Here is a 72,089-nt window from a genome sequence, read left to right as displayed (position 1 = left end):
AATTCAGTTCCAAATTTCAGTCAGTCAGTTCAGTATTTCAGTCGATTCAATTACTTATCATAATCAGTCTCAGTTTAGCAGTAATCAGTAGTTTATCGGTAAATAGTGGTGAGGGTTATTACAGTCTCCCCTCCATATAAAGAGTTTGGTCTTCCAAACTCGAATTACCTTCGTCCTAGAAGAAAATAGGATTCAGTGAAAACAGTTCAGGATATCTTTTAGCCATGTCATCTTCCCTTTCCCAAGTGGCATACACGCCACCATGGTTTTACCAGTCAACTTTCACTAACGGGATTTCTTTGTTCTTCAACTTTTTGATCCGTCTGTTTACAATCTGAACAGGCCGTTCCTCGTAAGTGTAGTCATCACTCAACACTACACGAGTAGGCTCTATCGCATGGAAAGGATCCCGGAGGTAGTCCCTCAACATAGAAATATGGAACACATTATGCATATGCTCCATTTCAGGAGGAAGCGCAACCTGATACGCCACCGGATTGATTTTCTCAATAATCTCATATGGTCCGACGTATCTCGGCGCTAACTTGCCTTTGACTCCAAAACGAGTCTGGCCTTTCATCGGTGTCACTTTCACAAACACGTGATCACCCACTTCATATTCTCTATCTCGTCTTCTGACATCCGCATAACTTTTCTGTCGGCTCTATGCGGTTTTCAGTCTCTGTTGTATTAGTTTTACTTTCTTAGTCGTTTCATATACAATCTCGGGCCCAAGCAAATGCCCATCTCCAACTCCTGCCCAGCAAATCGGAGATCTACATTTTCTGCCATACAATGCCTCGAAAGGCGCCATACCAATACTTGAATGATAACTGTTGTTGTAGGCGAATTCAGCCAATGGAAAATGGCTTTCCCAGTTTCCCTGAAAATCAAGGACACACATTCTCAGTAAATCCTCCAGAGTCTGGATGGTCCTTTCTGACTGGCCATCTGTCTAAGGATGATAGGCACTACTTAGTCTCAGTTCAGTACCCAATGCAGTCTGTAAGCTTTGCCAAAATCTCGATGTAAACTTCGAGTCCCTATCAGAAACAATAGACACAGGCACTCCATGCAGTCTAACAATCTCATCAATGTAGAGTATAGCCAATTTGTCCGCATTATAAATTGTTTTGACAGGTAAAAAGTGGGCAGATTTAGTCAGTCTATCCACTATAACCCAAATTGAGTCCATACCTTTACTGGAGCGAGGTAATCCCACAATAAAATCCATGGTAATATGTTCCCATTTCCACTCCGGTATAGGTAAGGGTTGCAGTAAGCTTGCAGGTCGTTGGTGTTCCGCTTTGACTTGTTGGCAATGAAGACATTTCGATACAAAATCAGCAATTTCTTTCTTCACTCCCGGCCACCAGAAATTCAATTTCAAATCTTGGTACATTTTTGTGTTCCCTGCGTGGATAGACAGTTTTGAATTGTGGCCCTCTTGCAGAACTCTTCTTTTCAGTTCAGTATCATTCGGTACACACAATCTTCCCTGAAATTTCAATACATTATTTTCAAATTTGAAACCCGGTCTCGGTTTAGATTCCTGTTCTTCGATGATCTTCTTCACGAAGTCATCCTGTTGCTGTTTCTCTTTAATCTCTTCAATCAGTGCTGGTTGAGCAGAAATAGCAGCTATTGTTCCATCTTGTTCTCGCAAAACAATTTTAATTTCAGATTTTTCAAGGTCACAAAGCAACTCTTTCTGTCCGGTGAGTAAACAGGCTAAGTTCCCAATCGATTTCCGACTCAATGCATCGGCAACGGTGTTGGCTTTTCTCGGATGGTACAAAATCTATAGGTCATAGTCTTTAATCAATTCTAGCCATCTCTGCTGTCTCATGTTCAGTTCTTTCTGTGTGCAAAAAAACTTTAAACTCTTGTGGTCGGTATATACTTCACATGTAGCCCCATAAAGGTTGTGACGCCAGATTTTCAATGCAAATACTACTGCAACAAGTTCTAGATCATGGGTCGGGCAGTTCTTTTCATGCGATCTCAATTGTCGAGAAGCATAGACAATAACTCTTCCATTCTGCATTAAAACAGACCCCAAACCCTTATGAGAAGCATCACTAAAAATGGTAAAACCATCCGTACCTGAAGGTAGGATAAGAACCGGCGCAGTCACAAGTTGAGTTTTCAACTCTTGGAAAGCTGATTCCCTTTGGTCCGTCCAGTCAAATGATATCCCCTTTTGAGTCAGTTGAGTCAACGGTAAGGCAATTTTGGAGAAATCTTTGACAAATCTTCTGTAATACCCAGCTAATCCCAAAAAGCTTCGGATTTCTGTAACATTTGTTGGTCTAAGCCAGTTTACTACTGCTTCAACTTTCTATGGATCAACTGAAATTCCATCCTTACTAATAACATGTCCCAAAAACATAACATGATCAAGCCAAAATTCACATTTAGACAGTTTAGCAAAAAGTTTCTATTCTCTTAGGGTCTGTAGGGCAAGTCTCAGATGATGTCCATGTTCTTTTATACTCTTGGAATAAATCAGAATGTCATCTATGAATACGACAATAAAGTCATCGAGGAATGGTTTAAAGATTCTGTTCATGAGGTCCATAAATGTAGCAGGTGTATTGGTAACTCCGAAAGGCATAACTAAAAATTCGTAATGTCCATACCTCGTGCGAAAAGCAGTTTTGTCAATGTCCTCTGGTTTAACTTTCAACTGATGATATTCAGATCTGAGATCAATCTTAGAAAAGACTTGAGCACCCTGTAACTGATCAAATAAGTCATCAATACGCCGTAATGGGTATTTATTTTTCACAGTTACCTTGTTTAGTTCACGGTAGTCAACACAGAATTTCAGTGAGCCATCTTTCTTTTTCACAAACAAAACAGGTGCGCCCCACGGTGAAGTACTAGGCCTGATGAACTTTTTGTCTAACAGTTCTTGCAGTTGCACTTTCAATTCTTTCAGTTCAGTTGGAGCCATTCTGTAAGGAGCTTTAGACACTGGTTGTGTACCCGGAATCACATCAACAGTGAACTTAATCTCCCTGTCAATCAAATCCCCTGGCAGATCATCTGGAAAAATATCTGGGAATTCTCTGACTATAGGAATACAGTTCACATCAGTTTTATCATCAATAGGTACAATCAATACAAAACACAGATACCCTTTACACCCCTTCTTAATCAGTTTAAAGGCTTTCATAGAGAAAATCAGATATAGAGGAGGTATTACTCCAACCCCATTAAACACAAATTCAGGTAAACCCGGTGGACGGAAAACTACTTGTTTCGTCACACAGTCTATGGTAACATGATATTTCGTTAACCAGTCCATCCCCAATATAACATCAAAATGATCTATGTTCAAAGGCAGTAAGTCAATATACAGATGCATATCCCCAACAATAATTTCACATGCAGGGTACATATAAGCACAAGTTACAGATCCCCCGACAGGTGAAGATACAGCTAACAGATAATTCATGGGTTCTAATGGTTTATTCAATTTTCGCGAAAAAAGCATGTAATACATACGAATGTGTAGACCCCGAATCAATCAGAACATATGCATTTTGAGTACAAATAGAGAGAATACTTGACACAATGGTCTCGGTATTCTGCACATCTCCCGGTACTAGTGCGAACACTCGGCCTTGCCTTGTGGGCTCTTTCCCGGTAGCTTTGGGGTTAGGCTTTGGTGTAGCAGTCGATGCTGCTGCGCTAGGAGCAGCTTTACTATTGGCCTGCGGAGCAGAGGGGCAGTCTTTAACCATGTGGCCCACCTTGCCACACTTGTAACAAGCTCCAGATATTTTATAACAAACTCCCTTATGGTTCTTACCACATTCAGAACATGGTGGTATAGACCGGTTCCCTTGACTAGAAGTAGTCGTTGACCCTGTATTCTGTTTCTTGTTCAATGGGTTATTCTTTCCTTTCTTGAATTTAAAACCCTGCCTTTTACCATGCCATTCAGACGCTGGTGTTTCAGTTTGTTTCAGTGCTTCAATGTTCGACTCAACCATTAATGCTCGGTCAAGAACATTCACATAGTTCGATAGTTTTAAAACATTTATTCTGTCCAGTATTGCAACATTAAAGCCGCCTTCAAACTTCCTGGCCTTCTTGTAATCAGTATCAACCATGTGCGGTGCATAACGGGCAAGTTCAGTAAATTTTGTCTTATATTCTGCCACCAACATAGTGCCTTGTCTCAGACACACTGAGGGAAATACTTTTCAAAGAAAGGCTCCTTAAATTAAGCCCAAGTCATAACAGTGTTGGTGTCGCGGACTAACATCCACCACCTTCTGGCCTCTTCTTGTAGTGTAAAGGTGGCCACTAGCATTTTGTGTGCTTCAGAACACGGAAAGACCTCAAACAGTTTCTCTGTCTCAAGAACCCAAGCTTCAGCCTTTAGCGGCTTAAGGCCTCCCTGAAAGGATGGCGGTTTCATTTTGCTAAACTTCTAGGTGAGAGCAATTATATCCCCATCATTAACATTCGGTTCCAGCTGTACCGGAGGAGGAGGTGGGGGCTGTTGGTTCTGTTGTTGTTCTAGTCTTGCAGTTAATAGTTCCACCATTCTCTCCAACCTCGCCATTCTTACCTCAAGGGATTCAGTTTCATTAGCAGTGCTTGCATTATCCATTTCACTATATGCAACATTATAATAATAAACATAGGAAGTTGCATACTTTAAACACTTAAACATAAACAGTTATATGTTTCAACACATTAACACATATACATGTCATGTCCACACACACTTTTCATGCTCATGTGATGCCCTAATTGCTTTCTTAGGATACCCTATAACTCATTTGGACATGTGTGTGCGGTATAACTCGTGGTTAAGTATCGCTCTGATACCACTCTGTCACGACCCAAACCCACCCCTATGGGTTTAGCACCGTAACCGGCCAGTAATCCGAGATTACCAAAGGCCTGCTTAACAGTCAGACAATAATACAGAGTACAAGGGCATGGCAGAAGCCAAAACAGTAAATAAACAATGTCCAATGAGCTGTGAGTCTGTATGCAAAAAGATTTTTCATACGTACATACATGAATAATACAGAACAGTATGTACAACATTTATAGTCAATCAGAACAGGGACTTAATCCCTGTTAGGCAGTACAGTACAGTGCTATCAGTCTATACAGTTATTACAAAATAGATACAGAGACAGACGGGGGAAATTAAAACACCCCTAAGCCATAGCTTGACAGGCTCGGAACCTCGCTGTGAGGCACAGTGGTTGGCTTGACAAAAAGGGAGTCTAACCCACACTCCTAGCTCCGGTCCGGTGCCTGTACACCTACATATATATATAAACAGTGAGCTAAAACCCAGTGAATAACATAATACGTAAAGAGGTTAAGAATGAATGTCCTTACAGTAATGAAAACAGTTCATTAAATCAGTATTTCAATCGTTCAGTCGTAACAGTCATATGTGGTACATCCATTAGCCTAGCAGTACAGTAAACAATAGGTCTTAAAAGACCGAGCAGTCAATGATGGCCATCATAATAGTAAACAGTAGTGGTTCCACATGGGAACCGACAGAGATCTCTGTAACAGCAGCAGTAACAGTAAACAGTAGTTGCTAAGGATGCCACAATACAGTTCAGAATGTAGGACATACATTCATTCAGTTGATAGTAACAGTTCAGAAAGCAGTTCAGTTAACAGTCAGAAAATATTCATCTTTGAACATATCTTTACACAGTTGTTACTCACAGAGTTCTGGGCTACAATTAAGCTAGAGCGCGACTCCAGTCGCCAACCCTACACAGTTTACAGGACGACCACACACTAAGCTACACAGTTGGAAAGGATAATAACTTAATCCCTAATTTGCCTCGATGTGTTCTACATCTATATCCTCATTAAGATGCCTTAAACTAGGCCTAAGAATGCCTAGGATGAAATAAGGATACAAACATGTACTTTAAAACATTTTTGAAAAAACAGAGGTCCCGCTCGAGCGTAGGTTTTCCCGCTCGAGCAGACATAAAGACAAAGGAATCCGCTCGAGCGTATACTTTCCCGCTCGAGTGTTCTGCAAAACAGGGCAAAAGTACTGGATATGTGAAAATCACGCTCGATGGGCGCTCGATAGCCGCTCGAGCGTAATACACAAGGTCCCGCTCGAGCGTCAATTATTCCGCTTGAGCGGACGTCAAAACAGTGCGAAGTACTGGGAGCACGAATTTCCCACTCGAGCGCCACTTTCCCCGTTCGAGCGGGAGTTCAAAATCTGGAATTTCCAGATTTGAACTTCCAAGCTCAAAACCAAGTTCAAATGCACAAATTCCTATCCTCTTGGGCCAATTTTCCAGAAAACATTCCAAAACTCATAATTTAACATGATTCCAAAGCTCAATTATAAAATCAAAGCCTAAGGGTGTTTCAAACACTCAATTTCAAACCAATTTTCATGAACATGATGAACATGCAAACATGCATGAGTTTAAATCAATTCAAAACTTCAATACATGCTCTACTGAGCCGATTCTTTTCAAAACAAGGTGAAATCATGGTCCATTGTAAAAATATGAACATACATGTACACTTTCATGAAGAACAACATCAAAACTCAAGGATGTAAACATGCATGCATGAAATGAGCTTCCAATCAACATTATAAGCCATATCTTGGCTCCAATCTTCAACAATCCTCTAAATCATGCAAGAAATACTTCAATTCATGACTAAGAAGGTAAGAGCTCTACCTTATGTCTTCAATTATGAGAATATAAGCTCAAGTTTGCAAATTACTCTTCAATTCCTTCACTTCTACCAAGTTTCCAAGCCAATTAGAGATGAAATCACACTCTCTCCTAACTCTCTCTCTCTAGTTTGGTTGAGCTCAACAAAATGGCTGATGAAATGTGTTTTGATACAAAGGAATGAGTCTCAAAAGTGCTAAGCTAGTGGCCCACTAGTGGTGGCAAAATGGTGAATAAATCAACTCATGCAATTTAGCTTATTTTAATCTAATTCAATCATAATAAATCACATTTCAGATAAATATGCCATAAAATCGTATAAATTCTAAGGATCATAGAACATTAATTAATTTCAGATTCGGCCGTTGATAAAGCCTTCAATTTGCAGTTTAAACATAAATATACAAACAGATAATCAAACAGGCAACAGATAGACATAAAATTAAACAGATGTACTCAATCAATTCAATTCCAGATTTCAGTCAGTCAGTTCAGTATTTCAGTCAATTCAATTACTTATCATAATTAGTCTCAGTTTAGCAGTAATTAGTAGTTTATCGGTAAACAGTGGTGAGGGTTGTTACAGTGGAGAAAAGAAAGAAAAAGAGTTCTAAGTTGGTTTTTCATAAGTTTGATCTAGTATAAGTCATTTTTTATCCCTAGTGCTTTGGATCAAAATGTAGAGGGCAGAAAAGACGTCGTTTGCCTCCAAGAAAATTTAACTTCTATTGCCGAAAAATTTGAAAGCTTCTTGGCTCGAGGTAGGGATTTTTCCTACACTTATTTATGCACTTTTACTTGATTATATGGAGCTTAGAGTTGTATATAATTTAATTAGAATTTTTAAAAAATTTGTGATTTATTTGCTTAAAAGAGAAATTTTGAGAAAAATAAAAAGTTGATACCCAAATTGCAAAAGTGTAAACTTGGAATATGTTTGTAAGGTTATGAAAGAGTTATGTTTTAAATTTGAATAAAAACGGACTTCGATTTGATTGGTTTTGAAATTTTTACCGGTTTGTGACCAAAAGGGCATTTTTAAAGAAAACAAAGGAATTACGTTTAACTTTTGGAGCTTTCGATCAAAATATGATGTCATAATTGAATAATGCTTGGAGAATGAGTTTGGAAAAAAAATGATGTTTTCTTGGGCATTAACGATATTTTTTTGTTTAATGTATCTGTTGGAATAAAACCGACACGGTTAGAACTGGATCTTGAGAGGTTACCGAACGTGATTGTGCTATGAAAACTAGTGTAGTTGTTCATATTTGATGAGATGTGGAATGGATTGTATTTATCGATTTTTTTTTTTTGAATTTAATTGTTTAAATATCTGTTTAGAAATATATGTTTTGGGCTATCGGTGGAGGATGGCCATGATTGTTGTAGAAATGCATGAGACTTAGGTAAATTGAACCACATTCCTCATTTGTTGCATTGGACATTGCATTACATTCATTTCATTGGAAATGTATCTGTTTTTGAGAAATGTTTGGAAATGTATTTGTTTGCAAAAAGATAAATACTTGGTGAATCTGGGTAAGGGGTGTAGAACCGCGCGGTCAGGTGTCGAGCCTTCCAGTTTACTGGTAAAAATGACAGTGGTAGTGCATTAGGGCCTACTTGCAGACACTCACCTAGAGATTCACAGAGCCTGTATTCATGTAATAGATATGGTTTAAAATGGAAATGGTTTTATATCTGTTGTTCCATCTCAACATTGCATGCTTTACAAAAAGAGAGATAAATTGTTTTATCATGAGCATGGCATGAGCATACTCCTCTTTAGTCTTGTCATGGTTCATATGTTGTGTAGTATATCTCTACTGGGCTATAGCTCACCCTATCAGGGAAACCATTTCAGGTACAGGTGCTATGCCTCCGCCAAGGCATTGACTTGGGAGGACTCGGAGCTAAGGCTTCATTTTTGTTTTATTGTTATTTGTTGAATGTAAGCCAAGGCTATATTTGCGTTGAGTTGAAACTCCATTTTGTGTAACCAAGAATGTTCTTGGATAAATTTGTAAGACTGTAGGGCATTTATTATCTGTTTGGCTTCCATTTCATACTTGTTGTAAAATGTATGCTTGGGATTGGAACTGGGGCATTGAGATGTGAATAGCATGTATTTAGTATTTGGGATTTAATGGAAAAGGATGTAAAGAATAGTTAGCTATATATATGTGTTTGTCTATCAAGTGGGTTTTGTAGCATAAATAGATATACCATGCCCAATTTTCGAGGCATTACAGGGGATAAACTATCAATAAGTCCTAATAATTGGTAAAATCGTCGTTAAAAATAATTTTTGTGATGATTTTTGCATATGTCGCTAAATATTAAAAATTAATAACTTTTTTTGTCATGATTTTTACATGGTTAAAGATACATTTCCATTATTTTTCATACATTTATTATATGTATGTGTTGGAATTTGCAAATTGTTCTCAATTGATGGAAAAATTATTGAACACTCCACGTGTTCATACTTTTCATGAATTATTATACACTATATTTCTTCATGTTCCACAAACACTCAACACAAAATCATGGGCCGTGAAATCCATTCCAACTAGTGACAGAAGTCCTTAAGCATTATTTCCTAAAATTTGGAATTAAAACAAGCAGAACTTGAACAAGAACCACGAGAAGTTCCTATTAGAACATATTGAAGATACAATTTTCTAATTTGTGGTGGCATAATTTGTAATTTGATTTTATTTTAATTACCATAATTACGGATGTGTGATAAGATTTTAAAAGATAAAATTAGAAATAAATATATTCGTTAAATGGTAAGAGTAACACTTATTAAAAATAAATTGAGAGAATAGGATAAGATGGTTTAGTTATATACAACAAAGACCAACTGATATAATCGTAAGAAAGAGTGATACAACCACTATAAATGGAGATGTTAGAGGAGGGAAAAATCTAAGTTGACATGAGATGTGATCGTGAAAAAATATATTTATTTATTTAATTTAACTAAATATATAACTACTGATAAAATAAAATGGAAAAAAAAGATTCATATAGTTGATCTTACTTAATTAAGACAGAACACTTAATTTTTTGTTTAATTTGTAATAAGGTGAATGAACTTCGATAAATGCTATAGCACATGCAAGTTTTCACTAACTTATTTGCTGTCTCACATGGTGACCATTAAAAACAACTATCTCATGTTTACATTAGCACATTTAAACATCGTACCCATTTATTTTCCTAAATGGTTTGACAGTCAAATAAAACATTTATATGTTTTTAAATTTTTTTTAGTAATAAATTTTTTAAAAATTATGTTAAAATTCTTTTGAGGTCCGTCTAGTGCCCAAGGATTTGAAAAGTAAAAACATTTTGAAAACATTCAAAACCTATTTACTAAAGACAAAAAAAAAAAAAAAAAATCTAATTCTTTTTTTGTCTTTAATGGAATTTTTTATAATTATTTTATTTTGTTTTGTTTCTGGTCTATCTAGTTCGGAAAAAAAAAAGTGTAATTTTTTTTTTTTGTTTACTAAAGTTGAAAAGAAATAGATAAAAAAAGTGTCTAAAAAAGTCAATTTCAAACAATAAATTATAAAAAAAAAATCTTTGTGATTTTATACCTTTGTTTATGGTAGAAACTTCCAATTAATTAATCTTATCATTTAGTACAGTGTATTATAAAGAAATTATGGATGTAATAATTGATAAATCACATATTTAATTAAGTTCAAATCTTTTTATATTCCATTAGAGTTAAAGTTGGGACGTACACGAATTACTCCATTGTGGCATGCTCATGTTTAATTATTTGGCCCCGTTTGGGGGATTTTAGTTTTTTAGTTAAAAAGTCAAAAAATACTTCAAATTCTCACATTATTCTCTTTATTTTTTGCACATTTTTTTTTAATAAAAAGTTAACTAAAATAACCAATTCCCCAATGAGGCATTAGTCACTTTTGTTGTCAAGACTTGAGAGCCGACTAAACTACACTTTCTAAAATTAAAAAAATAAAAAATGAAACTAAACATTAAGAAAATTGAAAGAAATTAAACATTAAAGAAAATGAAATTAGAAACTAACAGTAACTACTTCACACTACAATAAATTAAGATTTTTAAGATAAACCATTTTTTAAGGATGAAATATATTAATTATAAAAGTGTCATTGTTGTATTTTTAAGACAAAAGTGGACATTTTGTAATGAATTATTATTCTTTCGAAACCAAAATTTTTATCTTAAAAATAAACCTTTTGGGGTGAAATTGTTTTATCTCTAAAAATGCATTTATTAGCAACATCTTTCAAATTTTGTTGCTAAAGGTTTTTTTTTTAATTTTTGTAACGATTTTTTCACGACCCCTCATATAGCGGCTGGAATTGATCTCATAACGATTTTGATTATTTGTTTTCAAAAAATGATATACAAGCTCACTTTCTAGACCAATATTCTAGACTCAATGAAGTGCAAGTGATATGATTACTTGATAATTAGAGAAGATATGAGAGAGTGTGTTGTTTTAGATGTTCTAGTTGATTGTTACTATAGCGATTCATGTTTTGATCTGTCACTTGTTGTATTCTAGGTTCGGGTCTTATGTTTTTGAATGATTATTCATGTCTTGTTTCCATTGTCCTCCATCTATTTTGGTTATCGGGTCGTTGCGGTTGTGTTTAGGACAGGTTGGTTGCTTGTTTTTCTAAACTCTCATTGCCCAGAATTTTGCTCCTTCACTCGGGCGTCACTTCTTGCTCTCGAGCGGGCTTTGCAAACTCTCAGTACTTTGCAGGTCTGCAAAACTATTGGAAGAGTATTTTCAATGCTCGAGCGCCGTTTCCTACGCTCGAACGGCCTTTCTTGAGCTTGAGCGTTGATCTGTCATCTGCAAAACTACTGGATGTGTGTATTCTGCACTCGAGCGGACATTTCTTACGCTCGAGCGGAACAACTTATTGTGTCTGACTCTCGAGCGTCAACTCTTACGCTCGAGCGGATTGTGTATATATTAGATTGCGAAAATGACTTTTTACATCACTTTTTCAGATCTTTTCTCCTTAAAACCTAAAGTTAAGACCCTCTGTAGACACCCCATTTTTGACCGACCTTCAGACTCAGACATCACCAGTTGAGCGCTTGGTGATACTGCATATCGTGCTCGTCCAGAAGTTTTAGAGTTTCGGCTGCGAGCCTTGCCTCCGGACTTCCGGACTCTTTTGTGCTTTGCCTCGGTTTGCGAACCAGGCTCGGTTTTCTCTGTTTCTTTTCCTGAGGGGAGGGAGAGGTCCCGTAGACCATCTCTCAGTGGCCGTGGGCTACATTTTGTGGCTGTAGGCCATTTTTCCCATTTCGGAGCCCGGTTCCCGGTTTTCGGGGCCGTCAGGCCGTGTGCCTCGGTTCGGGACCGCTTAACCATCTCCTATTGCTCCGATTTTTGACATGCATCTTATTTACTCCCTTTTGAGGGACACTGAGGTCTGAGAGACCCACTTCGTGGTCGAACACCACTCCCGGTGCCTAACAGCCAGTTTTCGGGGCCTCGGGCTGCGCGTTTCGGCCCCCGAACCTTCATTTTGCATCGGTTTGGGCTCATTTTTGGTGGAGACCTTATTTTCACTGTTAGAAAGCTTGTAGGAGGGTCGGAGGCCAGCAATTTTGCTGAAAAGCCAACTTCTTTTTGGTCAAAAGTAGTTCAGCATGAATCCGGGAAGGAGAAAAATCCGCGCGGCTTCACCGAAACGGGCGTAACTCTTTGCACAAGAGGAATTAAGATATGAGGCCACCACCATTGGAAAGACTACTTCCGGGGCTTCATTTTGCACTCAAGAATCTCCCAAGTCCAAGTCCGGGGGGGGAAGATGTGGTTGGTTGAAGTCTGGTTGGACCGAATCTGCGCGGCTTCACGGAAAAGGGCATAACTTTTTCTACAGGAGGAATTTTAATACAAGGTTTGCGCCATTGGAAAGATAACTTCTGGGGCTTTATCCTAGGGGGTGGCCGGCCACTTTTTTTCCTTGACCTAGCCAGCCGGCCACTTTTTCTGGCCGGCCGGCCACTTACCTGGTGGATGACTTTTTTCCCCCCTTTTAAACTGGCCGGCCATTTTTGCCCCTGTGAGTGCATTCCAGCCATGTATTTGTTTTTACACTTCACCCATGTCCGAGGGTTTGGCACTTTTGGAGGGAAACTTGACTCATTTTTCCCTCCATTTTTCCCCCCTTTTTTCCCCCTCCTTGGCTTATATATCAGCAGCTCCAGCTGCTGGTTTAGGGTTAGAAAATTTCCCTTCAAGCCCTTTGCATTATATCTCTCTCCCTCTCCATCTCCAAGCTTCCATTCTTCAAACCCTACACCATTTTACACTACACCACCAAGCCCTACCCTTCCATCCTCCACTCCAGCAGTTTGAGGGTGTTCTCCAGAGCTTAGGGGTGCTGCAAACTCAAGCCAAGAGTTGCTAAAGACTTGTCTCCAAGGGTAAGTACCAATTCCCTCTTTTTGAGCTTAATCTTGCAACTTTTTTTTAGCTATTTTTCTTGCTATTTTGAGCTCCGACCATAACTGAAAGTACCCTTTATTTGAGCTCTATTTCATGTTTCATTAAGGGAATTTTGGCATTTGAGGTCCCTATCTTGCACTTGCTTCATTATTCCTCTTGTATGCCATAATCTTGCATGTTATTTTTGGCCTATATGTAATCTGTTTTGGGGCATGTTGTAAACTGTAAGTGAACTTATTTTGAGCCCTTCTTCAATATTGAAGAAGGGCTCATCACTGTTTGGGACCCCATGTGCCACTTGTCATTATATCCCTCTTTGGTCCCCATTTTTGCATGATTTATTAGCCCATTATGCTTCTGTTTTTAGGCTCTTTTAAGAACTGAAAACAGTCTTATTTTGGCCCATTCTTCATGTTTCATTAAGGGCCTTTCATGGTTTGAGGCATATTTTATATACTTTGTGTTATATCTCCCTTTTGGCTTCATTTTTGCATAGCATCTTGGACATATTTGCATACTGTTTTGAGTCCGGCCATCAACTGTAAAATGCTTTATTTTTGGCCCCTATTCAACATTGTTGAAGGGCCCCTTTGTGTTTAAGGCCAGAAACCACCACTTGCTTCTTTGGCCATCTTTTGGCCCATTTCTTGCATGAGAGTTTAGCCATACCTGTGCTGGTTCTTGTGGTTTGCCATAAACTTAAAAGATCATATTTTGGGTCCCTCTTCAACTTTTTTGAAGGGCCCTAATCTGTTTGGGGTCAGCAGCTGTGAGTTGTTTCATTATCTCACATTTAGGGCCATTTTTGCATGCTATTTTTCCCTATTTGTGTTTGCTGTTTGGCCATGCTTTGAACTATAAAAATGCTTATCTATGGGCTGCCTTGCTTCTTTATTTTCATCTCATGATCAAATTGTGCATGCATTGCATAGCTATAGGCCATTTCATGCGCCAAAATCCATGTTTCGGGGCTCGTTCCTTGCATCGGGTTTCATTTTACCGGGTTTCGGGGCTGTTTTGCATCTCATTTTGCCTCTGATTTTTGCATTATAGGGTGCCATATTCCATGTCTTTTCCATGTCTCATTAAAGTGGCATTTCGGTGCCTGAGGGTCGGTCCTCGGTTTGCGTGCACGCATGCACGCATTTTAAGTTGTCTTGTTTTCATCTGATGGCCTCCTATGTGAGTGTGGCTGAGGCTCTCTCATGTTGGTGTAAGTCCATTATTGCATTGCGTATGCCATTTCATCCATAGCATTGTGTATGCTCGGTTGTGTATTACCTTATTGCATTGTGTATGCCATTCCATAACATTGTGTATGTTAGGATTGTATCTTAGTTGCATTTCATGCATGTCATGCATATTGCATCGTGTTCGGGATAAGAGTTAGCCCGGGCACGGGAAACGAGGTACGTTTCGCACTCCGAGTGACGGAACGTGTCTCAATTCCCAGTCACCGACACTCCGGATTATCCATGATGGAGTTGGGTTTTAGTTGTGTTTTCATGTGCATTCATCCTATATTGAATTGTGTAATTCGACCCCTCGGCCATCATGCATCGAGATGCGTGATTGGTGGCACGAGGATCGAGGCATGCATACATTTGTGAAAATACATTGCCATGCCCTTTTCCTGCTCTCTGTTGCAACAAATCAAGAATCAGCAATCTTTCGGGGCTTGGCGCGCTTTCCAAGAAATCATTGCAAAATAGAGGCTAATTGGGGCATCGCAGTAGATTTTCGCACAAGGCAGCCCAAACATACATCATTCATCAGAGTCAAGGCAGTCCCTGCCTTGCATGCCAGTTTATAGCTTTCCTAGATTAATTTGTAAATTAATTAGGATTTTTGTATTTATTCGGGACTGTAATTATTTGGGACTGTATACTATTTATTCGGACCCTCTGTGCGAGGGCATAATTGTAATAAGTGTGGGTGAGTGTGATGTATGTCTTCCAACCCCACGTCTTTCTTCCCTTTTATTTACCTGCTTATGATGGTTAGATTATGGCATGTTTCAATTAGCATACAGTATGACAGCATGTTTGCATCATTCATCTGTTTTGCATGCACCAGGCTCGGCGCATCATACTAACTGCATTGTATTTCAATTTCAAATTTGAATACGTGTTAGCTGTAGCATTCCATATGCCATGTTTAGAATAGCCTAGCCTGCTATAGTTGCATTTTTGCATGTGTTGCATTAAGCATTTCTGTATACTTAGGATCATGCATGATTTCTAATGTAGTTTCTGTTTTGGCTTGGAGTACTCGGTAAGTTTTATGCTTTTGCATCCTTGCATGCGTGTGAGTGACTGCCATGAATAGCATGCTTACCATGAGGCTATTTGCTTAAGTGATATAACTGCCTGAATGCCTGTGGGTGAAGGTTGGGTTATTTGGATTGGAATAAATCATCAACTGTTTGTTTTAAGCCCACTAGATAGTGGCAAAACCATCTTTTCTAAGCCCACCTGCGGGTGGCAAAATCTGCATTTTAAGCCTACTTGTGAGTAGCAAACCATTTTTCAAATAAACAAGCATGAAATGTTTTGTTCCAATTCGGGCGACCCAGTCTATACTTATATGCTGTGTGCATCACATAGTAACCTAGGCTAATAACCGGAATAAGGACACACAAAGTTTTCAAAAATCGATATCATGGTTAGTAGAGGCCGATCTTTGATCGGGCGAGCGGGGGTGCTCACGAAGTGACCTTCCCTAATCGTACCCAAGTTCCCGAGCCGAGGCAACTTTGGTGATGACTGACACGTGGCCTTTGGCACCAAGTCAGGGTTTCCTAAATTTTCCATTAAAAAAACATTTAGGTGGCGACTCTGTATCTGGCAAAGCAGTCCATGTTTGACACTTCTTTTCAAAAATCTGTTTCTCAAAACGATTTGCCAGATTTGGACTCTTTGGTTCAGACTTAGAACCGTGACAATTTGAGAGTCCTGAGCTGTAGTGACCCCAACTGAACGGAACGGGAGCTCGTTCCTCCCGGGGCGTTTGGGGACGTCTACACCCTCTCTCTCTAAAACACACACACACTCTCTCTCTCTCTACATTTTCACCTAGTTCTAGTGATTTCTTCACCATAATCCCTTTGATAAAGAGGTAGACTATCTTAAGATCTCCACTTTGATCCGAATAGAGTTGGGTTTAGGCATCTTTGAAGTTTCACCCTTGCTTGGCTCATTTTCTCTCTTTGAGGTAGGGATTTTCTACACCTTCATATGGGTTTTAGCTTAGTTATTTGTCGTCGTGTAACAATGGTGGGTTTGGGAGTAGTTTGAACAAACCAAGGGTTTTATAACGACTCGAATTTTAAATTTACATCGGATTGATGTATAGTGGTGCCTGTCACCTTAAAACTTGTATGGTTGTCGGACTCTTGATATTGATAGGTTGGCAAGTGAACTTTAAATATTATAATTGAGGACCCTTGGATGATGTTTGGAACCTTGATTGAAGCCTTAACAAGATATATAGATAAGATTAGATAAAAAGTCTCAAGTTTGAGTTTGAGTTTTTGACCAGCCGTCACTCTTTTGCCGTTTTCTCCTTCCATACTTCGAATTTGAATGTGAAGTTGGAACCATTGAAAAGCTTGTTTCTGGGGCTTCAATTTGGACACAAGAACGACCTAGAACGGAGTCCCGATGAGAGAGTTATACTCATTTGAAGTTTTCACATCTGTGCTGGAAGCAGATCCGCACGTGCAGGGAATAGCGGCGCACGTGCGGGACTGTGCGGGACAGCAGCTCAAAAACGTGATTTTTGAACCATTTCTTACATTTCCTTTTCCTCTCTTCTTCTCCCCTCCTCCATGTCCGAAACCCTAGCTCCCCAAACCTTGATTTCCTCCACTTTTATCAACAAATCCACCATGAATCTTGCATCAAGGATGGAGAACAAGAGAAGAGCAACTTTTTTTTTCAACCGATTGGAATTTCGAAATTTTGGAGGAATCTCATCAAAGCTTGCTTTTCTTGCTTGAATCTTAAGGTAGGAGTCCTGGTCCCCCTTCAATGCTTACATTGATAGTTAGATTTGTGGTATTTTGGGAGTATATAAATGCAAAATCTACATTTTGAGCATATAATGTAAATCATGAAATTTTGGGGTTAGGTTTTGAAATGTTGGGGTTCTATTATGGGGTTTAGATTATGGTTTATGGATTATGGACCTAGGGTGCATAATAAATGGGAAGATTTGAAACAAAGTAATGGGTTAAAAATCTGGTTTTTTCTTGAAATTTCTAGATTTTTTCTTGAAACCCTAGGTTGATTTTTGATGATAATCAATGATTTGACCCAAATTGAAAGTTGAATCATGAAATTGGTAGGTTGAATTATATATGTACAAGTTTAATTGGAATTTGGTTGTGTTTGAAAATTATGTTTAAAATTTGCGAATGAACTTTGTTAAGTGCATTGTAAACCATGTTGTAATGAGAAAGGAAATTGGGGGAAATGATTTATTAATGATATAGATGGCATAAACTCGGTTATGGAATGTTGAAATGGGTTTTAAGAATCCCTTTTGAATTATGTCGAATTTTATTTAATGATGTTGAGTTGAATCATGTTGCTTATGTTGAATTGTGGTGATTATGTAGGATGGTATTGACTATGTTGATTTTGATTTTTGTGACCTAAAATGTGGAGTTTTCAAAAATGGGTTTAATCCCAAATCATTTTACTAAATACTTGTGGGTTTGCTTAGTTATTAAATCAAGAGAATGATTTAATGAGGTTTCTTTATGGGGATTGGAAATGTTTGGTTTTTGGTGAAAACCCTAGACATCCAGGGATTTTTGAAAAAATGTGGAAGATGTCCATACAATTCCTTTCTACCTTAAAATCGAAGTGATTAATTATAAACTCCATAATGTGTTTTGCAAGGTTGGTAATCTTTTATATATATTGAGTTGAAGGAATAGGTTTGAAAACTTCATGTGCAATCCTTGGTGCGGCTCGTGTTGCAAAATGTTGTTTGCTCTGTTTTACGTGCTTAACCCTCTGATATTTTTAGAATTTGTGTTTGATGCCCTTAAGATGCCTGTAAATTCATTCGAAGTAAAATGAAGCAGGGAATGAATTAAGAAAGAAAAAGGAATTAATGTATAAGTTGTGTACGTGTGTAGGGCATAACCCGGGACGGACAAGCGCTCCGTTATAGCACTGTGAGTAATAGTATTGTAATCACACATTTGAATTCCGTTAATAATTCTGTTTATTAACGCTCTGGTCTTCACCAGTAGCTATGTTGATATTATGTTGATTGGAAATCAATGGGAACATTGAAAAGATTTGGTGTACATCGGTATGACTCTAAACCTACCTCGTGTTTTGGTTATAGCTAAAGATTAATGTTAATGTACCATCCTAAGAATTACCTGTGATTTCATACAAAAATTGCATACAAACTATTAACACTGTGAAGTTGGTTAATAGGAAGGAATTGAGTATCAACGACATTGTTGTGTGACTCATGTTGTGATATGAATTGTTCTGACCTATTGATGTACTAGTACATTTACCTTCAGATTATTGTTAATGTTAGGGTTCTGCTAATTACGTGACAAGTATGTCGACTTCCAAAGAACCATGAGGAAATCTAAGTGCATCATTGCACTAAGCGTTTTGTTTGCTATGGATAATGAATATTAGCATTATGTTATCTGCTAGTTAGTAGTATTGAAACATGATAAGCACATGGGATGTATATGCATTATGGAACTGTGGTATCTACATATTGCTGGAAGCGTTCACTCTGTAAAATATATTTACCTTTTTGCGAATAATTATCGGCAACGTTCTGTTAAACTGATGTTATCTATGTTAATTCATGTGAGTAAAGAGAAGAATGTGTGTATGTTCTATATGATTCTGAAGTTAATTTGTTCTGTATATTTCTGGGCCGAAAGGCTGTTCTGTATATTTCTGGGCCGAAGGGTTGTTCTGTATATTTCTGGGCCGAAAACTGTTTTGTATATTTCTGGGCCGAAAGGCTGTTCTGTATATTTCTGGGCCGAAGGGCTGTTCTATATATTTCTGGGCCGAAAGGCTGTTCTGTATATTTCTGGGCCGAAAGGCTGTTTTGTATATTTCTGAGCTGAAAGGCTGTTCTGTATATATTTCTGGGCTAAAAGGCTGTTCCGTTATTTTTGGGCCTATGGCCGTTTTGTATCTGAAGACCTATGGTTGTTCTGTACATACTGGGCTTAAAACCACTCTATTAAGAAAACTGGATCCATGGCTGTTTTGGAATAATTACAGAATGAAATCAATCATATGCCTCTGCAGTTTTATGCTTTATTATTCAAGTTAAACCTTACATTATTTATGTACTATTATTCACTGAGTTTCACTCACTCTGTATTTTGTCTGTTTCTGTAGGTATTCAACCGAGAGGCCAGTCCTAACCCTTAAGATTCGTCTCCCTTTTGTCAACCTCGGTGTGTCCAGGCACTAATTGAAGCCCGTGCATTTTGTAAAGCGTTGTTAGGTTTTTGGGGTTTATGCTTTGATTATCTTTCGTTAATATGTTTTGTCATACGCCCAATTGTGGGCTGAGTCGATGTATGTGTATGTATGTTTCCTGTATATTATTTATTTGATATGATGTTGTGATCCTGGCATAATAGTAATAGCTCAATGGAATAGAATTTTTGGTTATCAGGTGCTTCCGATCAGGTCCCATGCGTTACGTATATCGGGTTTTTTTTTGTCTATTTCTGAAGTGGTCATGTCCAAAACTTTTAGGAGCGGTTTTGGGTCGTGACAGGTTTGGTGTGAAATAAATAGAGGAGTTTTTGGTGAATGCGAAATAAATAGGTATAGAGTTTGAATATGAGGTTTTATTGTGTCAAATTTGTTAATTTTGGTACTTGGGTTGATATTAGGAAAAGAGGAAGTTTTGCCCTAAATGGATCAAATTGTTATTTTGTATAAATAACTAAAATTGACATTGGTAATGTGAAATTTGATGATTATTGATATAAATGGTGGAGTTAGATACGTGTTGTCTCTCACCCATGAAAATTTGAATAATTTATCTATTGAGAAGATTATATATCTATTTAGAAATATCTGTATTGGGCTATCGGTGGAGGATAGCTATGATTGTTGTAGAAATTGCATGAGGATTAAGTAAATTGAAACTAATCTAATATCGGTTGTCATTGAATGTGACTATGCTTTAAATACATTGTATATGTATGATGTTTGGGAGGAGAAAGGGGATGTACTATATTGTTTGGGAGGAGATAGGGGATGAACTCCATTGAAATTAAGTTGGCCGGAGTGTCCAGGATGAAAGTCTCGAAATCTCATGTATATATGGGTGCCAATTCCACGGACGAAATTTTCGTAAAATGGCAGATCGAAGTGTTTGTGTGGAAATTGTGTTGATTAGAATACAACTGAGTTGTAGTCTCAATTGGGTTATTGAAAGATAATGAAATTGGCCCATGAATTGAGAAGAATAAATTAACTTGAAATGAATTGAAGAAAAACGGATAGAAGTATGAATTTTTGTACTTTATGATCATGTATAATGTGGATGTTTTGGCATAGGCATTGTATATGCACATCGTACTTATATCTTTGTTAAGTCTCATATATTGTATTAGATTATTTCTACTGGGTTTTGGCTCATCCTATTTGGGAAAAACTATTTTCAGGTGTTGGTGATATGCCTCCGCCAAAGCAATAGCTTGGAGGGACTTTTGGGAGCAAGAGCTTCTTTCTTTTGTTGTATCTTCGTTTGTATAGGCAAGCGCTTTATTTGTATCGAGCTAGTCACTTTTGTTGTAACCAAGTCATAACTTGGAAAGATGTAAGCCCTTAGGGCATATAAATATCTGTTTAACTTTCATTGCTCTTTGCTACTTGTAACACATATTGTAGATTCAAGATGAACTGTTTGTGAATGTATATCGCATGTGTCATTTTTGTATATCAATTCAGATTAATAAAAGCATCTCGTTTCTATTATTCTCCCACTTATGGTTCGGATTTATTGTATTATTTTGGGGGGTTACACGAGATGCTTAAATAATATTTAAATCTAAATGTTGTGGGATTAGGCCATGTGTTGAAGCTTTTAAGTTTTAATAATCACAATTTTTTTTTCTTTTTTCAATGGGTAAGAAATAATTTGCACAAGAAAAGCTAAGTGCCCAAAATTTATGCTTAGAATTTTACCTATAAAGATAAATGTGACATACAAATTCAAATTATATAAGAAAATTCAATAATATATATCTAGAAGTATGTGACAAATTTAACAACTAATTATGTCTTTTCCCATGAGAGTCGAATTCATAAAATTAACTACCGATATAGATAATAATAGTGCTAATTGAATCTCACTGAACCACATGAGTATCGATCGGGTTTGAATAATCACAACAGCGACTTCGATTTGAACATTTAGTTACTATTTTCTTGCCCTCTAAGCACGGCAGATTAAGATTGAGAAGTAATTGAAAGTTTGGTTGGCCTCAAAAACATTTGTCCATTGTATGTATATCCATCCACATCTCCATAGATATAGACCATTACTAGGCAGCATTTATTATTTATCTTTCCATGCAAATCTTTCTTAAAATTCATAATTTTAACACCACTACAATATTTGTCACACAAGAAAACGAATCCTACATAAGACAACTAAAGTCAAGTCCTCATATTGGACAAGTGTATTTCGTCAAGATTCCTTCCATTTTTTCCATGAAAAATGTAAAAGAAAAATTTGCTAAGAAAGGAAAAGAAAAAGAAAAAAGTGGAAAAAATAAAAAATTTCATTTGCTATTTTTTTCTTTTATTATTTATTATTTATTATTCTCTGCAAAATCATAATTTTAACACCACAACAGTGCCTATCAAATGAGAAAATGAATTGTAATTAGAACAACTAAAGTCAAGTCTTCGTACAAGTGTATTTCGTTAAGATTCCTTCACATTTTCCAAATATATATATATATATATATAAAGAAAAGAAGAAGAAAAAAAGGTCCTGTTTTATGCATCGTAAGGAAAAAAATTTCATAAACAATTACATGCTTAAGTGAAAAAAAAAACTTATTTACTTTCTATTATTCATTATTTTTCTCTATAAATCATGCTTAAAATTCATAATTTTAATAATAATACAGTGCTTATCACATGAAAAAATGAAGAAAAAATCGTTACCCTATTTATGCAGGGTAAAAGAAACATTTGTCGTAAACAATATATGGCTAAGGAATCCATTTCTATCATTTTTCACACATTTATTATTTGTATATGTATACGTTGGAATTTGCAAATTCTTATAAATTGATGTGGCCTTGAAGTCCAATCCAACTAGTGACAGAAGTCCTTAAGCATTTGTGGTCCTAAAATTTAGAATTAAAAACAATCAGAACTTAAATGAGAACCACGAGAAGTTCCTATTAAAGATAAGAACATTATTAAAGATAAAATTTTCTGATTTATGGTGACATTATTTGTAATTTGATTTTATTTCAATTTCTAGAATTATGGATGTGTGATAAGAATTTAAAAGATAAAATTTAGAAATGAATATATTCGTAGAGTAGCACCTCTAAAAAATAAATTGAGATTAAGGTGATTTGGTCCTATATAATAAAGACCCACTGAAATAATGGTAAGAAATAGTGATACAATCACTATAAATGGAGATGTCAGAATAGGAAAAAATGGAAGTTGACTTGAGGTGTGACAGTGAAAAAAATATGAATTTATTTAATTTAATTGAATATATAACTATTGATAAAACAAAATAATAAAAAAAGATTCATATAATTGATCCTACTTAATTAAGATACAACACTTAATTTTTGGTTTAATTTTTTATCAATTTAATTTACTGTCTCATATGGCAGACTAGTAATAATAGTTATCTCATATTTATATCAGCACATTTTAACATTAGAGCAATGCTATAGACCACTAATTTGTCATCACAGATCCCACCACTAGTGAGGTGGCAATTGAAAAAAAAAAAAAAAAGGCACAAACACACTGTGACAGTGGGTGGGACCCACTACCACATCATTAGAGCCACTGCTAATTAGTGGTCTAAATCATTTCTCTTAACATCATTCCTTTTGATTTTTTCTAAGTGATTTGACATCCAACTAAAAAAAGTTATATATATATATATATATATTTTAGTGATTTTTTTTATAAAATTTATGTCAAAATTCTTTCCAGTCCATCTAGTGAAAAAGGAATTAAAAAGTAAAAATATCCAACTTTTTTTTTTTGTCTTTTGTGGAATTTTTTCTAATTTTTATTTTATTTAATTTTATGGTCCATCTAGTTTAAAAAACTTAAAAGTGTAAAAAAAAAATTCCATTGGAAAGATAGTTAAAAATTGATTTTTTAGCTTTTTTTTACTGTTTCATATGAGAGGTGATGTGATCTAAAATGAGTTAAAAACTGACTTTTGGCCTCTTTTAACTTGTTGCCAAAACAACCCTAAAGACCAAAAAAGATTGATAAAAAAATTGACAAAAAAGTCAATTCCAAACAATAAATTCCAAAAAAGTCTTTGTGATTTAATACATTTGTTTATGGTAGAAACTTTCAATTAATTAATCTTATCATTTAGTACCATGTTTTATAAATAAATTATGAATGTAATTGTGGGGATATATTTTCTGTATACCAACACGTGGCATGGTGACGCCGACGTGTCAGCCGAGGTGCCACGTGCCCTGGTAGTTAAGCCGAGGTAATCTCGAAGAAGCCGAGGTCATCTCCGAAGATATCGGAATCCGAGATATGGGGCAAGAGTCCTGAGGCACAAAGGGGACTGAATTAAGATAAGGATAAAACTTTCAAGGAGTTTATCTTTATCACTTAAAAGAGTCCAGAGTAAACAGTGAACTAGAATTCATAGAAGTCATGCTTCTAGTGGGACTTGGATTGAGTATATTATAAAAGAGAGGCACCCCCATGGGTCTAAGGTATGTAACTTATACTTTGAGTATTCAATTTAGTACTTGATTATCTTTGAGAGATATACTGACTTGATCGTCGGAGTGCCCCCGGGTGGAAGAACCACCGCCGGAGCTTTTTCTTTCTGTTTCAGGTTACTTTAGCCATCTATTCTGCTTGTGCTCTCCAGCTGATCACTAAACGGGCAGTGTGGTCAGATTTTCACCCACACAATTTGGCGCCGTCTGTGGGAACGAAGGAAGAATAGATGGCCAGTAATGGACAGTAGGGAAATATTGGGGATAACGCTCCCACTGGGAGTGGCAGACCAATTGACCTTGACATTGAAGGAGACAACCACAATGCAGAATCCCGTGACCAGGGTCACAGAGAGAACGACGTCATCCCAGAAGGCGACACGTCAAAAAGAGCAAACCAAGGAAAGTACTACAATGAAGATAACCTCTAGGTATGGAGGGACAGGTGCCTACGGAGGGATGAGGAAGTAAAAGAGCTAGCAAACAAATTGGCAGACCTCCAGTCAGTCGTCAACTTCATGATGCAGAATAATGTTATGCAGCCACCATACCCGCTGCAAGATACGCCGATGCCGGCGAACAACACCCAGAAGGACGGAAGAAAAACAATCCCCGAGGTCCCTCAGCATACCAGAAGCGGAAGGCATTCTCACCGGCCTTCCAGGGAAGTCGGACGGGAAAACCCGAGGCAAGAAGAGTCCCGAAGGACACACCACATGAAGAATCCAGACCCCAAAGAACATCGACATGTTCAGGGGCAAGTACTCCATTTTGACACAACCCATGAAGAAAGATCCAAACGACCCCGCCACGAGGCCGAAAGCAGTGTACCAAAAAGACTAAAATCCAAAGACAGCCGAGCTCCAGGGAGGAGCAAAGAAGACTTAAGGGACTACCTCAAGAGGAGGCAGCAGAATGCAGAAGCCGAGGTAAATTCTCCAGTAAAACCGAGGACAGCCTTCTCGGTGGAACTGGACAAATTCGAACCGCCCAAAAGATTCAGTATGCCGAGGTTTCAAATCTATGATGGTAAGTCAGATCCAAACTTTCATGTTGGGCTATACCTAAATTCAATGGCGTTGTATAGCGGGAACGAGCCGTTGCTCTGCAAAGTATTCCCCTCATCCTTTGGGGAAATTGCATCTGATTGGTTCCATAAGTTACCAAAAGGAAGCGTAAAGACATGGGAAGGCTTGGCCGAGATGTTTGTGGCCAGATTCGTGACCAACAAGCTGCAACCCCTGAGGGTTGATGCTTTGATGGCTCTACGAATCACCAAAGAAGAAGGCCTCAGGGCCTATGCGAAGAGGTACTACGAGGTGTTCAACCGAATACCTGAATGCAACCAGGAAGTAGCAGTCGTATCTTTCAAGAACGGCCTGAAAGATGACTGCCCACTACGGAAATCTTTGGCAAAAACATTGCCAAAAAGCATGGAAGAACTCATGGCAAGAATTGAGAAATACGCCAGGGCCGAGGAAGATACATCGGGAAACAAGGAGGTGAAACAAGAAAAGGGAAACAGCTCGCCAAAGCGAGGCCGAGTCAACAATGGACCGAACAAACAAGAAATAGAATTGAGAAATAAACAGGCGGTAACAACGGTATTCCGGATCCCAATCCATAAAATCTTAGACCGGATTCGAAATCAACCTTATTTCAGGGCTCCAGCAAGAGCACCGGGGGAATTCATGGGAAGGAACGTTGGTAGACGTTGTGCCTACCACAATGAAGAAGGGCATCCAACTCAAGGTTGCAAAGCCTTAAAAGCACACTTGGAAGACCTAGTAAGACAAGGCCTTCTGAGGAACCTGGTCGATGAGGCCAGAACGAGGGAAGAACAGGCAAGATTGCCTCAAGCACCAGCAGCACCCCCTCCCCCAGCACAGCTACCACAAGCAGGAGAACCGAGGGTGGTTAATGTGATCCACTCAAGGGTCAACGAAAACGAAGTCAGAGGAGAAACCCAGAGGGTAAGACATTTACAGCATATCTATCAAGTCGGGGAAAAGAGACATCGGCCAGAAGAATGCCAAGGGCCAATGATAGCCTTTACTGAAGCCGACCTAGAACTGGTCCAACATCCGCATAATGATGCCTTGGTAGTATCCCTCCAGGTTGGGGAGTGCCAAGTAAAACGCATCCTAATAGACCAAGGCAGCTCCTGTGACATCATGTACGTCAGATGCTACAAAGAGCTAGGCCTTCACCCCGATGACCTAGAACAGTCCAGCGGCCCGATGGTCGGCTTTAATGGAACGCCGACATGGCCACTGGGCGCAACAAGCTTGGAGGTACAAGCCGGCACTAAGAAGATCAGGACGGAATTCCTGGTAATTGACACACCCTCACCATACAACATCATTCTGGGAAGACCGTGGTTGCATGCAATGGGGGCAGTTCCCTCGACGTTGCATCAACTATTCCGGTTCCCAACAGAGCATGGGATTGAAGAAGTCAGAGGGGATCAACTACAAGCCAAAAATTGCTCCATGGCAGCAATAAAGTCCACATGTAGTATACGAGAGCCAAAGAAAGCAGAAGTTGAAGATGAGGACATGGAAGTCCTAGAAGACGTCGGGAAAGAACCGGCCGAGAAAAGCGAAGAGGCGCTAAAGAAAATCCTCGTCCAGGAGGGCGACGAAGAACGATTTTTTCTTCTCGGCTCAGGCTTAGCTAGAGAAGAAGAAAAAGAACTGGAAGATTTTTTAAGGGCAAACATAGAGGCGTTCGCCTGGACACCTTATGAAATGCCTGGCATTGACCCCGAGGTCACTTGCCACAGTCTGAATGTCGACAGATCGGCAAAACCTGTAATTCAAAGAGCCAGAAGGCCGACGTTAATGCACGTCGAAGCAGTCGAGGAAGAGGTAGACAGACTCCTTGAAGCCAGGGCCATCCGAGAAGTCCAGTACCCAACGTGGCTGTCCAACACAGTAGTAGTAAAAAAGAAGAATGGCAAGTGGAGGGTTTGTGTAGACTTCACCAGCCTCAACAAAGCCTGCCCAAAGGACAGCTTTCCTCTGCCCAAAATCGACCAACTGGTAGACGCCACCTCGGGACATGAAAGGATGAGTTTTTTAGATGCATACAGAGGGTACCACCAGATTGCTATGTACCCTCCAGATGAGGAGAAGACCGCGTTCATCACCCCGAAAGGCCTGTACTGTTACAGGGTGATGCCTTTTGGGTTGAAAAACGCAGGAGCTACCTATCAGAGGTTAGTGACAAAGATGTTTAAACACCTGATCGGCAAAACGGTAGAAGTTTACATCGATGATATGGTCGTAAAGACCAAGGAATCAAAAGGTCATCTTGCCGACCTAAAAGAGGTCTTTGACATACTCAAAAGATATCGGCTCCGACTCAACGCCTCAAAGTGCGCCTTCGGAGTTGGGTCAGGTAAATTTCTAGGATATCTAGTAACAAGAAAGGGCATTGAAGCCAGCCCAGACCAAATCAAGGCCATCCTGGAACTACAGAGTCCAACATCGGCAAAGCAAGTTCAAGTGCTCACTGGAAGGGCCGCAGCCCTAAACCGATTCATCAGCAGAAGCTCAGACAAGTGCAGACCCTTCTTTAACCTGGTAAAAAAAGCCACAGACTTCCTATGGACGGAAGAATGCGAAGCTGCCTTAGCCGACCTAAAAAAGTACTTGACCACGACCCCGGTCCTTTCTAACCCAATCCCAGGGGAGGAATTGTTTTTGTACTTAGCAGTCTCTGAACACGCAGTCAGTGCAGTGCTAATCCGAGAGGAAAAAGGGGAGCAAAAAGCTGTCTATTACGTAAGCAAAACTCTGGCTAACGCGGAAACAAGGTACCTACCACTGGAAAAATTGATGCTAGCCTTGGTAATGGCCTCAAAGAAATTGAGCCATTACTTTCAGGCACACAAGATTGTGGTTCTAACAGAGCACCCACTGAAGTCCTTATTACATCAAGGAGACTTAACAGGAAGAATAGCAAAATGGGCAGTAACACTAGGCCAGTTTGACCTAGAATTTAGGCCAAGAACAGCAATAAAGGGCCAAGTTTTGGCCGACTTCGTCGCAGAACTCACACCTGAAGCCATCACACCTCGGGCTCCGTCGAGCCAGGAGGAACATTGCCCCGACAAGCAAAAAGAATCCCAGTCAAAGACAAAAAAGCAAGAGAAAGAAAAGCTCAGACCATGCAGCATCTACATCGGCGATTCATTCAGACTATTCGTCGATGGAAGTTCAAACCGCCAGGGAGCAGGAGCAGGAGTACTGCTGATATCTCCAGATGGAGAAATTGTAGAACAGTCCATCCGTCTGGGGTTCAAAGCCTCCAATAATGAAGCAGAATATGAAGCATTAATTGCAGGGCTAAAGCTAGCAGCAGCAGCAGAGGCAGACGAGGTAATTGTTTTTTGTGATTCACAATTGATTGTTAACCAGTCAACAGGAGAATTTGCAGCCAGAGACGAAAGAATGTCGGCATATGCAAAGGAAGTCATCCGACTGGCAGCCCTATTCCAGAACTGCAGATTACTCCAAGTAAGCCGAGATGACAACACCCACGCCGACGCGTTAGCCAACTTGGCCAGCTCAATTCAAACTGGAAAAACAAGGACAATTATGATCGACTACATGTCGGCCCCGAGCATAGATAAACAAAGCATTGAACAAGAAGCAATGTGCGTAGGCCTTGGACCAAGTTGGATGGATGCAATCATTGCATTCCTAAAAGAGGGGAAGCTGCCAGAAGACCATAAAGAAGCACATAAAATTAGGCTGAAATCGGCCAGATTCAGTCTAACAGAGGAAGGCCAACTCTACAGGAGGTCCTTCACTGGACCACTTTTAAGGTGCGTACACCCTTTGCAGGTTGAAGATTTCCTTTACGAGATTCATGAAGGAATTTGTGGAAGCCATGCAGGGGGCAGATCGTTAGCCCACAGGGCCATCACCCAGGGGTATTGGTGGCCCTACATGCAAAAGGACGCCGAAGCCTATGTAAAGAAGTGCGAACAATGTCAAAGGTTTGCACCTTTGATACATCAACCAGCTGCCGACCTAAACCCAGTATCCAGCCCTTGGCCGTTTGCCCAATGGGGCATGGATCTGGTTGGACAACTTCCCCAAGCAACTGGGCAAAGAAAATACTTGCTGGTAGCAACAGACTACTTCACAAAATGGATAGAGGCAGAACCTCTTGCCAAAATCCGAGATGTGGATGTCAAGAATTTTATTTGGAGAAACATAATCACCAGATTTGGGATTCCAAGAGCAATTGTTGCCGACAACGGGACACAGTTCGACAGCAAACTCATCAAAAACTTTTGTGCAAAATTCAAGATCAAGAATTATTTCTCAACACCAAGTTTTCCTCAAAGCAATGGGCAAGCAGAAGCATCCAACAAAGTAATCCTGGATGGAATAAAGAAGAGGCTGCAGGCAGCAAAAGGAAAGTGGGTGGATGAATTGCCCAACGTACTTTGGGCATATCGGACTACACCGAGAAGATCAACAGGAGAATCCCCCTTTGCCATGGCCTATGGCACAGAAGCAGTCATCCCATTAGAGATCGGCATCCCAGGGATCAGAACCCAGGGAGTAGAGAATGGCACTAACGACATACTCTTAGCCCGAGACCTGGATTTATTGGAAGAACGAAGAGAGAAAGCTGCAATCCAGCTCGCAGTATACCAGCAACAGCTTGCCAGAGCTTACAACAAGAAGGTTAATCCAAGAGATTTTCAAGTTGGCGACCTAGTCCTAAGAAAAGTCGTCGGGAACAAGAAGGATCCCAGGGAAGGCAAGCTTGGCCCAAACTGGGAAGGACCCTACAGAGTCACTTCAGTATTAGGCAATGGAGCATATCGGCTTGAGGACAATGAGGGCAAAGCATTGCCCAGACCTTGGAATACTTGTAATTTGAAATTTTTCTATCATTAGATAAACATCATTGTTTGGCCGATATTATCAATACAGTCTTTTCAGAATCCTTTCAACATGATCGATTGATAAAGTTATGCATGGATGTTTTTGAAGACATATCAAACTCAGGCGAAGCTAAGCCGATGTTATTCCTTAATCCACTTGTTGAAATTTGTATCAATTTACAAGTTGGAATTAAGCTGATTCCTTATCTTCACTTGTTGAAATTTGTAGCAATTTACAAGTTGAAGTTAAGCCGATGTTATTCCTTAATCCACTTGTTGAAATTTGTAGCAATTTACAAGTTGGAATTAAGCTGATTCCTTATCTTCACTTGTTGAAATTTGTAGCAATTTACAAGTTGAAGTTAAGCCAATGTTATTCCTTAATCCACTTGTTGAAATTTGTAACAATTTACAAATTGGAATTAAGCTGATTCCTTATCTTCACTTGTTGAAATTTGTAGCAATTTACAAGTTGAAGATAGGCCGAGGTTATTGCTTAAGTTCTCATAGCAATATGTGGGTTGTTTAAACCCAAGGGAAGATGCTTAACACTTGTTGAAATTTGTAGCAATTTACAAGTTTATGTTAAGCCGACATATGATCACCCGCCGAGGTATACAGTAAGTTACAGGTTAAAATAAAGGCTAAGTATATTGTTCATTACTTGTTGAAATTTGCAGCAATTTACAAGTAGGTAGGACTAAGATTACCATTTAATACTTGTTGAAATCTATGAAAAGATTGCAGGACAGTATCTTGCCAAAGTAAAAGTCTCATGGTTATACCCGAGGTATGAAACCCCGAGGAGATTGCATAAAGGAAGCAACATGAGGAAATATGCAAAAATTTTCTAAGCACAAGACTATGTAAAAGCAGTCAACAGAATATCACAAGATTGAAACATCCAGAGGAGGAACTGTTGCAGTTACATATTAAAACCACGTCAAAAGAAAGAAGTTTTGCATTACCCAGAATGTAAAAAAGTACAAAGCGCAAAAAAAAAAAAACAGAAAAAAAAAAAAGGAAAAAAGTACAAAGGACAATTTTTTCAAGATTCCTCAGCATTAGCCACTGCAGGGACTGGGATCTCGGACGATTCAGGTGGAATCTCCTCGGCCACTTTCTCCGCTTGTATTTCGGCATCTATCTCTACCAATGTTGTGTCAAGACTTCTTTCAGTCAGAAGGAGGTCAGATGATAGATATCCTTGAACAGACTCCCTGGGCACTTCCTCAGCATCATCACCCCCCTCATCTTGAGTTAAGTCCATAACCTGCTCAGCAGGAGGAGGGGACTTGACTTCGGCAGCATTCTTGGGTTTTCTCACCAAGGCCTCACCATCATCTTTTTCTTCATCTTCCTCCACGGCCTCGGCCTCAGACTCTGATTCACCTTCAGGAGGAGGTGGAGGAAATGGTAACGGAATAGCGTCGGCCTGACGCAATGGCGAGTCAGTAGGAAGGTCAAGCTTCTTTATCAAGGACATCCAACCAAGGGAAAATCCCCTGTTGCATGCCTGCCTGACTTGAAGCTTGTAGTCTTCTGCGACGTCGGCCATACCTTGAGCATAGGCCTTTTCATCGGCCTCTTTGATTTCGGCCTCTTTGGTGGCCAAAGCTTGCTGTAGTTCTTTCTCCGCTTGGGCCTTCTGAACCTCGGCCTCTCTTTTCTCGGCCTCAGCAACCTTTCTAACGGCCTCAGCAGCTTCGGCCTTCTCAAGAGCTAAAGTTTGAACCTTAGTTGCAGCCTCGGCTTGATCCTTCAATTTTTTCATTTTTGCTTCAAGAGACCTGATCTCTCTCTTCATAGAAGATGCTTCCCTCTTCATATCAACCAACCTTTGACGATTTTCAAAGGCTTGCATGGAAAATGAGTGGGCATGCTGAATGGCCTGCAAAAAGAACAGAAATGTGAGACAGTACTCTCAGTGAAGAACGGAAGAAAGAATCACAAGTACAGACAGAAATACTTACTTGAGCAGAGTGTTGGAGCATCAGAGCGTAATTTTCATACTCACTAAACTTGGCATTTCGCTCCAAGTCATTTGGTAGAAGAAGAGCAGTGCTAAGGGCGACAGCAACGTTGATATCATCAGCACTTTCACTAGCCATGATGGGCCTATCCTCCAGGGATAGATCAGGGGCCCAGGGGACGTCGGGTTTCTTCGAAGCCGAGGTCGTCGCAGACGATGACCTTGGCCGCTTTGATTGTGTAGACCCTGAGGGTTGGCCCTCAGCAGATCTCTTTGTTGAAGTAGAGGCTGATTTTTTGCTTTCAGCTAGCTTCGAAATCGGCATAGCATCCTCAGCCTCGGCATCTGTAGCCTTGGCCTTAGGCTGAACCTTTTTAACTCTCTTTGGTTTGGGTGGAAGCATTGATTGCGTTGGTGCGGCTTCGGCGTCAGTTGGAAGGTCGGCAAGAAGGTCTTGGACAACAGGCCTTGGACGAACCATTTCGGCAGTCTTTACGAGCTTTCGTCGGCGTTTACGTTCAGGAATTGGTATTAAGTAGGGGGCCGAAGTTGATGGAAGATCGGCTGGGTCAGATGTGGACTCTTGATCTGTTCGGGATGTAGAAGCAGTTAAGGTTGTGGCTGTGGGTGGAGAAAGACTCTTCTTCCTTTTTCTAGGGATGTCGGGTAAGGTGGATTTGTATGTAGGGATGAAGTTTAGTAATACTGGGGCTTTTCGTTAATGGATTGGAAGGCCAAGAAGTGTTTTCAGATCTGTTCCTGGGAAGAAGGATTGGCGAAAATTTTTCGGTGGCTGATGAAGATCTGCAGAGAGACAGACGTCAGAAACAAAAAATATTAAAATCTTAAATAAAAACAACTAAGTGTTGACTCAGGGCTCTTACTCTTGCCCTCTGTAAGTGTTCGAGGAAGAGGGTAGAGGTGGACATCTTCATCTGGGCCAAATTCCCAATTTCCAGAAGCAATGAGAAAATCATCTCCAGCCCCCTTGTTGGAGTCTGGGAGGTCGGCTATAATTTTGTATTGAGTGGATCTCGGCTTAAGGTAATAGACGAAACCCCTATCCTTCAGATCAAGAGGGCACATAGTATAACAATATTGAAGGTCGGCTAGGGTGATTCTAAGGTTTTCTTGCCTAGCTAAGGCAATAATACCGTTAATTACCCTATAGGAATTGATAGTAAGTTGCATAGGGTTCAGCTTATAGAAATGGAGAACTTGACGAAAAAGGGGATCGAGTGGAAGCCGAAGTCCACATTCGGTAAAAGCAACTATTGGAAAAGGCATTGTATGGTCTGTGGGCACGATGGTATCATTATCCCCAGCCAGCTTAAGATGAACATTGGCTGGGATAGAGAATTCTTGCCTAAAATATTCAAGTTTTGTCGGGGTATTTACCCTATGCCTCCACATACCCATTATGTTGGCTTAAACTAAGAGGAATATGTTTCAGAAGGTAGGCGTTTTTCAGGTTTCCCTAAAGATTAAGGGTTCTACAGACAAATCCCAAATCTATAAGGTATGAAGATAAAGATCGAGGGCACAGATCTGGGGCAGATACAAAAAAAAAAGAGAAAACAAAGATGAAGTTTCAGATTCAAGAACAGAGGTATAGTTTTCAGAAACAATAGAAATACAGAAAAAAATCAAGGACAGCGGCAAAGAGAATGATGAAAAAGCATAGAAGTTCAAGGTAAAAGCCACAAATTCAAGATACAAATAAATCCAAGACCTCGAACAAGATCAGTAATGGCAACAGACAGACAAAAGCACATAAAGAGAATGGAAAAATTAAAGAAGAAGATCTTACCAGGACAAATGAAGCCGAGGCAGTGCTCGCCGAACTCAGAAATTGATTGCAACAGCAAAGAGGGCTTTTGCAAGAATGAGGGATTAAGAGCAGTTCCAGAAGAAAGAATGAGGCAATGGCAGATTCGAAGAAGAATGAGCTTTTCAGAGAGAGAAAGAGCAAGAAGACGGAATGAAAAAGTGAAGAAAAGATAAGAGACAAAAGAAAAGTTTTGTCAAAAATACGAAACGGCGGCAAAATTAGGGCAATCATTGCGCCTAGGGTAACGCACGCGTCAGACGGCGCAGACGAAATGAACAGACAACTTCAGGCGCGTCACTGACACGCTCCAGTAAAGACGAAACACGTAAGAGAAACAGTTAGATATGCATGACAGCTCATGCGCATGGGAGAATACGATCGAAGCCTTGTTCTCCGAAGAGAACACATCGGCTGAAAGTAGATAATCTTGGCTAAATAGTTTTTGAGCCATTACTCAGGAAAGAAGCGACAAAATTTCAGAATAGGTTCCATCACCTCAGAATGCCGAGGTAATAGAACCTAGGGGGCAGTTGTGGGGATATATTTTCTGTATACCAACACGTGGCATGGTGACGCCGACGTGTCAGCCGAGGTGCCACGTGCCCTGGTAGTTAAGCCGAGGTAATCTCGAAGAAGCCGAGGTCATCTCCGAAGATATCGGAATCCGAGATATGGGGCAAGAGTCCTGAGGCACAAAGGGGACTGAATTAAGATAAGGATAAAACTTTCAAGGAGTTTATCTTTATCACTTAAAAGAGTCCAGAGTAAACAGTGAATTAGAATTCATAGAAGTCATGCTTCTAGTGGGACTTGGATTGAGTATATTATAAAAGAGAGGCACCCCCATGGGTCTAAGGTATGTAACTTATACTTTGAGTATTCAATTTAGTACTTGATTATCTTTGAGAGATATACTGACTTGATCGTCGGAGTGCCCCCGGGTGGAAGAACCACCGCCGGAGCTTTTTCTTTCTGTTTCAGGTTACTTTAGCCATCTATTCTGCTTGTGCTCTCCAGCTGATCACTAAACGGGCAGTGTGGTCAGATTTTCACCCACACAGTAATTATTTATAAATTATATGTATTAATTAAGTTCAAGTATTGTTATACTCCAGGAGAGTTAAACTTAAGAACTACACGAATTACTTCATAGTCGCTTCATGTTCAATTATTTAGTCACTTTTGTTGTCGAGACTCGAAATTGTACCTATCGGGTGAGGCAGACTAAACTTCCATTTTTAAAATAAGGGAAATTTTATAATACACATCTTTTATTATATGCACTATTAATTTTATATATATATATATATATATATTTAGTTATGACATTATTTTGAAATGTTTAGTTATGTCTTATGTAATGTTTAGTTATAATTTCTTCTTTTTTTAAGTTTTGACTCATAAAGTATGGAGTTATTTATAGGAAAATTTACCTATAAATCACATTTTGAAGAACGGTGATCCGTATAGTTCTAAAGATTTTCTTATAGACCAATTAGTCTCATTGATTTTGGAAAGTTAGATTTAATATATTATTTGAAAATTAAATTTACGGTTATAACCTTATTTCTATTTTTTTTTTTTTCCTTCTCTTTTGTGCTAGAAAGATAAGATGCATAATCTATGGGAATCAAATTTGGGATAATTTTTATATAAGAATATTTTTTATTTGGAAAACATTTCAAAAAGAGTACAAAAATAACTTGAAATATAAGATTTTCAAACATTTCAAAAAGATGTGAGATTGTTCAAACATTTCAAAATGAGTACAAAAACTCTTTAGTAAGTTTTGTGCAAATGTATATTATTAAACCGTAACACTTCAATATAACACTCAAACGTAACACTAAAAAAAAATCCTTAGTGTACTTTTTCTGAACATAACACTCCAATATAATATTCCAAAAAAACTCCCTAGTGTAACACACAAAAAAAATTCTTAGTGTATTTTTTTCAAACGTAACACTGCAATGTAACACTCTAAAAAAAAGATGTGGGATTCTTCAATCCATTCCAAAAGGATGTGTGATAATGATTCTTTAAACCATTCCAAGAAGAGTAAAAAAAATTCCTTAGTAAGTTTTGGGTAAATGTATAATTTTAAACTGTGAGTGTTACGTTTGGAAAGTACATTAAGGAGTTTTTTAGTTTTTTTGTGTCTTACATTGGAGTGTTACGTTTGTGATTACATTGATTGGAGTGTTACGTTTGAAAAAAGTATACTAAGAAAAAAAATTATATGTTATATTGGAGTATTAGGTTTGGAAAAAAAAAGTATACTAATAAATTTTTTTAGAGTGTTATTAGTGACATTTTTAAAAATTGTTGCTATAGGTGTGTGTTTTTGAATTTTTATAACGATTTTGTCACGACGATTTTTGCAAATTTTTTTTCACTTTTTGGAATGAAAATTTTTTTGGTGTGTTTGGTTTGTGTTTTGAGCTAAATTTTCAAAAAAAAAAAAATTGGGGAGATAATTTATAAATTTTTTTGGTTTGTTTGGTTGTATATTTTGAAAATAGTTTTGAAGTTTGGGTGTTTGGAATGATTTGATATTTTGTTGTAGTTGAGTAGATGTGTGTGAGAAAAAAGTGATTAAGAAGGAGAGAGGAGAGAAAAAAATGATTGATTGATGTATAGGAGAGAGAGAGAGAGAGTGATTTTAAAAAAAAAATTCAACAAATTTGAACCAAACAAAAATTTAAAAAATGTTCTCAAAAATTATCTTGAGATACAAATCAAACAAACCTTTTAATTTTTAAAAATTTTATATGTTGGAATATCTATCAATTGACCATAGCACTTGGAGGTCAATGGTTTAATTCTTACTCTAGACAAGATTTCCACTTCCTTAAGCAGTATCGTTGTATCCAAAGATTTTAGAGTATTGATAGAGACCCCCTCCAATCACCACCTCCACCACCCCACACACACGTGGCAGGTGGTGATTGGAGGAGAAGGAAAAGAAAAAAAATAGAAAAGAAAAACTTGGCAATAGGAGGGAAAGGGAGTCAAAGGGGGTGGGTGGGAAAGGGGGGTCTCAAACATTTTTGAAAATTTTATTCTATATATATATATATATATATAAATTAAAAATTCCTTTTAAAATAAAGTAGAGGAAATCTCTTTTGAAATTGTTCATGATGGCTAGTTCTAGAGTAGGATAATTCCAATAGTAATCGGAATTTAATCGTCCAAATTTAATATGATTAAAAGTTATTAGAAGTAATGAATTCTATTACATTTAATATACATTATCATATAGATTAAAAAATAATAATGAATAATAATTGAGTAAAGATATGCAAATGGAAAATTGATACAAAATGATACAACTAAATTTTTTTATTTTAAAACAAAACACACATAAAAATCAGTTTTATTTATTAAAATAATATTGCTACATCATTCTTGTGATATATAGTGGTGTTTTGAGAAGTTGGTAAAAAATTGACTTTTTGACTTTTTTTTTTGTAACTTTTGGCTTTTTTGTATTAAAAAAGTAGAGAGGTGATGTGACACAAAAAAACCAAAAAACTGGCTTTTTAGTATGTTGTTCCAAAAGGCCCTATATATTTTTATATAATTTTTATATATGAAAATAATTTTCCAAGAAAGTTGCATATAAATAACTACTTATAATAATAAAATTATGTAATATCTTATTTGCAAATAATAAGATTATGGTCCATATCTCTGTTGTATTATAGACAGAATTTCTTAGATGGCCTTTGATCTGGTCCTTAGATTATGGTATATCTCTTTCATATGCACGATCTGCTATGATCTTATTGGTCATCAATTTGACAAAATTGAACCTATACTTCCTAGTGGAGGATCCAAACCAAAATTGTTGAAAGGAATTGTACTAGAATTTTCAAACCCAACTAATAATTTTTCAAGTTCTATTATCTATAAATACCTCTCCATGCTCTTGCAACTCTTCATCCCTTCATCCTGTTACTGTCTTTCACAGGTTTCTATTAATAACAAGCCCACAATGACATTCTTGGCCAATACACTTCCCAACCACTTTCTTTCTTTCCGAGCCCTTTTACTCTTCCTCATCATCCTTGCATTGGCCACTTTTTTTGATTATGGTGCTTTTGCTTCTTCCTTAACTGGAAAACAAGGAAGTGATGCCACGGCTCTCTTGACGTGGAAAGCTAACCTTCACAACCAAAGTCAAACTCTCCTGTCCTCGTGGGTTGGAAGCAGCCATTGCAGTTGGGTTGGAATTGGTTGCAACAAGGCCGGTAGAGTTGCTCATATAGACCTTTAGAGTTGCGGTTTGAAAGGTACTCTTTCTAATCTTAATTTCTCATCCTTTCCTCATCTCCTCACCCTTGAACTTTTTAACAACTCACTTTATGGGACCATCCTCCCCCCCCCCCCATATTGGTAGCCTTTGGAGACTCACCTACCTAGCTTGCCTCTCAACAATCTCTCTGGAACAATTCCGACTGAAATAGGCCAACTGACTAATCTAAGAATCTTGTACCTAGATAGAAACCCAATTGGTGGCTCCATCCCTCAACAAATAGGATTGCTTAGCTCTCTCAATGAGCTTGGCTTGTATACGAACAATCTCATAGGTTCAATCCCTTCTTCAATTGGAAACTTGGGCAACTTAACCATTTTGTACCTTTATGACAACCAACTTTCTGGATCAATCCCTCAAGAAATTGGAATGTTGAGGTCTCTCCTTGAACTCGCACTCTCAACGAACAAGCTTACGGGTTCAATCCCTGCATCTATAGGGAACTTGGGGAAATTAACAGCTCTATACCTTCATGACAACCAACTTTCTGGATCAATCCCTTAAGAAATTGGGATGCTGAGGTCTCTCGTTGAACTCGCACTCTCAACAAACAAGCTCATGGGTTCAATCCCTGCATCTATAGGGAACTTGGGCAAATTAACAGCTCTATACCTTCTTGACAACCAACTTTTCGGATCAATCCCTCAAGAAATTGGGATGTTGAGGTCTCTTGTTGATCTCGAATTCTCAAGGAACAATCTCACCGGTTTAATCCCTACATCTATAGGAAACTTGGGAAAATTAGCAACTCCATACCTTCTTGACAACCAACTTTCCGAATCAATCCCTCAAGAAATTGGGATGCTGAGGTCTATCGTTGATCTTGAATTCTCAAGGAACAATCTCATTGGTTCAATCCCTACATCTATAGGGAACGTGGGCAAATTGACCAATCTGTACCTTTATGACAACCAACTTTCCAGATCAATATCTCAAGAAGTTAGGATGCTGAGGTCTCTCGTTGATGTCGAACTCTCATGGAACAATCTCACGGGTTCAATCCCTACATCTGTAGGGAACTTGAGCAAATTAACCACTCTGTACCTTTATGACAATCAATTTTCTGGATCAATCCCTCAAGAAGTTGGGATGCTGAGGTCTCTCGTTGATCTTGATCTCTCAGGGAACAAGCTCACGAGCTCAATCCCTGCATTAATAGGGAACTTGGGCAAATTAACTACTCTGTACCTTTATGACAACCAATTTTCTGGATCAATCCCTCAAGAAGTTGGGATGCTGAGGTCTCTCATTGATCTCGATCTCTTAGGGAACAAGCTCACGGGTTCAATCCCTGCATCAATAGGAAACTTTGGCAAATTAACCAATTTGTACCTTTATGACAACCAACTTTCCAGATCAATCCCTCAAGAAGTTGGGATACTGAGATCTCTTCTTATTCTCCATCTTGGTTGGAACTATCTCACCGATTCAATCCCTGCATCTATAGGAAACTTGGGCAACTTAACCAATTTTTACGTCATTGGCAACAAACTTTTTGGATCTATTCCCCCAACATTCAACAATTTTACACATTTGACAGAGTTTGAAATATGTGGAAACATGTTCAGTGATCATATACCAGCAGACATATGTGTTAGTGGATTACTTACAAAATTAACTGCAAAAAATAATAATCTCAAAGGTCCTATCCCAAAAAGCTTGAAAAATTGCTCCAGCTTGTATAGAGTTAGGCTTGAGCAGAACCAAATTTTGGGAAATATATCAGGAGATTTCGATATATATACCCGAATTTGGTTTACATTGATCTAAGTCACAACAATTACTTTGGTGAGGTATCTCATAAATGGGGAAAGTGTCATAATTTAACTAGTCTCAAAATGCCCAACAATAATATTTCTAGTGAGATACCATCTGAAATAATGGATTCAACTCAACTATGCGTCCTTGACCTCTCTTCAAATGACATAGTTGGAGAAATCCCAATGAAATTGAAAAGGATGGTTTCACTTTTCAACCTTAAGCTAAATAATAACCATCTATCAGGCAACATTCCTCCAGAATTTGGTAAGTTGTCCAATCTAGAGATCCTTGACTTGGCAGCAAATAATCTAAGTGGCTCAATCCCTAGAGCACTAGGAGAGTGCATGAAACTTTTTAACTTGAATTTGAGCAATAATAGATTGGAGGAAAGAATTCCTGTTGAAATAGGTCGTATCTATAACCTTCAAATTCTTGATCTTGGTCATAATTTGATAATAGGTGAGATACCACAACAGATTGGAGAATTGCAAAGGTTAGAATCATTGAATCTCTCCCACAATGAACTCTTTGGTTTCATTCCATCATCTTTTGATAAAATGTTAAGTTTGACATTGGTAGATGTATCTTTCAATCAGTTGGAGGGTCCTATTCCTAACATGAAAGCCTTCTGTGAGGCTCCATTTGAGGCACTCAGAGGTACTAAAGGTTTATGTGGTAATGCTACTGGTTTGAAAACTTGTCCAGCAAAAATGAACAATGGGGTAGCTAAGAAAAAGAGTAACAAACTTGCGTTACTAATTGTTCTTTTTGGATATCTATTTCTTTCATTAATGGTTGTCGGAATAGTACTCTTGGTTTTTTGTAAAGAATATAGGAACACAAAAAATGAGCCAAGACGAGTAAATAATGAAAATTTGTTTGCAATTTGGAGCTACAATGGAACAATGGTGTATGATAGCATCATTGAAGCGACTGAAAACTTTGAAAACTTTAGTACCAAACATTGTGTTGGGGAGGGAGGATGCGGTAGTGTTTACCGAGCTGATCTCACAAGTGGTCAGGTAGTTGCTGTGAAGAAACTTCATGTATCACGCAATGGTGACTTGGCTAATCTAAAAGGCTTTATGAGTGAGATCCGTGCATTAACAAAGATTCGCCATCACAATATTGTAAAACTTTATGGCTATTGTTCACACCAAAGGCACTCGTTTTTGGTTTATGAGTTCTTGGAAGGGGGAAGCTTGCGGAAGATATTGAGCACGGAGGATCATGCATTATACTTTGATTGGATTAAGAGAGTGAATGTTGTCAAAGATGTGGCAAATGCTTTGTCTTATATGCACCACGACTGTTCTCCAACAATCATCCATCGAGAAACGTCAAGCAAGAATGTTTTGCTTGATTTAGAGTACTCGGCTCACATATCCGATTTCGGCACAGCTAGATTTATGAAGCCTGGCTCATCCAAGTGGACATCATTTGCAGGGACCTTTGGGTACGCTGCTCCTGGTATGTAATGTTCATTTTATTTTATCAATCATTGCATATTAAGAGATTTTTAATCTTGGATGTTATTTCACTTGAATTGAAAGGGTTGTTGACCTTCTAACTGTTATTTTGATATGGAACATGAGCATGTACATGTTTCTTGTTTTTTTTTTTTTTTCTTTTTCCACCCTTTTTTTTTCTTTAATTACTATTTTCTTATCTTGGTCATTGTTTCATTTGGTAGAACTTGCTTATAAAATGGAAGTGAATGAGAGATGCAATGTTTATAGCTTTGGGGTTCTCATGTTGGAAGTGATTATGGGGAAGCATCCTAGTGATCTAATCTCCTCTCTGTCATCATCGTCATCCTCCTCCTCCTACTCCTCCTCATCCACATCAACTACGCGTGGGATATTATTGAAGGATGTGTTGGATCAACGTCTCCCAGCTCCTGAGAGTCAAGTGGCAAAGCAAGTAGTTGTGGTTGCAAAACTAGCATTTGCATGTTTGCATGCCAATCCGCCATCTCGGCCAACCATGAGACAAGTTGCCATGAAACTATCAGATGATCGAAGGTCACATTTGCAAAATGAATTTCACATGATCACATTGGGACAACTGATATCAACTGCTCAACCTCTTGAGTATTTGCCTTCTATCGTTAGACTATATGTTGTTCTTGTTTACCATTTTCTTCTTAGACTGTTCAATTTCAATCCCCTTTTCTAGTCTATTTTTCTGCTATTTTATACTAATTAGCATTTTACAAAACTTTTTAATGACTAATTTAAAGCCATCTTAAATCTTCATGTTGGTGTATTTAGTGGGCAGTTTTCATTGGATTTTTGCAAGCTTTTTAAATGAATAGTTTCAATAAAAAATTTATACTTATTTATCTTGAATTTATTTGACATTTGAGTTGCTCATATAATTTATACATTTATAAGCTCTAAATTCCACATTAGCTTTTCTTCGAACTTGCTTGCTCTGTTTCTTACAAAGTGGTGTTGAACTATGCAGGCAACTAATGCCCTTAGCCGTACAATCCAATTGAAAGCCTTTTGAGGTAATTTGAGATCAAAATCGATAACTTTGATTGAGACATTTTTATTTTTTAATATTTTTTTATAATTTATGTATTTGTGATTTGTAGATGAAGATTTACGAATTAGATCTTCATATTCAAGTTTTGCTAACATTTTTTTTTTCAATTGATAATATGGCTAATTTACTGTTATTATAAAATATTTTTGAAACTGTCATTATATAGTGATTTTAATTTTTAAAATTAAATAAAAAAATCAACAATTTCTTCCAAAGTTAGAAATTATTCATACATGACTTGAATTGAAGAAAGCAAGCTAGACAGAGGGGGTCGGTTTGGTTTGGTGTAACCTTTTTCAAATTTTTGAACTTTGTTATTCTAGATCAACAGTTTTTTGTATTAGTAAAAGTGAAGACAATTGTATTTTTTTTAAACCCAGCTATTAAAAGAAAAATTTACCTATAAATCCCATTTTGGGGAATGATAATCCATTTAGTTCTAAGAATTTTCTTATAAACCAATTAGTCTCATTGATTTTGGAAAGGTAGATTTAATATATTATTTAGAAATTAGATTTACGGTTATACCCTTATTTCTATTATGTTTCCTTCTCTTTTTTCTTTTGTGCTAGAGAGGTAATGTACACAATCTATGATAATCAAATTTGGAATGAATTTTTGAAAACATTTCAAAATGAATACAAAAATGACTTGAAATATGGGATCTTTCAAATATTTCAAAAGGATGTGGAATTCTTCAAATATTTCAAAAGGATGTGGAATTCTTCAAATATTTCAAATATTGTTGCCTACAGTCATAGCATTGCATGTGCACAATCAACATTTTGGATAATACATGCTTGTTCTTTACCAAGACCGACAAAAAATAACAATTAAAGTTGGCAATAAAAAGAAAATTTTCTCCTGGTCCAGAAGAGTTGTGTGCAAAGCCTTCAAAACCAGGCAAAAATGAAAATCATGTTAGAGAAAGTGCATTAATAGCACAGGCTCAACTTTGCCACTTGTTGACTAAAAGTCGGGTCAATGCAAACAACCATCTATAAGATTTTTTTGGGTCATAAGATTTTCAGCAATGCATAACAGAAAAGAAATAAAAATAAACATTCAGTTATGCGAGGCAATTATGAACTAATTAATTGCATAAAATGAGAAGTTGGGTATTCAAAGCTACATATTCTTATCCCTTCTTTAATTCTGAAAACTGCATTTAAATGCATCAGTTGAATGAAGGATAATTACCCAAGCATATCTTAAAGTAATGCTCCCCCATGGAAGGCATTGCTTTGTTTCATTCATGTATCAGCTGATATTAGTATAGGCAAGAGATGTAACGGAAAACATCGCATTACCATCTAATGCCTCCCAAACAGACTTACTTCAACTTGAATTAAATTCGTATTAGGAATATGGATTGAAGAGAAAAAGAAGTGCATCCTAATTAAAATTCCTTCAGCTTCAACCTCCAATGTTGGATTGCTTCACATATCACAAAACCTTTAAATCTCTAAAAGACTGTACTGGATTTAAATGAATACTTCCCCTACTTCTTTTAGGACTAAGACTTCAAATATAAAAAAAAAAAAACTCAAACTTCTATTACTAATAGTTCTCTAGAACTCTACTACATACCCACTAATATTACTTGGCCAAATTAAGGCCCATAACCCACCACTTACAACCCATATTTAGCACATACAGACACTGTCAATTTTGACTGCTAAAACATAAGAAAACTTTAAAATATAAATAGAAATATATTAACAAATAATTACAACACAACATAAGTTAGAAGTTACAACTTTATTAGATGCAAGAGCTCTACACTCAAAATGAAAAAGAAATATATTAACATCGAATTAACAAAATTTACAACATGACATAAGTTAGAAGTTACTACATTATTGGATGAGCACTTCAGTCCAAATGAAATTTTGGCATGTTCATTTTCTTGTTTCCATGATCTATATGAACATAATTTCACAAATGCAAGCATACATTTGAGAGGACATTTTGTGTTTTGCTTATGGCATGCCAGCGTGGGAGTATAAAGTTGTGGTTCTACTGCTCTGCCATAGGGCCATTTGGAAGGAACGTTTGTTCATGAAATTATTCTCTCACCCTCAAACTACGTATAGGAGATGGGCATAATAAAAATAAGAGATACTTATTTGTAGGCAAAGCATAATTACAAAATATCCATTTTGCAAAGGACATAGATCCAAAACCATAAATTGCTTTCCAGACAACCTATGCAGGTATATAAAACAGAATGCCAACATTAAATAGGAAGGATTTATGAATAGACAAAAAATAATTGCTTACATGGAAAAATAAATTATGTTGGAAACTGTAGAGTTGTGTATAAAATCGATGATTTATTTGGTTGTAGTAGCAGGTACTCTGCTTACTACATCTGTGCAATATATTGGGTGTTGGACAACTTACAATGGTTGTTTGCTAGGACAACTTACAACTCACAAAATACCAAAAGATCCAACAAAAGACCCAATACGTAATAGACCCCAAAAAAAATAAATTTTCTAAAATTTTGAGTAATGAAACAGATATAATAAAAAGCAAAAAAATCGCTTAGACTTTATACCTTTGATTATATCGAAAACCCATAAATTGATGACCTACAACAAAAAGACACAACACAACATGAAAATGGCGGAAAGAAACAAACTGAAATTTAGGAAAACTAATTATTAAAGGGAGAAAGGCACTCCCATATATACTTTAAATGGAAAATATTAACAAAGAAATCGAAATTTGTTGTAACAAAGGGTTCAAATGCTCTGCAGATGCACATGAAAGTCATGATAAGTTCTACACTTAAAAGGGCTCACCAGATCAAGAAACATATATAGTACACAAAAAGCATGGAAAAATGGCTTCACCATCTTTTGCATGCTGATCATGGTATGAGAAGTGGGCTTCATGCACATCAAAATCGACGGTTTCATGATAAGGAGACTTGTTAGTGAAGCAGAGACGGTGGATTCCACTCTGATGAGCCACAAACTCGACTTCTCACTCGTCTTGTCACGAAAATCATGAATCTGATTACCGGAAGGTCCCTTCACCTGATAATCTCAGCAAATTTGCAAGATCAGTCATGTCTTTTTGCAGAAAAAGAACCAATACATGCATAAACCAATTAGATTGCCCGCATAAAATTTTCCAAGAAAAGAAAAAGAATGGAGAGACCCACTCAATCAAGCAAGCTTTCCTTTTGCTGCAAAGATGACTAATATAAGAAGTTACTATATGTTTCATCCTCATTAGAAACATTAGTTTGTTATTTCACTAATGATAAAGAAGTAACATACATCACTATAGAAGACACTTAAAACTGATGTTTACTATCTAGATTTGTATTAAAAAAAAAATGGGAATGAACGGAATCGTGAAATCGAATGGTCCCAAAAGGGGGCCACTGGTTCAGTGATTAAAACTCAGCCTATCAACCTTGAGGTTGTAGGTTTGAACCTTGAGGTTTTACAATAGATCTCCATCTTTCCACAACTTTTTGCCACTAAGTTCAAAGATCTGTTTCACATCAAGTTTGAATCATTCAAAACATATAATACTGAAAATAGCAATGTCTTCGAGAACACATTCAACTAATTTGTGTTTAATGATGATTAATTTTCATCCAGATCAGGAATTTCAAATTTACGCTATGTTTGGACGTATTTCACTCATTTTTTCCTTCCTTTTCTTTTCCCTCGACAAATTCAAGATCCAAACAATGCCTTAGGGACCAAAACCATGACATTTCTAGCAAATTGTCAGTCCTTCATTCCATAATAGCTAGTTTATCAAACAGCTTCTTTTATGAAAATCTAACAAATAGCTGTGAACTAACTACATAAACCCAACTGGGTAAGAATTTTGTGGTTTACACAATCAAATACCAAAAAAAAAAAAAAAGAAAGAAAAAAAAGTAGATCTTACCACAAGATCAGCCCCATCTGGAGCATAATGTCATGATCCCTCGAACTTAATTACAACAAATGATAAATGAATGGTGTCCCCATCGTATTCCACATTGTGCGAGAAACATTCCTCCCTATCTATCACAAATCTGATCCCAATCACCCCTTGAATGCTCCATAAAATTGCCAGTGTTGCAACCATGGTGAATTCAAGGGACCGTGTTTTCATCTGAATTAAAATTCAAATGTGCACGAAAATGGAAAAAAAATTTCGCAACCACCCTGTTTGTTTCCAGAGAAAAAAGCAAAAAAGAAAAAGAACTTTTCTGAAATTTGACGGAAAAGAAAATGGAATTTGAAATCATGAAAAAAAGGAATTGCGAGAATTTGGAGGGGGGAGAAGAGAGAATTTAGCATTTTTGTATTGACAAAATCTGAGGAAGCGAAGCTGATCTATATAGATATTATATAGATGTAGCTATATAGAGAAGAAGGTATTATTGAAGTAATAGTTGGAGATCAAACAACGAAGACGAATTGTGTTTAATCTGTTCCCAACTGTGAGATTCGACCCTTTGAGATATTTGCCTTCAAAATGTGTTTGTCTTTTTGTTGAAAAAACATATATATATATATATATATATTTAATACAATGACATCGTCCCTCTACCCCATATTCAATTGCCGCCTTAGAGCAGAACCAATGTGCCAAGACATACCCATTTTCAAATCAAACCACAAGCATACAAACTTATGTATATAATAACACAACCAAAAATATGTATATACATAATGAATTGAAGTACCAACCACAAAGAACGGCTCAGATGGGTATCTACGGATCCAAATACTCTTCATTCTCTTCGTCGAAAATAGCTGGTTTTGCTATGATTTTTGAGAACCTTGAATCACAGTATTGCCTGTAAAAGACCTGAAAATGGACTGTTATATTGGATTACATTGTGTTTGGGTGCTCAGAAAACAGAGGAAAAGCAAACAAAATCCCAAAAGTTAACTTAGCCCAAATTGTGAACTTTTTTGGGCAACCGAACAGAGTTCAAATTAGAACATATCAAATAATAGCTTACCGGATTGAAGGTGTGACAAAACCAGACCCATTGAATATCAATAGGAGGAAGAATCATTGGGGGATGATGAGTTGATGTTGATCCAACCGTAAGATCAGAAATCAATGGCATCCAAAGCTCATCATACCTGAATAAAACCAATCAATCACAAAATAAGTGTTATGACCTTCGTACAGATTCGAGAGTAGTGGGTCTCGTGTGGAGCCAATGAGACTCGTCCACGATTCTGAGAAACCGAAGAGTACGCCTCGCGGTTACGGTTGAGGCTTCGGGTTGAGCTGATGTCGGAGATACCAACACTTCCACTACTGCCGTCGCGATTCTCAATCGGAACCCTACCTTGGGCGCAGCGAGCACTGAGAGAGAATGGGGGAGAGGGGGGAGGCAGAAATCGAGGCCGAGTTGGAGAGGGAGGGTAGGAAATAAGAATAGAGAGGGAGAGAGAGAGAGAGAGAGATAAAGAGGGAATGGGGGAGGAGACGTGGGTAGGTGGGAGAGGGAGAGAGCACGGGTTTGGGCGGGAATAAATCATCATCCGAGCCATTGATGTTTATCAAAATTGATCTCAGCCTTTAAATCTAAATGTATCTCACATATATTTTATACATTTTCAAAAACCTTCCTCCCTTATTATATAGATATATAAAGGATAAATTACACTATCCTCCCTTGAGATTTAAAAAAAAAAATACATTAGTTCCATACTTTGGACATAATTATATTAATTTCCTTTTTAGCAATTTTTCTTTTTATGGGACTCTTTTAGTGAAATAAATAAATATATATACATTTTATAATAACATTATTTTTTTATTATTTATACAACTAAGTAAAAAGAGGTTTAAGTATTATGTAAATTAAAACCTTGGGATGGTCAGTGCAATTATGTCGAAAGTGTGAAACTAAATGTATTTTCTTCAAATCCCGACAGAGGTGAGTGTAATTTACCAAAAACAATTGTAAGAATTATATGGAATCTTAATCATAACCTGTAGATTTTCAAAAAAATGTGGGTCTTCTTGGGTCTGTTTTTCCATGTGAACCAGCATGACCCTATTTTCTAGGGAAAAATGTTATAGTTATATAGGACCTTAATATATGGGATAGTTACTAATAAGTCCTATTAATTGGATTTGTTTACTCATAAATCCGAAGTGATTTTTCTTTAATACGTATTTGCCTCTTATTTTAATAATGAGAAAATTTTAAAACTTTATACGTATATTTTGTGTTTGTGAAATGATTTTTTAGTTCTTGTAATGATACTAATAAATTTATTAAAGTGATAAATGATTAGAACATTTTGACTTTTGTTTACAAGTTTTGCTTAATATTAATTTATTTGTGTTGGTTTGCATTAAAATATGTTCTAAGAGATGTAACTAGTAAAATGGTATTTTTTTAATAAATATTTTTACAGTAATAAATTCGATCCATATAATCTATCCCATAATGTATAGGCTTCCAAAAAAATTAGGTCCATAAAAAATTATGGCTTATAGCAAGGGTTTTATTGGCTTCATGGTTAAGCCACCCATGTTTCCATGTTTAATTTTATTTATTTATTTTTTTTCATGTTGCTTCCATTTCTTTCACAAGGTCATCTACTCATATTAATGATTTCATGTTCTATTTGGAAGGATTAAAGACCACCACGATCAAGACCAAGAGCTAATAAGTTAGAAGAAGCATTGGCTGGTGCACATATGGCTCTTAGGACGAATGTGTGGCTGACTGTCTGGACCTGCATAGTGCTATTGCAACTTGTATGTAAAGGCTTAGAGTTGTTCTTTGTTTTGTCATTTGGTTGTTTTTTAGTTGGTTTCTCACCAACTTGTGGTGATGAGCTTGCATATTATTAGGTTTGCTCTTCAGTATCAATTTAATTGGGATCAGATGGTCTTACTATGATACAATCTTGCACTCACCTTTTTTCACTTTACTGATATTTTATTTGTTTATATGCTGGTCTTCATCAATAAAATTTTCTCTTTTATTGAAAAAAAAAAAAAAAACAGCGGCTTTGCGATGGTGCTGTAATGTAGGTATTTTTTTATTTTTTTTTTCCCAAGTTTTTCATTTTTCTTCCATAATCTTTTCTTCAAATCCATAATCTATACATAACCAGAGTTCCAATCACGTACCAAAAAAAATAATGGAAAATAGGACACCTAAAGTCTTAGTATTGGACAAACGAAAGTGTTTCATTATGATTCCTTGCCTTTTATACATGGCAAAGGCAAATCATTGGTCCTACACAATTTTTTATATGATTTAGGAAAAAATTATTTTGCTTTTGGGTCAAATTCATGTGATGTTTTTACTTGATAATATTCGTTAAAATAATGAGACTCAATACTTTTTGTTAGATTTTTCGAAAATAACTTGACAAATGTCAAATGATGAATAATGTAGAGTAATGCTCCAAAACTATAAATAATCACTCATGATTTAGAGTGTATTCCCTTATTTTCTGCACATTTAGATGTATTAGTGTTTGTGCACGTGTTTTGCACTTGAATTATTTTTTGGGATTTTTTTTATTAGTTACTTTTTAAGTGTGAGATGCTTGTACAGAAAATACAGTAAAAAATGTTCTTAACAAAATAAGGAATAGTTCTTGCAGACTATAATGGTGATAACAATAATATAGTTTGAAGTGTTTATACACATCAAACAAATTATTTGTCATGAAAAAAATTTAGAAGGAAAAAAAATAAAATAAAATAAAACGCAAAACCTAGGAAAACAAATGCTATTTTTTATTTTTCATTTTTTCATTGGTACCTTGTGTGCAAATGATATGCATGGTTATGCAAAAACTTTGTTTGTTTCTTTTATTTTTTTAGGGTTTGGGAAGGAAGTAGAAATTTTATATTTTAAGGTAGTGTATGGTTCACAAAAATAATTTTAGAACAAATTACACTCTGCATTCTTGTATTTTATAGTTCATCTCACTTTTCTTCTTGACATTTTCACTGTCTTAGTCAATCTCTTATATGTCGAGCCAAGTTAGAAAAATTCTTCGATGTGCAATACATACCATATGTAATCCTATCACCAAATTACATAAATTGAACACAAATACGTGTAAGTCTATTCAAAAAAGTGAACTTTCACAAATTTGTGTTCAACTTATGCTTTTTTGTGAGATCACTTGTATAAGTTCATGAAAACTTATTTAATTTTGTGGTAGAATTGCATACGATATGTGTAGACACCCCATTTTTGACCGCCCTTAAGACTTGGGCACCACTGATGTTTTGCTTGGCGGAGAAAGGTGTGCAGGGCAAATGTTCAGTTTCTTCGGCAAGGAGAGAGGAAAATCCTTCAAAACACTTTGTTTAGGGGTTCAGAGTTGAAGAAGAGAGGAAAGGAGAGGAGAAAACTAGTTTGGGAGAAGTTCGGCATGAATCCGGGTAGAAGCGAGTCGAGCAGCCCTCGCTGAATCGGGCTTATCTATCTGTACACTTGGAGTTTAGTTATGATGTTACCACCATTGGAAAGAAGACTTTCGGGGCTTCATTTTTCACTCAAGAATCTCTTAAATCCGAGTCCGGAGGGCGGAGATATGATTGGTTGAAGTTGGGCATCATCCCGGTTGAGCCAAAACTGAGCAGCCTTCACCAAAACAAGCATAACTTTTTGCACAGTTGGAATTTTGATGCAAGGCTGGTGCCATTGGAAATCTTACTTCCGGGGATTCAATTTGGACACAATATTGACCTGAAAAGGAGTTCATATGAAGAAGTTATGCCCGTTTGAAGTTGGACCTGCAGAGCAGATTTTTCCTGCCGGCCGGCCAAACATTATGCCGACTGGCCAAATAGATGGCCAACCGGCCAGAACATATGGCCGACCGGCCAAATAGATTTCCGACCGGCAGATTAAAGTAGCCGACCGACCATTTTTGCTAGCCGACGACCTTCCGGAGCATTCTGCAGATTGAGTGGATTCCAGCTGTGCCAGCTGGAGGGCACAGACTGGATCCTCCATACACGTGTATGGAGGATCTTGGCTCTTGGTTTTGAAGCTTCTAAGAGAAGTCTTACTCCCTTGGCTCTATAAAGGAAGCTCTCTTCTTCCTTATACTAGGTTAGAAAAACCAGCTGGGATTGATATATACATCCCTCCATATATCTCCCTCTATCTCTCACATTCAACCATCAAACACCCTTGTTCTTGGGCCATTTCTTCATCAACTCATAGCACAAGGCATCCTTACTCCATTGCAGCAACTTGAGGCTGTTCCTCAAAGCTTAGGAGCACCTAAACTTGGTCCAAGAGGTGCTGGTTTGCTGGTCTTCAAGGGTGAGTCCTCCTCTTCCCTTTTCTAGTCTTTTCTTGCTTCATATCTAAGCCATAGTTGCTTGCATTTTTGGGCTCCGACCCAAACTGTAAATCATCATATTTTGAGGTCCTCTTCATGTTTTATTGAGGACCTCTTGCTGTTTGAGGACAGTAGCTAGCACTTCCTTCTTTATCTCTCCTTTAGGCCCTAATCTTGCATGTTATTTTTGGCTTATGTGTAATATGTTTTGGGGCATGTCATAAACTGTAGATAGGCATATTTTGAGCCCTTCTTCAACATTGAAGAAGGGCTCAACACTGTTTGGGACCTCCATGTTATACTTGCCTTTATATTCTCTTTTTGGTCCCATTTTTGCATGCCTTAGCAGCCCCTGATGTTGCTGTTTTTGGACTGAGGTCCGAACTCAAAACAGCCTCATTTTGACCCATTCTTCATGTTTCATTAAGGGTCTTTGGCTGTTTGTTGAATATTTTGTATACTTTGTGTTATAGCCTCTTTTGAGCCTCATCTTGCATGACATTTTGAGTGTATTTATATACTGTTTTTGGGGCTTCCATAAACTGTAAATAGTCATATTCTTGGCTCCTCTTTAGTGTTGTAGAAGAGTCTTTTTCTGTTTGGGCTTTGCATCTACCACTTGCTTCTTTGTCCATTTTTCGGTCCAATTCTTGCATAAGAGCTTAGTCATACCTATGTTTGTTTTGGGGTTTTTACAGTTCTGTAAAATGTCATATTTTGGGTCCCTCTTAAACATTGTTGAAGGACCCTCGGCTGTTTGAGGCCTGCAGGTGTGACTTGCTTCATTAGCTTGCTTTCGGGGCCATTTTTGCATACTAGTTTTCCCCTACTTGTGTTTGCTGTTTGGCCCTGATTAAAACTGAAAACATGCTTGTTTTGGGGCTGCCTTGAATCTGTCTTCACATGTCATGATCAAATAATGTATGCTTTGTATAGCTGTAGGCCATTGTGTATGCCTAATTTTGCATTTCGGGTCGCATGTCATGCATCGGGTGCCATTTTGCCATGATTCAGGGCTGTTTCGGGTCATGTTTAGCTTCTGAAATTTTCATGCTAGCATATCATCTTGCCATGTCTTGTTAGAGCGGCATTTGGTGCCTTAGGGTCGGTCCTCGGTTTGCGTGCACATGTGCACGTACTTCGAGAATCTCATTTTTATCTAATGGCCACTGATGTGGGTGCGGCTGAGGTCCATTCACATTGGTGTAAGTCCATCTTGCATTGTGTATGCCATGTTTCAATGCGTTGTGCATGTTATGTTGTTAGCGTTGTGTGTGCCATGTAGTTATATTGCATGTTTGTATGTTTGCTTGCATGCTTAGGTTGCATGTGTATTGTTGTGCATTGCCTCGCCCCTTGACCAACCATGATTGAGGTTGGGTCTCTTGTATGTTTTGTGTGCATTGCATTTTTACATTGAATTGCAAAACTTGGCCTCTTAGGCCATCATGCGTAATTGATGGCCCGAGGGTCGAGGGGCATACTCCCTTGAGTCCATTACATGATTGGGAGAGTGGCCATGCATACACTTGCTTGAAATTCCATGCCATACACTGTCTGTTCTTGTTGCTGTCAAAAACTGTCTTCTGCAGGGAGTTTCTGCCGACCGGCATCATTTAGTGCCGACCGGCAATTGGTGGCTGGCCGATAATTACATCATCTGCCGATGGAAATTATGCACTGCCGGTGGGCATTTCCCCCAGCCGGTGGCACTCTGCAGTATGCAACAAGCCTGTCCCAGTACTTTGGCACTGTTCAGAGAAGCAGGGCAGTGTAAACCGAGGCGGCAGTGGTATGGTACGGACTTTCCGGGCGAGACGGGTTCAAGCTTGCATCGTTCGCGTATCCCGAGGCGGGGGCTGTGGCCACCTTTCTTCTTTTTGCATTCATTTTGTTCAGTAATTAGAAATTCTGTAATAATTAATGTGGTTAGTTATTTATTCGGACTGTAATATTTATTTGGACCCTCCGAGTGAGGGCAATTGTGTAATAAGTGTGGGTGCGTTGTGCATGTCTTCCAACCCCCACTTCTTTCTCCCTTTTATTTACCCGCTTATGATAGTAGACTAGGGCATATTTAAATTCGCATAACAGTATGATAGGATGCGTGCATCCATACATTTGTCTTACATGCACCGGGCTCGGCACATCATGCTAACTGCACTTGTATTTCAATTCCAAGTTGAGTACTTGTTAGTTGCAGCATTTCACATGCCATCTTTAGGATAGCCGAGCCTGTTTAGAGTGCATCTTTGCATGTGTTGCATTAGCCATTTTTAACATGAACTAGGATCATGCATATGATTACTGACTAGTTTCTGTTTTGGCTCGGAATACTAGGTAAGCTTTTATGCTTTAGCATATCGCATGCGTGTGAGTGTTGCCATGACAGTATGATTACCATGAGGCTAGCTGCTTATGTGATATAACTGCTTGAATGCCTGTGGATGGAGGTTGAATTACCTAAATTGGAATAATGCATTAAAACTGTGAGTTTTAAGCCCACTAGATAGTGGTAAAATCATCTTTTCTAAAAGCCCACTTGAGGGTGGCAAAATCTGCATTTTAGCCTACTTGCGAGTAGCAAACCATTTTCAAAACAAACATGAAATGTTTTGTTCCAATTTGGGCGATTTGGTCTATACTTGTTTGCTGCACGCACAACATAGTAATTCTAGGCTAATAACCGGATTAAGAACACATAACGTTTTCAAAATTGGATATCACGGTTAGTAGAGGCCGGTCTTCAGACCGGGCGAGAAGGGGTGCTCATAGCTGACCTTCCCCGATCGTACCCAAGTTCCCGAGCCGAGGCAACTTTGGTGATGACGGACACGTGACCTTCGGCACCGAGTCAGGGTTTCTTAAATTTCCCCATTTTAAAATATTTAGGTGGCGACTCTGTATCTGGCAAAGCAGTCCATGTTTGGCACTTCTTTTCAAAAAATTTGTTTCTCAAAACGATTTGCCGGATTTGGACTCTTTGGTTCAGATTAAGAACCGTGATACAAATCGAGTCCGAACTGTAGTAGCGAGGTCCCCCTCCGCGGGCACGTCTACAATATGCATTACACACCGAAGCATTACCCGTCAAGTTATAATTGATTCTGATCGAATAACACAGTTTCAAAAATTAACAAAGAAACTAAAGTAATGAAAATGACTAAATTGAAATTTTAGTAAAAGTACATTGGTGACTAAGTGGAGATACTAAAGTGAGATTTTAATAAAAGTGCAATGTGCTAAATGTAATTAGTACAATCACGTGGATGTTTTTCGTTAGTTTTCAAACGTCAATGCACAATTGGACCAAATTGCAACTTGGCTCAAAATTTAGAGGGTTAACTATAAGGACCAAAGTGAGATTAGATGTAAAATATAGAGATGCAAAGTAAAATTTGCTCATGAGTGTAGGTAAGAATGGAATGATAATTCATTGACCTATTAGGTGTATTGGGTTAACTGTAATATAGTGAAATGGAGTGATCATTCCATCAAAATATCCATTCCATATTTGGTTGACTAAAAAAATAATAAAAATATATATTACAGATAGAATCATCATTTATCATTATTAGGAAATGATCATTCTATAAGAAAACCTAAGGAATGATTATTTCATTTATTTTATCTCATTCCAATGAATAAAATAGAGTATTAATGGAAGAAAAAAGCTATGAATCTAGGATTCTGGCCGTGAAAGTTGTCCAGAAAATGTTTGGATGGTGTGGATGTAAACTTGATATGTTATACGTCCCACCTTTAACAAATTTAACCCACATGCTAAATTCTAGGTAATTTAGAAAAAAAATTTCTAGATGCCTAGTCCCACCGTTAATCGAATGACCATTCTACTAAATTAATGAATGATTATTTCATTTTTAATATAAATTTTTTTACCCAATCAAACATGAAAAGATATTAAGAAAAAATGATTACACCATTCCATTCTTATTTGTTTGGAAACGTTTATAATTTTTGTGTAAATTACACTTTGTATTCCTGCATTTTATACCAAATCTCACTTTGACCCCTACACATGAAATCATGAAAATCAACCCCTTGTATTTTTGGTCAAATCCCACTTTGGTCTCTGCACATAAAATTGTGACAGTCAACCCCTGGTACTTTTAGTCAAATCTCACTTTGGTCCTTCCATAAGTGTCAATGTCTCATTTCTGGGATAAATTACACTTTGCATCAAATCTCACTTTGGCCCTTACACATGAAATTATGACAGTTAACCCCCTGCAGTTTTGGTCAAATCTCACTTTGGTCCCTACACGTAAAATTGTGACAGTCAACCCTCTGTACTTTTAGTAAAATCTCACTTTGGTCTCTACACAAGTGTCAATGTCCCCCTTTCTGTTACTCAATTATTTAAATCTTTAAAAGAATCTAGTCATGTGATAAGAATGTCACTACGACTCGGGGGTAAGAAAAGAAAATCATCTACATTTTTCATCAATACATACTTTATCCCAAAATTTACATCAAAATATGCCTATATTAGGCTAAAATAAAACGTAGATTGTAACCAATTAAGAATACGAACTAGGGTTTTTCATAAATTGGAATCACAAAATTCTATTTTTCATGGTAACACGGTCTTCTGTCTATTCATCTTTTTTTCTCTTTGATTTCTTTGTCGTATTTTTTTTTATTTTAAAAACTCTACTTTCTTGCCTTTTAATCTCAATTTTTACCATACGAATATATATATATATATATATATATTGTATTATAACTCTCATATGCTTATTACGTAGGACAAAGTGTATATATATTGTATATTGTATTATATAACTCTCATGTGCTTATTACGTAGGACAAAGTGTATTGATAGGAAACATGGATGATTTTCCTCTCTTACCCTCATTTTATAGTCACATTTTATGTCACATGACTGGATTTTGTTAAAGATTTAAAAGCGAAGTAACATAAGAAGGACATTGACACTTGTGTAAGGATTAAAGTGAGATTTGAGTAAAAGTACAGGGGATTGACTATCACAATTTCATGTGTAGAGACCAATATGGGATTTGATTAGAAGTGCAGGGGATTAACTGTCATGATTTCATATATAGGGGTCAAAGTGAGATTCAGTGCAAAGTGTAATTTACCCCCCATTTCTATTACTCAATTGTTTAAATCTTTAATAGGATTCAGTCATGTGATAAGAATGCGACTATGACATGAAGATAAGAAAGGAAAATCATCTACATTTTCCACCAATATACACTTTATTCCAAAATTTAAATCAAAATATGACTATATTAGGATAAAACAAAACGCAGATTATGAACAATTATGAACATGAGCTAGCGTTTTGCATAAATTGGAATTACGAAACTCTATTTTTCACTGTAATACAGTCTTCTGTCTATTCATCTTTCTTTCTCTTTGATTTTTTTATCGCATTTTTTATATTTTATAAACTCTATATTTTCTTGCCTTTTCGTCCCAATTTTTACCATACAAACATATATATATATATATATATATATTGTATTATATAACTCTCATGTGCTTCACGCAAGACAAAGTGTATTGGTAGGAAATATGAATGATTTTTTTATCTTACTTTCATTTCGTAGTCACATTTTTGTCACATGATTACATTCTATTAAAGATTTAAAAATGAAGTAACAGAAGAAAAACATTGACACTTGTATAGGGACCAAAGTGAAATTTGAATAAAAATGCAAGGGGTTGACTATCACGATTTCACGTGTAGGGACCAAAGTGATATTTGACCAGAAGTGTAAGGAGTTGACTGTCAGGATTTCATGTGCAGGGGCCAACATTAGATTTGGTACAAAGTGCAGGGGTACAAAGTGTAATTTACCCCAATAATTTTTTTGGATAGCAATCCAACTCAACATAACCAAAAGATTATCAAGTAAATTGTCAAATATCAATCATACATACATATAAAAAAACCATGCATTATCAAAACTATTTCATTACATTTTTTTTTTATTCAAAAGCTATTTTATTTATCTTTTAAAAAAAAAAAAAACAAAATTAAACCTTATATTTTTCACACAAAAATACCAAATACCAACACTTGTCATTTGATAAAAGAATTTTCAAATTAAAAACACAATAGAATATCTAAACTCTTTTTCAATTGAAAACACAAACAGAATATTTAAACAAATTGAAAACACAAAGTATTACAAATTTCTTGGGGTGCTTACGGTTTGGCAGTTCAGTTGCGGCCTATGAAGCACGGATACTTCAAAAAGGGAGACGTATCCGTATCGGATACTTATCGGATACCGATACTCCTTGGATACTCGCGGATACGTATCTGATACTTCTTAAAAGTATCGGATACTTCTTAATTAATTTTTTATTAATTTTGAAGTATCAGATACTTAATTTTTGAAGTATCGGATACTCAAAATTACATATTACTTATAATATTTTGTTTAGTTCTTTGATAAGAGGAATATAGTAAGAGTTAAAGTAATAGAATTTGTCAAATTGATGTATCCTTATTGTGTCTCTCGCTTTCTCATTCTCTCACGTTTCTTGTCTTTGCTCTCATTCTTTTTTTGGTGTTGGCATGTAAAGATGATGTTTAATTTGCATTTGTTTTTGTTTTTAGTTTTGGATGTTTTATGAATGTTTGAAGACTTTTAGGTTAATAGGAATCTCTCTCTTTATTTATTAATTTACTTTAAGTTTTATTTTCATGCATATTACATTATTAAAATTATAAAAATATTTTTTTTTACGAGCGTATTCCCGCTGTACCTGTATCATACTTTTTCAAATTTTGACGTGTCGCCATATCCGTATCCGTGCTTCCTAGGTTATCATTGATGACTTAAAAAAGTATATTTGCTGAAATTTTTATTTAACAATGGTTTTTTGGCTTTAGCTATTGTCCTGTGATATTCGTTGATAAAGGGGAACAAGTTGAAACTATTGACCTTGAAGACTCTTAATTTTATAGGAATCTTTATTCTTTATTAAGTTGTCTTTTGTTATATGTTTTATTTTTATGCATACTGCATTACTAAAAATTATAAAAATAATATTTTTATGAACGTATCCCTGTCGTACCCGTATCCTAGTTTTTCAAATTTTTTCGTATCGCCGTATCCGTATCGTATCGTATCCGTATCCCGTATCTGTATCCGTGCTTCCTAGGTTGCGGCTAAAAAAATCTCAAATTTGTTATCCATCCAAAATTAGACGGATTGAAAAAAAAATTAATCCACAACCGTCCACTCGTCATCACGCATTTATCCAAAATGCAACAGATCAGTTTAGTTCAGTTGATTTAGACAGATCAGAATATCCGTTAAGCACCTCTAATCATTACCTCATCCATGTTCCCCACCAGATAGCTGAACAACACACAACATAAAGAATCTACATTTTTTTTTTTTTTTTTTTTTTTTTTTTTTTTCTTTAATCAGCAAAAAGAATCTACATGTTCCTGGTGAAGTGAGTCCAATTACATGGAAAGCGCAATGCTATTGAAATACAACATATATAATAAATAAAATAATATATCTGGGTTTCCAACCAAGTATGTTTGTTTCAATCAGAAGAGAGGAACCAATATCTCAATTCAAAAGAAAGGGACAAAAAAAGGAACTGTCTAAGCTCACATTATAGATTATTATCTCCACGACTTCAGCATTTGCATTTGCACTTGCACGTTCATGTGGGGGAGTAACAAGATTACCTTCAGACCTGCAAACAGATAAAACTCCGGCTCAAGAATAACAAGTCCACAGTCAAAAAATGTAAAAAAGAATACCTTTGCAGCAACCTTTTTGTTGCCAATTTTAGGGTGTACCATATAAGCATGGTCAACGACAGCTGCCCCCTTAGGCAGATTTTTAATATATACACAATGTGAAAGAGACCACTACAACATCAGGCAGCACAATTTTTCTATTGTGTAGCAATCCATTATCTTACGTCTCTCTGTTGGTGTAAACATGAAGATATGGCTACCTAAAAGATCTCTGGTGATAGTTTCTTTCTACAAACTCTCTGGAGCCCGTATTTCCAACAACTTCCTCTTGCCATTCTCTACACTGCATTGAGCCAGCCAATCTGGAAGGAAGAAAGGACTTCTACCAAAAGTCAGGTTATTTGAAAGAGTATTCAAGGAAGAGTGTTAAACTATCAAAATTTAACATTACGCTGAGGGCAATGTTTGCATTAATAATACAAACTATTTTCCCTCTTGAACTTCTACCATCAGGCATTGCATATCCAACCAATTCAGTGATAAAACTTTTCCCACTATAATCAGCAGCAATGCCTCTCTCAGCTATCACAGATCCCAAAACAAAGATACCGATTGAACTCATATAGTGACAAATAAGAAGGCTTTGGCCGAAGATACAGTCAAAGGAGAATAATTGCATAATTGGGAAAGAATAAAGATTTAGAAGGTGACCTGAACTTCCAGCCGAAACATGCTCTCATAAAGAAATGGAGTATGACGACTCTGACAACCATTGGGCTTTAGAGTTGTAATAGAATCCTTCATCTGTTACAGAAAGCAAACCATTTTGTCTCGATAAATCAATTATTAATAAAAGCAGCACAAGCCAAGAAATCTGAATATAGAAAAAGCAAGACATATACAGATCGAGGAATAGGAGTCCAAATTCCATGTACTGGCCGAAGAACATGGTAACACATCTGCCAAAAGGCACATTTATGAGAAGCTATGTTGTATACCATAATATTACGAGTCTCTTTAGCAAAAAACATGGCAATTATTTCACCATGCAAAATCTACCTGCTGTGCAGTACATAAAGGCCCAACTCCAATGCATGGCTCTGGTTTTACAATGATTCCGAAGCTGGTAATCCAAACAAATTAAAGTGTGTAATGAAGCAAATAGGTAAGATTATGCCCAATTAACTGTTCCCAAGGATAAAATATTAACACATCTCTTAAATATTTTAAGCTCTGTGACCAGGCTATTCCATCTCAATTTTGTCTTCTATCAATATCAGTTTTACAGGAAACCAAAAAAAAAAAAAGAAAAAGAAAAAGGAAACCCCAGATTTTACAATTCCATCTCAATATTGTCTTCTCTCAAATTTTACAACTTCCTTGTCCAAAATTTTCTTCCATATTTCACCCCCTCCCTAATATTATATATAATACCACAACCTTACATTTGTCTTTTCTTATTGGGTTAGTTTCACTTTTATCTCCTAAACTAAATAAAAAAATAAAAACACAACCAATTAGGCCTCAAATCATTTCCCTTTTCAAACCATATTCAAACATAACATTAAAGGATTTGAATGCATATTGAAATCATACATGCTAAAAATAGACTTGATTAACTCATGCTCAACAACTAAGGTCTTTTTTCCTCCAGTTAAGATAGGGCTAATTGGAGTGACCTCAAGTACTTTTGGCCTGTTCATGAATATACCATTACTTCAAGATATCAATAGCATACTTTCTGAAATATGAGGGAACATGAATACATCTGGAATTATACACATATATGTATATATATCCATAGTACATATAGAGACAGAAATGAACGAATGAATTTGAACACATACGGGAATTAGCGAAAGAATTGAGGTGTGTAGATGACCTTTGCAATTGCTCTGAGCTTCAATGCCAATTCTTTGTAGAGAATAAAAAAACACATATAAATCTTAGGTCTTCAAGATTGAGAGATCAAGAGAGAGATTGAGAGACCAAGAGAGAGAATGAGAAACCTACAGAGAGAGATCCATACTTGTGAACCACGATGGCAAGCGTGAGAGAGAGGTAGGGCATGTGAGAGAGAAAGAGAGAGAGAGAGCTGGAGCAATTGAATAAATTGGGGGAACAAATTTATATATATATATATATATATGAAGAAAAGGAAACAAATTGGGAAAAATAAATTAGAAATTCCACTAAAGCAACGTAGTTTTGCATCATTACCTCATTCATATTCCCCACCAATAGCTAACAACAGAACATAAAGAATCTTCATGTTACTGGAGAAGTGACTTCAATTTGCATGAAAAGTGCAATGCTATTGAAATAAACTATTGAGGAACAACTAGCTACTAAGTGAACTCAATTTCAAATTTTATGCAAAAGGCAACTAGAAAATGCTATGAAAGTTGATTAATCACACCTTTATCCAGTTTCCATTAATGAAGTTATTAAATACATTCCCATTTGATAGCCAAAGAGGCTCCTTTTGGCTCAGGAGGATGCACCAGTTGCTGTTTCCTGCTGATCCACACACCTAGAATTGAAAGCCTTACAAATCTATGTTACCTTGATATATGCATGATCTAAGAATAGCCAAGTTATAATAGTAGTTGTTTTTGTAAAAAATAATTCAAGTGCCTTGATTTTTATGAAAGTGTACCATTAAAAAAAAATTAAAAAATCAATTCCAGTGACAAAACGATACACTAACTGGTATGGAATTCATACCCGTAAGGGTTTAGCTCAATTGGTAAGTCTCAACTTCGCCCGATATGTGAAGCTACACATATCCGGGGTTTTACTGGGTCTCACTGAAGGTGGAGTCAAGGGTTCTCGTTATCAAAAAATGAAAAAAAGAGACTGGTATGGAATTCATAACTTTCTCTGCCAACCACATATCTAAACAAAGAGATATAAAGACATTCTCAAGGCAGAAATATAGGCTCATTTGCACAAGTAGCAGCTCTAGGACTTGAACCAGTGAAGTAATGGCAGTTACTTGTTATGCAGTAAATGAGCCGCTATATCTTTGGGTCATAAGCAGTAATGGAATAATCCTGTAACATAAGCAAAAAAATATTAATTTTTAGATTTGAAGAAGAAATTAAATATCTTGTGCAATTTAGAAGAAATAAATCCTTCTTTCAAGATTCCGAGCATATCAATTGAGAACACAATACTGCCACTAAGGTTCATAAAACTAAGAAGAAAGCATAGCATTAACTGAAAGAATAGTTAATGAAAACAATTCAAGTGCTTTCCTGCCATCTTGTCTCCCTACCTCTCTCTCATATATATAAATATACATATATGTACATTTGTTTTCTTGTATGTACATTTGTTCTCTTGTCAAATGCTTAATTCTATCTATGACAAATGCCTTAAACAAGTTTAAGATTTACACACATGAAAGATATTAATGAAGCAAACATCTTTAACAAAGCTACGCTAATAGCATGAGTTTAATCTCCCTCATTAACATAGCACATTCCAAGAATAAAGCAATTTAATGAAAAAAGGATTGCCGTCAAATGCATAAAATGATTTTCACATGACATGAATTAAAAGACACAAAAGGAAACGGAAAAGGTATACAACCTTTAGAAGGGTAAAGTACAAATCAACCGTGGCCACTTGAATGACCACCACCACTGCCACCAAGGCAACTGATGCCGCCACCACCACACTCACGTTAAGCTGTATTGCTCTGCCTCCACTTCTACGCAACTTCAAGTTTACGTTCATCACATGAGCACAAGCACTACCATTAACAAAACAACACCACCTGAACCACCTAATGCTGGCAGTCCTTCTGACAGCACTACCACCATCAAAGTTGCACGCCTTCTCTACCTTTAAAGAGTGATACACTCTCTACTAGTGATGAAGGACAGCTTAGTATAAATTAAAACAAGGAAAATAGGACTAGGCTTTGTAAAATAATGGATTACAAGAGATACGTTCAGATTATGATGATTAAGGCCAATTTGACCGATTTGAATGAACAGAAATTCAGCAAATAGGAAAAATAAACGATAAAAGTACCTTACTCCATAGGGGGGCCGCTTGAGTTCCACACTCGAGTCAGTAGAAGAATTCAGCAAATAGGAAAAAGAAAAAAAGAAAAGTACCTAATGCTTTAAACAGGAAAAACTTTCATTACAACTCTTAAATCGTGTAACAAGGGGCCCGTTTCATAGAAACTACAGTACACAGATTCCAAAAAATTTCCTATAACCATGACTTTCTAAACTCCTATAACAGCATACCTAGTACTAGTCAAGGACAAAAAAAATAATAATAATAAAATAGAAGTTTCGCAACCAAAAACGTAGCCCTAGCTAGTAAAACCACTAAACTGCCATATACTATAACCAATGGATTGTGAACAAGTCCTTTCTCCTTCTTGTTTTTCCAACATCAACTAGAATGTAGAAACTAACAATATAAGTTGCAAAATCAAACTCTTAAGATTTAGAAAGCAATGGACTTTGAACTCTCTAGACTATCCACCTATTGTAACATACAAATATATATATATTTTTTCTTGGATCAGCATTCGAATAATTTTAAATGTGGCTTCACATGTCTTTGATCACTCTCTAAAAAACATAAATGACTGCACTATCCGGTGGGTTAAAGATCTCACCCCATCTTTGAAATTGAAATCTTAAGTCTGAAACTTGAAACTTGAAAGAACATATGACAATAGATTATTACAAAGAAGAAAAATCAGACATTATCAGATTTTGTGTTCTTGGCTGCAGGGTCTAGAAGCACAGATGTGCTTAAAACCTAACAAACAAATTATCATTGCATCGAGAAATGAAAAATGTAACAGTTAAAAATACTGTATTATTGATTGATATTGATTGATTTATTGATGTGTTATATTACAAAGCAGAGTAGCTCATTATATAGGAGAGGGTTTGGGTAGTAGGTGAGGAGTAGGTGAGGGTAAATTGGTGGTAGGTGTAGTAGGTGTGGTAGTAGGTGGTGGTAGGTGTAGGTAAATTCTAAAGGTGTAGTAGGTGGTAGGTGTAGTAGGTGGTAGGTGTGGTATGTGTTATATTACAAAGCAGAGTAGCTCATTATATAGGAGAGGGTTTGGGTAGTAGGTGAGGAGTAGGTGAGGGTAAATTGGTGGTAGGTGTAGTAGGTGTGGTAGTAGGTGGTGGTAGGTGTAGGTAAATTCTAACAGCCCCCCGCAAACTCAAGGAGGATAGAAACTAACCAACTTGAGTTTGGAGAGAGGAACAAAACAAGAAAATACATAAAAAAGGATAGGTGACACTGTATGGTCGTGTCAGACCATTGGTGAAGACACTGGATGGTGGTGTCATAACGTTGTAGAGGACACTGTATGGGGGTGTCATAACGTTGTAGAGGACACTATATGGGGGTGTCAGACCGATGTAGAAGACAGTTTATGGGGTCATGTCGGACCGTTGTAGAAAACAGTTTATGGGGTCATGTCGGACCGTTGTAGCAGACAATGTTGTGACAGTTTACGGAGTCTTGCTGGACCCTTGTAAAAACTAACCGGAATCAATGTCGGGACAGTTTACAGAGTCTTGTCGGACCCATGTAGAAACTAACCGGAATCTATGTCGGGACAGTTTACAGAGTCTTGTCGGACCCTTGTAGAAACTAACCGGAATCTATGTCGGGACAGTTTACAGAGTCTTGTCGGACCCTTGTAAAAGTGGCACCCTCAAAAGGTGTACCCAATTTTGTCAAAAGGCGTGCCATCAAAAGGCGTGCCCAATTCATCAAAAAGTGTGCCGGACATGATGGCGAGGCACGTGGGCGCCTTGGCTTGCGTGCCCGTTTGTCGGCTGGTGGTAAGAGGCGCGCGATGCGCGTGGCTGCCTCGGCTATAAGACAGAGGCTGAGGCTGAGGCAAAAAACCTGCAAGAGATATTCTGAGAGAGATTTCTGAGAGAGATTCTGTAACACTCTGTTTTCTGAGAGAGAATTCTGAGAGAGATACTGTGTAACACTCTGGTGCCTAGAAAATGGCTTCATCGTCTTCCCGCGGGCTGCTCACCCTCTTTCCCGACCTCAACGAGTCAACGAGAGAGAGAACTGGTGCGGTGGCACTGGAAACTCAACCAAGCGCCCCGGAGTTTGCTCCGTTGAACTTTCCGATGCGGTCGGTGGAGCAAAGAATGGCAGTGCAGTCAGATGTGGAGGCCAACCAGTATACTTTGAAGGCATGCGTGGAAAGCATGACGGCGGTCACAAACTTGTCGAACCGGCTGCAGAGTAGGACAAATGAGGTGCAGCAGTTAACCTCCCAGCTGGCTCTGCTCCAACGCATGTATAAAGATGCGCGAGCAGAGATAAGTGTGCTGAAAGCAGAAAATAAGGAGCTAAAGCGGAAGGCCACCGTGATGTGGCGATTTGGAGGTCCGCCATATGCTGCAGTGGAGGAGCAGGGGGGAGGCAACTTGCTTGGTAGTCTAGAAAGCACGGAGGCAACACCGTCAAGGACCACCCAGGACGGAGGCAAGAAGAAGAGACCGGCGGCAGAGTAGAGAAGAAAAATCCCACCTGTGATTGTTTGTTTGTATTTTTTTTTTTTTTTTTTTTTTTTTTTTTTGTGTAAACATGGTGATCGGGGTGAGCCCTGACATGAATAACATGAGTTTGGTATGCAGATCTTCCTGCGTCTTTTTTTTTTTCTTTTTTTTCTTTTTTTTTTTTTTTTACGGAAAATAGGATGATGCTCACGAGTTGTATAAGAAGGAAAATGGATAGAAAAAGAAAGATAGAATAAATAAAATAAAATAAAATAAAATAAAATAAAAGTAGGAGTAGTGAAAATATATTATAATAAATATATATATATAGTTAAATAAAAGAAAAGGGAAAAGAACGTGGGTGCACATGGGTTTGGTTTGATGATGCATTAGTTTAAGATGATGCATTAGTTTAAGATATATATATATATTAAAAAAAGGAATGTGAGATGGAAATTGGGTTGGTGTGCAAAGCTGGTGATGCGGTTTTGTTGTCAAAAGGATGGATTTAAAATAAATATAAAAAAAGAAAAAGAAAGTGGAGACAAAAGTGGGAACACATGTGCTGGTGGTGTGTTGTAATGGTCAAAAAGGTAGATAAAAAAATAAAATAAAATAAGGTTCAAGGTGCTGTTTCAATCTTAATCTCTGGTGTCTCTTCAACTTTTATCTCCCGAGTCATCCTGTTCAACTGTTTCACGGTTTTCCTTAGCAGCCGCTTGGGTGGATTCAGCGACACTTTCCCCTGCATTAGAAGTGGCCTCAGCACTAGTATCTCCACTACTTTCATCAGCAACAACAGGGTTTTGAGCTATCGACTTCCGCCATTGATGGATTGGAAGAGGAAGCTTCGGCTGCGAGAGGCGGCCAGAGAGAGAAGAAGAAGAGTTTTGTGCTTGGACAGCAGCTGGGGAGGAGGCACATGCAGAGTGATCAAGGTATGTGTAAGAAAAAATCTTAGCGGACTAGGTTGAGGTCCGGCGGGCAGCTAAGGTGAGGTTGCCGCCCGCCGGGGAAGCGAAAATATCAGGTTCTAAACCTCGCTCTGATACCAAGTTAAAAATACTGTATTATTGATTGATATTGATTGATTTATTGATGTGTTATATTACAAAGCAGAGTAGCTCATTATATAGGAGAGGGTTTGGGTAGTAGGTGAGGAGTAGGTGAGGGTAAATTGGTGGTAGGTGTAGTAGGTGTGGTAGTAGGTGGTGGTAGGTGTAGGTAAATTCTAACAGTAACCAACAAAAGAAAGACATTTTTTGTCTTTGGGAAACATACCCCCATAGCCGAACAAGGACTTAAACCTTACACCTTTTAGCAACAATAGGAGATTCCACTAAAGCTAACAGATTGTGCCAATGTTCGAACAATACCTAAACTAGTTGATAGTTAATTACATGTCTACAATAGTATACTCGTACAATCATATGAGTAAAAATGAAATATAAAGTTCTTTTCAAGGAAAGAAATTCAAGCTATAATCATAACAAAAACTATACAGGCATAAAAATACATGTGAAGAAAGAAAGAGATAAAAAGAAACAAGAAAGAAAAAATGAGAAGTAAAAGAAAAGAACCATATACAGAATGGCAGCATGCTACTTAACATCCCTGACCAATGACTAAGCCCCCAAGACCATGTAGCAATACGTCAATGAAACCTAGCAGTCATTCATTTAATTACACAAGATCACCTAATAAATGTCTTGGTCAAGTTAATGTTCTTTGGCATGGAAAAGCATTTAGGGACAATAGGGCTATAATACATGACTCAAACAGAAGGGAGGTGTTTTAGGTTACGTAAATTAGTTTAAAAAAGAAGGGAAAAAAAAAATGATGATTTCTTGCAAAAATACGGTTACTAGGTTTGGACAGTACCAAAAGTGACCCTAATAAAGACTTCAATTGCAAATTTAATGGAGCGAAAGAACATAGGCTCCAAATGTCGTTGAAATTGAATTTTAGGTTTACGATGGTAGTACAATGATTACTACGATTCTATTTGTACTTTATGTTTTAATAGTCATTGGTATAAACTATTCAAACAAATCTTATTAAACACACGTAGGAGGAATTAGATTTTATATGAATTTCCATTACAATACTATATGAATGATCACACAATACTTTGAAGTAAGCAGAGCAAAAAAGATTTAGAAAACAGTTGACAATCAACCTCGGGTATTATAAATAAAAACACATTCATTTACTAAAACAAAAAGATCTAAACTTGAAAATAAGAAGGAAAAAAGAAGAAGGAAAAATATACCGTCTTCTTCCTATGTATGAAAATAATGGGATGAAGAGGAGTAGAACCAACCTGTGTCATCTAGTGAATCTAACTAAATCTGAGTCAACCAAACATTTTTTTTTTTCTCTTTTTTTTAATAATGTCATCATTGACAACTACTAGAAAGAAACAAACCTATATACTTGGTTGGTTAGAAATATGATGTGTCACAAAAAATAAAGATTGAAAGGAAGTGAAAACAAAATTGATTTTAAATTTGGTACAAACAAAATGAAATATTAAAGTAGAACTGCATTAAGAGAAGAAAAGAAAAGAAAAAAAAAAACACTAGTGACGAAAGAGAAATCGCGGAAGAGAGAGGAGGTACATAGATTACAATTCAAATCTATTACAGCAGATCACCAGCCTTGTAGGCCAAATGCAATCTGATGCTTGGTCAACCTTTGATGTTAGGGGCTCAAATCTCCTTTTGTCTTCCCAGCCAAAGAAGAAGAAGAAGAAGAAATAAAAGCGATGAAGAGAAGAGGTCTATTGCTTTGTCATGTCTACAAAGCAAGTACGTGACAGATTGTAAGAAAAAAATACAGGAAAAAGGGAAGTGCATCAATGATTTGTTGCTGAAGAAATGCAGGTTATTGGCAATGAACAGCTTCATTTCTGAGAAACAAGAACAGAATTATAAAATTCAAACAATATTCACGATGAACATATACTAACAAATCTTACCTTGACACGACGTCAGTCTACATTTCTATCCTGAGACCCTTTAAGAGGAAATACAAAGGATGCTAAACCTTATTATTCAAGTCTTCAACTTGTTTAACTTCATTAATACATTAATTCTTCTTTCTGATTATTGTCCAACCATGTTTTTTAATATATTTCATTCATTCATCATTACTTTGGCACCCGCCGATAGTAAAGATAACGTAGGTTTTTGATTGGTCACAGCCTTCGCAAATGCATCATCATTTCATCACCTCGCCAAAGTTTTGAATTACGTTCTTACTTAGAAACTCAATAAGCTCAAACAGGAAGTAAAATCAATCATATTAGAAATGACACATTGTTGATGTTACAAAACTATTTCATTGCAAAAGCCATATATAAATTTAATCGAACAGGAAATAAAATCAATTAAACATATCATAAATGACACATCCTTGATGTTAAAAACCATTTCATTGCAAAAGGCATAAATAAGCTTACAACTGTTGAAATTATTACACCAATAGAGGGGAAAAAACATTCTTAACTAGAAGGAAGAAAAAAACTAGAAAGGAAACAAATGAAACATTGAAATGGAGACAACACCGATTATTTTCCAAAGAAATGCCATCAAACATTAAATATTGTCTCCATGCATGGATGGATGAAAGCCGACGGACACATTTGTATATTGTCAATATCACAAGGACGCAGCTTCAAATTGCAAACCTTCCTAAAACTTCTATCCTTAAAGTTATAGGATATGACTTGACAAGATAGGTAGAAGATCACGCATAAATCCCCTTCAACTTCTCCTCCAAGGAAGCAAAGCACTTCGACTTCACCCGTTATCCCTGGAAAAGCCAATGCACCCATCTCAAGGTCAACACGATATTTCACAAACCAGTGAGAATAGTTGCTCTCCAACCCCCACACATCAAACTGATTACCCCAATTTTGAATAGATTCAATGAACAGTAGATGACCTCCAGACTCCCCAAAATACGCTGGGGACTTTGTGAGACTATATGGCATCGGGAATGGGAAGAATTCATCTCGATTAATATCATAAGCTATTGATGTTGCTGAGTGGCAACGAAGCCAATGGATCTTACCATCAGAGAATACACCATTTGCAATTATCATATCCGATGGGTAAATAACGAGTACAGAAATCACCCAAGTTCGAGTTTCGGACGAATATATAGCAATTTGGTAATCAGGGCTGAGGTCTCTTCTGGAAATGAGAGCAATTATTTTGTAGTGAAGTGAAAGAGAGGGGTCAAATGCTAAGTTGATGGAAACTATGTGGTCGTACTGACCCCCGTTAACAGGCCTAGGAATGGTGGAATATTGCTGGGTGGTAGGGTTGAGAACGTAGCAACGGCTGTGATTACAACAATCCAAGCCGGGCCAAGAGGAAGTGCAGAGCAATAAGCCATTACAGGACTTGGAAATAATGACAAGGTCGCGGTTATCGAAGAAATCGAGATATAGAGGAGCAATTGAACGGTTGTGTTTAACAAGACCATTGAGAGATACATGATTGAATTTGATATTGTGAGAAAAGCGAGAATACCTTCGTAAGAAGAAAGAGGAAGGAGATTTCGGCGGAATCCAGCGTTGAAGAACAAAAGGATCCGAAATCTTGGATACGGTCTTGAATCGGAATAGAGGTTTCGCCGGTAGGCGTATCAGGATCTGGCTCAGCAGATCGTCGTCTCCGATCACTTTTTCGGCGGCAGTGAGAGTGAGGTTGGTGGTGGTGTTTACAGAGAGACGGCGGCGTTGGCGGCGTTGGACGGAGGAGGACGCCATGGCGGCGGAGGCGGTGGTGGACGAGGTCGATCGGGAGGTGAGGCGAGGGAGAGGGAGAGGGATAGGGAGAGAAGTAGGGTTAAGGTTAGGGTGAGGGGTGGGGCGGGTACAGAAGAAGAAGAAGAAGAAGAAAAAATAGGAAGAGCGGAGAAGGATGGATTATGCATAGCGAAGAAGAGAGGTGAGTAACCTCCAATCTGGCATATTGCAATGAAAATGCAAATAAATGCTCTCTCACTCACTCACTCAGCTCTCAGCTCAGCTCTGATATTTTTGCTTCTTTACTAAAAGTCTAACGCCTTTCCCTCCCCTTTTGAATTGGCTGATTTGAAAAATAAAAATAAAATAAAAAAATAAAAATTAAGACAAATTACGCTAATACTCCCTATAATTTGAAACTTATATTATTTTAGTCTTTGACTTTTTAATTATGACACATTTGACTCTAAATTTTAAATCTTGTTCTAAATAAGGATAATTGAGCATACCATTGCTTAATTTTAAGAACAAAATCGTCAATTTGATAAAATATAAACTAATTTGACAAAAATAAATATCAAAAAAATATTTTAAAATTATTTCTACCCACTAAAAATAAAATTATGTAAAATTAATAAAAATTAATAAAAATTTCATGATCAATTTTTAAAAATTAATTTTACATGATCATCATCTAAATACATAATAAAAATTAATTTGGTAAAATAAATAAATAAATTTCTAAAAGATTTATCAATTTTATATAATTTTATCTTTAATAGCTAGAAATAATTTTTAAAAATTCAAAAATATTTTTTTGGCATTTATTTTTGCCAAATTAATTTATATTTTATCAAATTGATGATTTTGCCCTTGAAAAATCCAATAGTATATACAATTGTCATTATTTGGAACAAGATTCAAAATTCAGGGTCAAATATGTCACAATTGAAAAGTTAGAGACTAAAACGACACAAACCTCAAATTATAAGAACCATTAGTGTAATGGACCCTAAAAAATAATAAGAATAATAATTGAGTAATGCTATGTAAGGTGGGGGGGGAGGGGAAATCACACTACAACAAAAACATATTTTAGTGGCACTACACTAGTGGCATATTTTTAGAAAATGCCACAAAAAATGATATTTAGTGGCATGTTTTTGAAAAATGCCACAAAACGACAAACATAAAAGGCTCTAGTGACATTTC

At 37.2% G+C, this 72,089-nt stretch overlaps 1 protein-coding gene, 2 long non-coding RNA genes and 1 pseudogene across 7 annotated transcripts; 1 reads left to right on the top strand and 3 right to left on the bottom strand.

Moving 5' to 3' along the window:
• Positions 1-37,857: 37,857 nt before the first annotated feature.
• Positions 37,858-49,502, top strand: LOC145824497 (uncharacterized; annotated as a pseudogene). The gene is made up of 4 exons (XR_014366057.1): positions 37,858-41,468; positions 41,692-42,091; positions 42,468-42,513; positions 49,182-49,502. The product of XR_014366057.1 is annotated as an uncharacterized LOC145824497 (transcript).
• On the bottom strand, positions 44,791-48,154 carry LOC114261429 (uncharacterized). 2 transcript variants are annotated; one of them, XR_014366056.1, is made up of 3 exons: positions 47,542-48,154; positions 46,473-47,384; positions 44,791-45,598 (listed from the first exon to the last, which is right to left on the bottom strand). It is a non-coding gene; the product is annotated as an uncharacterized LOC114261429 (long non-coding RNA). The 2 variants fall into 2 exon arrangements; XR_014366055.1 differs by having other exon boundaries at positions 46,473-48,154.
• Positions 49,503-59,308: 9,806 nt separating the features above from the next.
• LOC145824496 (uncharacterized) lies at positions 59,309-65,292 on the bottom strand. Of its 3 annotated transcripts, XR_014366054.1 has the most exons (4): positions 61,608-65,292; positions 61,442-61,508; positions 60,306-60,398; positions 59,309-59,956 (listed from the first exon to the last, which is right to left on the bottom strand). It is a non-coding gene; the product is annotated as an uncharacterized LOC145824496 (long non-coding RNA). The 3 variants fall into 3 exon arrangements; XR_014366053.1 differs by having other exon boundaries at positions 61,442-65,292; XR_014366052.1 differs by having other exon boundaries at positions 61,477-65,292.
• A 1,485-nt stretch (positions 65,293-66,777) lies between these two features.
• On the bottom strand, positions 66,778-70,898 carry LOC114264124 (F-box protein At5g07610). The gene is made up of 2 exons (XM_082923079.1): positions 69,761-70,898; positions 66,778-67,025 (listed from the first exon to the last, which is right to left on the bottom strand). Exons 1-2 carry the CDS (start codon positions 70,896-70,898, stop codon positions 66,778-66,780), a joined length of 1,386 nt encoding a protein of 461 aa, XP_082779205.1.
• Between the last annotated feature and the right edge of the window lie 1,191 nt (positions 70,899-72,089).

The sequence above is a fragment of the Camellia sinensis genome, chromosome 4 (assembly GCF_055761805.1).
Source record: "Camellia sinensis isolate YWXY chromosome 4, ASM5576180v1, whole genome shotgun sequence".
Classification (NCBI taxonomy): Eukaryota; Viridiplantae; Streptophyta; class Magnoliopsida; order Ericales; family Theaceae; genus Camellia; species Camellia sinensis.
This window is presented reverse-complemented; position numbering and strand designations above follow the sequence as displayed.

Bases quoted from the DNA above. Each gene is read 5' to 3' on its own strand.
- LOC114264124 (XM_082923079.1), bottom strand. From the start codon at position 70,898: ATGGCGTCCTCCTCCGTCCAACGCCGCCAACGCCGCCGTCTCTCTGTA. The intron at 67,026-69,760 runs GTCCGTCGGCTT...CCTCCTCCCCAG, and splicing joins TATTGACAATATACAAATGT to CTGCTGTCCAAGCACAAAAC.